General features: G+C 39.6%; 1 protein-coding gene across 1 annotated transcript; it reads right to left on the bottom strand.

Annotated features, from left to right (window-relative positions):
* Positions 1–14,422: 14,422 nt before the first annotated feature.
* On the bottom strand, positions 14,423–39,301 carry lrrc38b (leucine rich repeat containing 38b). Its single transcript, XM_042511365.1, has 2 exons — positions 37,807–39,301; positions 14,423–19,274 (listed from the first exon to the last, which is right to left on the bottom strand). Exons 1-2 carry the CDS (start codon positions 38,432–38,434, stop codon positions 19,027–19,029), a joined length of 876 nt encoding a protein of 291 aa, XP_042367299.1. The 5' UTR covers positions 38,435–39,301; the 3' UTR covers positions 14,423–19,026.
* Between the last annotated feature and the right edge of the window lie 20,382 nt (positions 39,302–59,683).

The raw sequence follows: 59,683 nt of genomic DNA, 5'->3' as shown, positions 1-59,683 counted from the left end.
TTTTCAGCCATTTGAAAATTTGCTTTTTTGCCATAGTATTCTATTGCCTTTTTGGCCATTTTTTTTGACATGCTAAATTCTGAGGTTTTTGGCCTTCATTCCCACTTTTTATACTATGACTCGTATCTACAGGGTTTTCTATGTCATTTTCAGCCGTTTTCAGGAGGGATCAAATTTTGACTTTTTTCGACATACTTTACTATATACTCTTTACCACATATTATATTTTGAGGCTTTTGCAAAATTTTTACGACATACTATACCATGACAATTTTGAATGTTTTGGTCATTTTTTGTGACATACTTTACTATAACAGGGTTTTGGGTTTGTTTTTTTTTCTTTTTGCCATTTTGAGTCATTTTCATCAGCATACTATACTATGCCGTTTTTTCGTCATTTTTGACAACATACTTTTCTATGATGTTTTTGCGTCGTTTTTGGGTCTTTTTGATGACACATTATACTATGACTTCTTTTGCCATGTTTGTTCTTTTTTGACAACATATTATACTATGATGTTTTGGGGTAATTTTTGATGACATACTACATGTTTGATTGCCATTTTGGGTCATTTTTGACTATACACTATACTATGACGTTTTAGGGTCATTTTTGATGACATACTTTAGTATGACGTTTTTGGGTAATTTTTGATGACATATTATACCATCACTTTTTTGTGCCATTTGGGGTTCTTTTTGATGACATACTATACTATGATGTTTCTTTGACATTTTGGGACATTTTAGACAACACACTTTACTATGACATTTTGGAGTAATTTTTGAAGACATACTATACTATGACATTTTAGATCCATTTTGGGTCAGTTTTGACGACATACTATAGTATGACCTTTTTTGTGCCATTTTTTGGGTCATTTTTACGACATACTATACCATGACATTTTTGGGTAATTTTTGACGACATTATACCATGACGTTTTTGTGCCATTTGGGGTCATTTTTGATTACATGCCATACTTTGACATTTTGGGAACATTTTTGATGACATACTATACTATGATGTTTTGGGGTCTTTTTGACGACATACTAAACTATGACTTTTCTGGGTCATTTTTGATGATTGGAGTTTTTTGTCATAATTTTGGATGACATACTATACTATGACTTTTTTCATGATTTTGGACAACACACTATACTATTATGTTTTCTTTCCATAATTATGAAGTCATACTATACCATGACTTTTTTTTCATGATTTTTCATGACCTTTTATACTTTTTTGCATGATGTTGGAGGTCACATTATGCTATAGCGTCTTTTCATGATTTCATATGACATGCTGTACTATCACATTTTTCATGATTTTTCACAACATACTATGCAATGATTGAATTTGTCACGATTTTGGATGACATACTATGCTGAGATATTATTATGATTTTTGACAACATAATATGACATGACGCTTTTCACGATTTTTAACGACATGCTTTACTATGATGTTTGTTTTCATGATTTTTCAAGACGTTTTTCAAAGTCCCGCAAAAAAGTCATGTGTGAATATTTAATATTTTAGATATGAGTCAAGATTTGGCACTTTGATTCAAATAGGCCTCTCTTTCACATTAGCAGCAAACGCACTAAATCTTGATCCAATCCCACAAAGCACTAACGGGAACTCGGGACTGGCCAACCATGGTTTTTGTGTTATAAGGAAGGGAGGAAGCTCTTGTGCTTTTACCCTTTGAACCCTGGAGTGACATATCTTTTTTTTGTGCTGCTTTCAGATGCCTTTCACAAGTGTTTTAAACCTTTGAACCCTGAGCAAATTGCAATTAGTAGATTTAGAAAATAATTTTTAAAGCGTTAATAACTACTTAATTGTCTAGGGAAAAATGTTTAACTGGGGAAAACCATATTTAAAATCATCACAAATATATATTTAAAATATTTCACTATTATTAAAATATTTTTTAATAGTTTTAAAGCACCTTTTCCAGGTCACTTTTTAAACATTCCTTTTTTTTCCAGGTTTTTTCCTTTTTTTTTTTTTTTTTTTACTAATTTCTCACAAATTTTTGGTATTCGTCCTTTGTTTGGGGTTTCTTTTGTTGCTCATTGCATTCTTTCAGTGTTTTTGAATGTTATGAAGTTAATTTGCTTAGGTTTCAGTGGGTTAACTATAATTGATTATTAAAAGTAATTGTAATTATTTTATTAAATTAACCATACATCACAACACCCTTGTAATTTCTCCTGCTGGATGATTGTACACTCAGCTGGGACATGAACTGTTACACCTGGGAGATTTATATGTTTGATGTATAAACTGCCAGTTGACTGTAGACTGAGCACTGAATTTACTGCCAGACGCTGTTGAGCCAGTTATTGATAAAGCCATTCATCTGCATCATCACCTCCGTTTTATTGCCACGGCTTAAACACACACTACAGAAACATTTGGACATCCTAATGACAGTGCTTGGGTTTATGGCCTTGTCCATCCACCATCCACATGTCCCCTGTCTATGCATGTATTAATTGTTTTGGACACAAGGACATAGTGAGGGGAAACAAACAAGGTTGACCTTTTCAAGGTGACTGCATCTGTTTTATTTCTCCACCCTTTAGCTGCATTGTGCACGAGCTCCCAGGCCTGCAGGGAAATTTGAAGGATTTATTCTTTTATCCATCAGCAACAATTCATCCCAATGATTTTACAAGGTGGACAGGCCTGTTGTTGAAGTTTGGAAAATGCTATATAAACTGTATATTTGAACACTGTCACCGCTGAGACTTTACCTTGACATTTATAATGTTGTCAAAGGGAAGTGTAAACAGTGAGGATGTTCCGCTGAGCGTAGCGTAGAGTAGAACAAATGTGACCTGTCTCCAATCTTCTTTTGTTCCATTTATTTTCCAGCACTTTGTTGCTGCCTAAAACTACTCCATCCTCAAACTCCAAGTAGGCCAAGTGGAAGCCTATATTTATATATAGAATATCATGAAAATAAGGTGCTGTCTCTTTGATTTATATATGGTTTCTTCTAACTAACTCTTTTATACCTTCTCTGTCTCAGCTGTCGTAGTCCATCACATTTTGATGTATTCAATCAATGCACGTTTCATCAATAACTCACTACAAGAACAGAAGAGAAGGCGAGTACCATAATTCAACAACAAGCTGCACAAAAAGTTCAACAGTGTCTCAGTTTAGCTCTCAACAGTGAGAGATGCTGTATTGTTCTCTTCTTTTATAAGAACTTCAGTATTTTTGATAACTTTGCAACATTTAAGCAAAGAGGCTCAACAGGGATGTTGACAGATTTTCAATGTGAGATAAAGTTCGATTAGGGAAATGTCTGTAGCAATATCGTACATAGTCATGAGTTTGGGTAAAAATGTAAGAATCTAAAAACAAATGACTACTGTCTACTGGTGTTCCCTGTGGACCTTAATTCTGCCAACACTGCCGCCTTTGCCAGGCACACAAAGCTTCAGAGAGCTGGGATGGCAGGCAGGAGGGCAGGCAGGTGTTGGATCTTTGCAAAGCACCAGAATAAAACACTGACACATCACTGACAGTACGACAATAACAGCCAAAACACAAGATTTAGTCTCACTGGTTTCCATGGCATGAGGAATACTTTCACAATAAGTGTGTCACTGTTTCTGATTTGAGCTCAGACTTCTTATTTATTTTTCTATCTTATTGGTTTGTTTTTTGCAGGGACAGCGCACAAATCAAAGTAACTGCATTAGAGTTAGCTAGCTGCCAATTTGCATCTTTTGTGCTTAGGCAAATTTGCATCTCCTCGGATAGAAAAGGAGCGGCCCACCTTAATCTGACTTCAACTGATTTACCTTGACATTCTTACCCTAACCACGCCTAAACCTAACCAATCCAGTCTACAAAAGCAACAAGTTATAGCCAGTCACAGGAGAGAAGGGCAGGTCATTCCTTCGCATTCTTAGGATTCACAAATTTGCTTTTCCTGGGCGGGAAAAAATAAAACAATAGCAGCAGAGTAGCAAATACAACACATAAGACCACAATACATAAAAGTCCATCACTGCATTTTTCACAATGTAGCATTATCAGGGAAAATAATGGAATTAATAAAGTTTTCAGCACCTTTTCAGATTTTAACATGCACCTGGCAACATCATCGACTGACATAAATAAACAGAAATACACAGAACACAGAAACACAGATCTTACTATTTTCTGGTTCAATAGTGGAGAAACAGCTGAAAAAATTATACCAGCAAAGTGAGAACATGCAAACTCTGCACAAACCTCCACCCAAGGTCAAATCCCCAGACCTTCTTCCTGTGAAGCGACAGATCTAACCACTTCACCACCTGATTAAAAGATGTTATTATTATTGCTGAAATATAACTGCTGCTGAATTGCAAGACAATATAAAACTGAGAATCTTATATCAATGCCTCACAGGTTTTCTAAACAGGATAATTATTGTAACAAGAACACAGCAAAGAAGGTGAAGATGCATCCAGATGTTTCTACCCAAGTATTGAATTTCACAACTTCCCCCACTCGTTTCTTACACCACAATTTAACTGCAGGCCATAAGTGTATCCGCCACCAGTGTCTACGCAGCAGTGCTTCACACACACACGCAGTGCTTTGCCCAGAATGTGATGAATGCGGTACATATTGACCTCAAAAGGCCTCAAGTGAGTCAGTGTGAGCGATGCTTTAGATCCATCCCCTCCTGCCACTTGGTGTTAGCAGCTCGCTTTTCCCTCATTCATCTTTAATGTGCTTGCTGCACTGGATTAATTTCTCCAGTTCAACACGCATCAATCACAGACTGACATGACTTCCCACTGGGTGATTACAGTAAACCCTTTTTTTTTCATTTAAGCACATATGTAGAGAGCTATTATAAACTTTTGTTGGGCTTGAAATAGGTCTCATTGCTAGTGATTATATAAGATATTAGTTAAATGACAAAAGCATTATTATAGCAAATTTCTCTCTCACTTTAAAATTAATTTAATTATTTTGATATTGTGGTTCAGGGATGACTGCAATAAAAACTACATCATGTAATTATGATTTACGCTGCTCAGCTGACATCAGTATCGATCAGGATGTCTGACATCTATCTCTGCCGACTGTAGGGGCTGTAAATGCTTGTTATCCCACAGCAATACACTTATCATCGTAAATAACAAATCAGCTCAGGGTACACATTACCTCAGGCTTGGTCTGAGCAATGGTGCATGGAAGAAATGTGCTGAGGAATTTATTACTTTCATCATTAATTTGATAACGCTTCTGTCGATGTTCATCGTATGTTTTTTTTCCTCCTGTATATAAGGAATGCAATTTGAGGGTAAGTGAGTCCGCCAGCCTGCCAGCCTGTGTTTTGGTGCAGTGGATGAGCAGTTTGCCAGTGGCATGCATTGATGCTCATGGCTGCCCACGGCTGCTGTGTCCCCGATCCACCTCTCACCCTCTCTGCTTTGAATGATATTTCAACACCGCTGCCAAAAATTGTGACCAGGCGGTGGCAAATGCTCATATTCACTCCTCCTGAGTTTTCTGGCGTTATCTCAGGAATGCGGATAAAAATGAAACAGTGGAAAATTCTGAGGGTGTATTCATGCAGAGAAGATTTCAAGTCATTTGGCCAAATTTAGAGATATTTACTGATTTATTTTTGTTTATTTGGGCTGGTAGGAGCACTGGTATTTGAAATGGCATTTCAAGTCCTATAAAAATATGGCTAAGTATAGCAGTGTCTGTTGCTGTTAGCCACACCGTTTACTGCTGAGAAATGTCAAAGTCAGAAATAATCATATTCTACATATGCAAGAAGTGGCTTTAATGGAGCTGGGTGTGACCCGAGCAAATTGGCTGGATTACTTTCAAAAACATGGGAGGGCAATGATCAGCTTAACAGGGAATGGCCAAAAAATTAGCAAGAAATTAGTAAAATGTTAAAGTAAATAACTGAAAAATAAGCAAAACTGAAGAAAAAAATGATAGCACTGAGAATGACTGCAAGAAAGCACTTAACATTTTTTTAAAATCGTTTTCCTGCATAAAAATACTAAATATATAATCAAAAGTATTATAAATACAGTTTTTTGGACATTTTTCTCTCATTTTTTGATATCATATAATCCATCTAATTTTCAGATCATTTCCTTGTCACCCTCTACTAATGTTTTGCAGTTTAATGGAAATTTCTTGCTTAGTTGCTCATTATGTTTCCTTGTGTTTTGAAAGAAATTAAATAAATTTTCTCAAGTTTCAGAGCTTAAAATGATTGTTAAAGGCGCCTCAATGCAGTACAAGAACACTGATGTCGATCTAGGTGGTAAAGGGTTAAACGGGCACATAAACTCCTTTCACTCATCAGAGGGTTTACAACTCAGCCGCTGAAAACAATTGCAAAATATCTTCTGTTGTCCTGGAGATTGATTTCTTAGCTTCTAACCAATGTAATAGCAGCAACAAAAAGTTTACAGATTTGTCTTTACTTTGAGTTTAGGGTGCAACAGGTTAATTGAACTTAGTCTTTTCAATAAATACATTTTAAATATAAGATGTTTTCTGATAGCTACATTCCTTTTCTTATGTTAGATTTTTTAAATTATTTTTTAAAGTATTGGAGTACTCCGTGATCATTTTAATGTGAGTACTTGAATAAGAAAGTTAGTTCAAATGCCAGACCCTAGTTTTTATCGACAACAAAAAAATACTTCACGTGAGAATAAGCAGTGGCAAGGGGACACTTTTTTTTGCAATATAAAGGTGGGGCTAATCAAAATACTGGTGAGGCTAAAATCAATGTCAACGAATATGAATGCATGAAAAATAATACCGCCCTCTCAACAGCCAGAAATAATACAGGAGTTGAGATGCTTACTGCACTGACTCCTTTTTCACAGGCAACACCAAGAGCAACAAACACGGCAATTACGCGCGCGCACACACACACGCACACACACACACACACACACACACACACAATGAGAGATAGATAGAGATAAAGAAATGTAAACATATTTAAACTCACTCGCTCTGACAGATGGAGGAAGCGAGCTCCTGGCTGTCCTGACCCTCCTCAGGTGTGGATGAAAAGATATCGGGCACATTTTCTGTCTGTGTGCGTTTGAAAATGAAACGGTCCATTTTGACATTTCAATTCCCCAACTTGAATTCCGTTAGATACTAGTTACTTATGACGGTAAGCGGTAAATGTTAGCTGCTAAGAGGCGGCCGCACGCGAGTGACGTCATGTCCGAGCTTTCCCACTGATCTCAAGTCAGTGATAACTTTACGTCGATTACCAGCCAGGAAATTTAATGAATGAAGTGCGATTTTACTCCTGGGCCGCAGTCGAAAAGTTCAAATAATTTCCCTTTCCTCCAGAAAAAACGTCACGACGTCCAGGAGAGATGCGCAGGAGAATTCAGGACGTAGGGAAAGACCATCGCGGTGTTTAGAGACTGACTGCTCTTCCCCTGGGCTCTGTCATGACGCGACGGCGGATGTTACTGACGTGGGTTTGCAGTGATGAAACTACAATGTTCACACTAGTTCACATGATGGACTACACAAAGCACATCCTCACTGGTTTAGTTTTTATGCAACAAAAAGTTTGGTTTTTTTAAAAAAAAAAACCTAACTTGCTGCCTTCTTCAAGCCATTTGTAATATCCATTTTAAAAAGTGCGCCATAAACTCTAAGTATTAATATTATGATCATGACAATAATTATTATTTATATTATTATTATTATTGTTGTCATTATCTTAATCCAGCCTACTTCGCACGTTGTTTCATGCCCGTTGGATGCCAAGGAGGCACCCTGCTTAGATCCCTGAACCACCTCAACTGGCCCCCCTTTCGACATGAAGTAGCAGTGGCTCTACTCAAATCTCCTCCCGGATGTCCGAGCTCCTCGCCCTACCTCTAAGACTGAGCCCAGCCACCCTGCGGAGGAAGCTCATTTCAGCCATTTGTATCCATAATCTCATCCTTTCGGTCACCACCCAGACCTCATGACCATAGGGGTGAGGGTTGGGGCGTAGAGGGACTGGTAAATCGAGAGCTTTGCCTTCCAGCTCAGCTCCTTCTTTACCACGATAGTCCGATGCAACTCCTGCATCACTGCAGACGCTGCATCAAACTGCCTGTCCATCTCACGCTCCATTCTTCCCTCACTCATGAACAAGACCCCTACACTTGAACTCCTCCGCTTGGGGCAGCAACTCTCCCCCCACCCAGAGGAGACAGTCCACCGTTTTCCGGCAGAGAACCATGGCCTCAGACTTGGAGGTGGTGACCCTCACCCCAACCACTTCACACTCGGCTGCAAACCGCCCCAGTGCATACTGGAGGTCACAGTGTGATGAGGCCAATAGAACCACATAATCCTCAAAGAGCAGAGATGCAATTCTGAGGTCCCCACACCAGACCCCTTCCTCCCCCCAGCTGCACCTTGAGATCCTGTCCATGAAAATCCCAAACAGTATCTGCGACAAGTGACAACCCTGGTGGAGGGCAACACCAACTGGGAACGTGTTTGACTTTATGCCGAGTATGCGGACACAGCTCTCACTTTGGTCATACAGGGACCGGATGGCTCATAGAAGCAACCTCATCACCTGTATTCCCGCAGTACCCCCCACAAGACCCCCCGAGGAATGCGGTCATAGGCCTTCTCCAAGTCCACAAAACACATGTAGACTGGATGAGCAAACTCATACGCCCCCTCCAGCAGCCGTGCAAGGGTAAAGAGCTGGTCCACCGCTCCATAACCAGGATGGAATCCGCATTGTCCTCCTGAATCCAAGGTGTGACAATCTGTTGGAGCCTCCTTTCCAGCACCCTGGAGTAAACCTTCCCGGCAAGGCTGAGCAGTGTAATACCCCAATAGTTGGAGCACACCCTCCGGCCCCTTTTTTAAAAATGGGAACCACCACCCCGGTCTGCCACTCCACAGGCACTGTACCCGACCTCCATGTCACATTGAACAGGCAAATCAGCCAAGACAGCCATACAATGTCCAAAGCCTTCAGCATCTCTGGACGAATCTCATCCACACCTGGCGCCTTGCCACTGAGGAGCTTTTTGACCTGAGCTTTTTGGGGGGGTACAGAAGTATAACCATATGAAATATTTGTGTATGTAACAGCTAAGAACCAGCAAACCACCACCAGAACCTTATAAATTAAAAAATTGGTTATGTACATACCTATTTTACGTTCCTCAACCATCAGCCAGTTCTGGTAAATCAGCCCGCTTCACATGGAAGGGAAGATCTTCTTTGGGGTAGTGGCCCATAGGCTCTCAGCATTCCTGCAGGAAAACTTTATTGATACATCAGTGCAGAAAGCAGGAATAAGTGGTTTCTCAGAATGTATGGAGCATGCAAATGTCATCTGGCATCAGATACAGCCTGACTAAAAGGAAAAGAAAAACCTGCATGTGATGTTCCTGGACCTCGCAAATGCCTTTTGGTCGGTGCCTCATGAGGTCCTGTGGACAGCTTCCAACTTCTTCCAGGTCAGGGAAGACATAACAAGGCTCATTAAAACATACTTTCCGGACCTCCAGTTCTGCATTACATCGCAGGATAACACCATGGCATGGCAACACCTTGAGACGGGCATAATGGGGGACTGCACCATCTCTTCCGTGGGTTTTACTATGGCTATGTGGCTCATCATACGTGCATCAAAGTGAGTTGCTGGTGGAGAGCGCTTGAAGAGCAGGCTGCGCCTCCCCCCAATCAGAGCATATATGGATGACATGACACTAATACCATAAACAAAAGCATGTGCCAACAGCCTTTGGAACAAACTCAACGACAACATCAAATGGGCACATATGAAGCTCAAACCCAGCAAGTTGAAAGGCCAGCCCACCAGTGCAACATTCCACATCAATGGCGTACTCATACTAACTGTCTTGGAGAAACCAATCAAAAGCCTTAGGAGATGGTACAATGCTGACCTCAGAGAAAAGGAACAACTGGAAGGACTCAGGCAAGATTCAATCAGCAGCCTGAGCAAATAAGTCACTCTGTTTTCCAGGGAAGCTGAAGCTCTGGTGCTTCCAGTTCGTCCTGCTTCACCGACTCATGTGGCCAATCTCAATGTACGAGGTCATGCTATCTCACATCTATTGGCTTGAAAGGCTGGTGAATGGAGAATGGAGGAAACCGCTTGGTCTGCCGAGATGTCTTAGCAATATCGGGCGCTATGGGAATGGGGCTCTGTCGCTGCCTATCTCCAGCCTGGTAGAGGAGTTCAAATGGGCCAAAGCAAGGCTGGAGACTCGCAGAATCTCAGGATCCAGTTGTAAGAAGCATAGCTTCTAACTTTGTCACGGGGGGAAAAATGGATGCCAGCTGCAGCAGTCCTAGATGCAAAATCTGGTGCCTGGCCAATGCGCTGGAGGGCAGAAGACCAGCCATCAATGCCGTGCTTCCCAAGAACCAGAAGAAAGCTCCACACCTGCTACTTTTCATCCCAAGTGACCAGCTGACCAGCAGACACACGCCCAGGCCTGATCAGCCTTGGTGAGCCCCCGTTGAGGATGTTTTGTGATAAGGGCAGAGACACCTGATGAAGTTGAGGTACGCAGCTGAGGATGTGTCAATCTGGTAACAACATCCAGCGATCACATTGGTTGAGCAAGAAATCCCACCTGAAATAGTGCTGTGCTTTAACTTCAAGGACTGTAACACCAAGTCCTATTAATGAATCTGTAGAACAAAAAGTCTAATTAGTCTGTGTAAGGCATTTCACTGTAAACCCATTCAAAAGACCCATAGACTTGAGATTAATGAACCGGAAGTGCAAAGAGACTAATGGACTTCCGCATTTTAGGACTCATTACTTCACCACTCTATTGTGGGACAGATTCTCTCCTTTCCTTTGGTAAAGGATGCTCCAGTGTATCCTATGCTAAAGGAAATTATAAAGGAAACACTGAAATACCTTTCACTAACATTAGGAGAATCTGAACAGCTCTTATGGTAGACGCTCAGGTACTACCTGGTTACCTCACTCAGATAGGAACCTTCCTAAGCAAAAAGAGGTATTCAACTGCAGCCCTGAACTTGATCAGTTTAATGTGTGAACCTGTCGCCATCACTACAAGACACTGCATCACGCTGTTAGGATGTGGAGGCGCTGTTGGACCTTGTCAGTGGGAGAGCACAGTATACAGGCAAACATATATGCAAATTAAAGGAGCTGATATGGTACTTTTCTTGGTTGTTCAATGGTAGGGCTAAGGTGGGGCTATGGCATATTCTGTTAGGAAAAAAAATACTGTGAAGACAGATAAGTGAAGACAATCCTATCTCCACACTAACCCAGACCATCTCTGTTTGCCAACGTCACACCAGCATGAACAAAATCCCCGCTACTCTGAACTCAATGACCATCCAGCATGTCAGTTACCCCGCCCGAGTGAAGCATCAGGTGTGGCTCCTTTTGAACTTTGCAACCTGACCCCTCTGCAGCCCATTCCCCCCCAAACCCTAATCCCACTGTAAGCCACCAGGCCATTACTCATTCAAAGCTTCCTCTCTGAGGGTTGGTTTACTTTCCTCTCTGTCCTGCTTGCTTCCTGTCTTTGTAGGTCAGGTGCGGACAGCAACAAGAGACTGTCGATCAATAAAAACAGAAAAATAAATGTGGCATGAGCGGGGAATGGAGAGGTTTCGACAACGCCACGTGGGGGAATTTCACCACTGATTTCTTTTTACCACAGGGGCAAGAGACATTGTTAAATTTTTAAAAAATAATTTTATTAACAAGATTATTAACAAGAGGGGGTGGGACAAGGCTGGGGCTTACGGGGCGGCAGGAAACCAAAAAAAAAGGGGGAAGGGGTCCTTCAAGTAAACACCCGTGACACCACAAACCAACACAAAAGAAGAGGGATCGTGAAGGAACCACCACCGGGGAAAGGACTGCCGCCTCGGGCCCACAGCACCTGACAAACAGAAAAGGCAACATTAAAAACATGCCAAACAGTGCTAAACATACTCTGTGCAAATCAAAATCAATTTGAAAAAATGGAACACAAATGAAACCAGATCCCAACAAATGCAAATAAACAAAATACAGACAATTTAAATATTAGAATTATTCAACTAAGGCAAAACAAAACTAATCAGTGAATACAAACGATCTAAAACTAAGGAGACACAGAAAAGACTAGATTCACTGGAGCTTGTATGATAGACCGAATCACTGTGAAGTTGCGCTAAAAACAAAAACAAAACAAAACTAGCTGCTGTTTTGATCTACTGAAAAAATATAAATTTGACAAACTTGTTTATTTTTGTTGTCAATATCAGTCTTAACTGTAACATTTTAGAATAGAGAGTTAAACACGGTGGTCCGACCTATCTATTGTTTCTGCTGTGCAGTTATTTTATGCTGTTGCTTTGCTAACTTCTTAGATAAACCAAATCTACCAGCATGGAAGCTAAGTAATGTACTGCGGTGGATGGGAACTCAGCAAAATGCCACCTAAAAATATCAATATCATTTTAAGTGTATGCTATATTTGAATATTTGTTCCGCTTTACCTTACACAATAGCCAATTGATGCAACAGTACACCAGAAACTCAGCTGTTCAGCCACGTAAAATGTGTGTTTTTCTCAATGGAGTCTGGTGTTTTTGATATAACAGTTTCAAATCCTTATTGGTAAGGGCTGTCTCACCACAAGGTTAAGTGGTGAAAATATTCTAAATATAGCATATGCATAAACTTATTGTATAGACTATTTGTACATGATACTGCAATTTCTACCTGAAAGTTATAATAAATAAAAAATGTGATTCGGGCTATTCCATGTGGCAGATAAACAAACTGAGTATGTACATTCTCTGTAATACAATGGTGTATTCTATCTACAGCTAAGTGGCTAAGAGGCAGCTACAACAAACAAACTCTACTTGTGACTAAATAGTCACACTGCTGAGTCACTGAAACTCAACAGTAGCTGATGTCGCTGCCTTATTTTATACCATTACATACAGTATACTCACATTGATGTTGTGGCTGTTATGATGCATATCCTAATCTGACCTATCACAACACTGTTTACAGACAGATCAAAGGGTGAGGATGGATGTGAAAGTCACAGATTGGTTCACAGGGCCACAGAGCTGTGGACTTTTTTTTCTTTTTAAATGCCAGGTCCGGTTAGTTGATGCATGGAAAGAGAGGCGAGGCAGCCACACTGAGGGCCATGCTTCCCAGCATCCCTCCCTCTCCCTGTTCCCGCCTCGGCGTCCAAGAGCTCGGGCCTCCGGCTGTGTAGCCATGGCAACCAAATGAGGTAAATGGTTGCAGGAGAATCCTCATCACGACCACCACCCTCACAGGCCTCGTTTCAGCACTGCACTTACACAGTATGTGCGAGTCCTTCTTGCATGCTATTCCCCGTCCATTGTAGCAATTCCTGTTTGGAATCTCAAATCTCTCCATCAATTATTCTTCTATTCTTCTCGGGTTTGTGCCATTACTCTGCTTTCCTTACAGCCAGTGCATGCCCTGAGAATGAGGTTTGGTTTCATCCCGTGATTTTTTTCACTCCTGCAGAAAAAGCATATGATCATGTTAGACCGCGTGATATATTGTAACAAAAGGCATAAGCTGAAAAAAGTGTGGAGAAATGAATCATTAGCATGAGGGATGAAAAAAGAAACACAAACCTTCCATGAGCCAAAAGAAGTACCTCCTCTGTGCAGCATCTCAAATGAGCTGAAAAAGAAAAAGACACTGGAGGCAGCCAAGAAAAAAGAATTCATGTGCTGGAATAGCATTGCACGTCAATTTGTTTCTGTGACTTATTTTAGATTGTCCAAATGCACAAACTCTGAATGAAAGACTGAAAATTTGAAATAGATTGTCATGATAGACTGGATACTTGTTATGCTGATGGTATTTGATTCCCTTTTTTTAAGTCTAACTTCTCTAACACCTCTTCTAAAAATAGTGCAGCCATTTGCATACCTGCGGTGTGATAACAGTGTTGTGTGAAATAACACACTGAGCCATGTTTACAGATGAGCCTCTCTCATTTGCTGCTGTGACAAGACAAAATCTGTCAACTCCAGGAAATGAGGGAAAGAGATTCACAATTATTGAGCCATTATTAAAGCTCTGCAGTAGATACGGCTTTGCTAAGAATCACATTTGTCACATTCTCTGCATGTAGGGCAGCCCTTGATTATAAAAAATCTTTTCAATCCAGTCTGTAACACAGCAATATGCATGTATGTTGACATATATTGTATTACATATATCTTTTTTTTGAAAAACTGTATTTGCAGTGATATATGAATTTTTACAAATACAGACCAGAAGACAGGAAAAAGGATTTTATTGTATTTTTTTTAACCAAACATCAATATACAGCTACACATACGGTCTGTTTGACATTTGGAAATGCATTCAGCTGCAGCCACAGCGTCACACTCCTCTCCGTCACTTCATTTAGATTTGAGCCATTCTGACATTTATCTGACAAAACATAACATGGATTTTGGTATTTTAAGCAATGTCAAGACAAACTGTACGAAAGCAGCCATCAGTATCTCTGCTTTCCAGGGTGCGCAATGCCAGAAAATTACTTTGGGGACTGACAGAGTAAATAAATGCTTCATTCTGAAAGGTTTTTAATAGAAAAATAGACATGAATCTGAACTTTATACTGTAGGTAACTTGACAGTGCATGCTCTAGTGTGCTGACAGTTGTTACTTAATAAAATGAGTAAGAGAAAGGAAATTGTCATGCTAACATATGCTTCAAGCTAACAGCTAAGCTAACATAATAATTTGTTAATATACAGTAACTACACAGTAGTTGGAAATGATAATGATATGTATAAAAACTCTCCCTCTGACTCTGTGACTGAGGTCTGCACCTTGACATAGAAAAGCGGTTTCTCACCTGGGAAGGGGAAGCAACCCAACCTAATAAACCCATTTTTCTAGTGGTATTAAGCTGTGAAATGTTTTTGTTTACCGTACATGAGAACCTTCTTCATCTCACACCAAAAAAATAAAAATGATTTCAGATTTTCCCTGGGAGCCAAGTTCCTAAATGTCTCCTCCAAACCCTCTCTCCTTCACCCTGACCTTTAGCAATTTTAGGTGTTGTTCACTAAAATAGACCCAACTTTCATAAGAAATAAAAATGGCAGAATATGAATATGAAATTCAGTGGCATTACCCTTTTGGATTGTATTTGATCCCATGTTGAAATTGACCATTTGCTAAGCCCCGCCCTCTGTAGTTCCTGTCGCTGTGCCTGTCGCGCTATCCATTCTTGCTCTGCAAACATGCAGTTTATAGAGATACCATTGGTAGATTTACCATCAAATTGGCCGTAATTTTTAAACCACTAGTTCTTTGATATCATACACAAGTAAACAAAAGCATATCTAGCTGACAACCATACTTTTGTTTGCTAAAATTATTACTTTTTACTATTTCCATCAAACATGTTTTAAAACGAGAACCCTGTAAAAAGCTATTTAACATGTGAATGGTGGCTGCATACATGCTATCATGCTAAAACATAGAGGCTAATGCTACATGCAGGCCAGTGTCAGCATGCTCAACAGTTGTTGACCCGTACAGAACATGTAGACCAGGGTTTCCCCACATATTCATTTATTTGTGGCAGCCCACCACAATTAAATCATCTGCTGCCACGAATAGCTTTTTTTTTTTTACTTTTTGGAACTAGACCGTTTATTGGGAGCGCTATTAGAATATATGTATACTGTTCGGTTATTCATAGCCACACACTGGGCAGAGATGGAGCAGCATGATGTCAGGCGCATTAAAAGTGAAATTTAACCGTTTATTCTGCTGGGTCTAAAAGTTTGCTTTTACTCACAAACAGCTGCTCCTCTCATCCATCTATCTGATCCAATCAGCTGTGAACGGTTTGACAGATCAGTTATGGAGTTTTCTGCCTGCGCTGCGCTAACAGACCTGCAAAAAAACTACAAATTTAGAGAGGGGACACAGAATGATACAAAGGGACACAAAACAACAACAACAACAATAAAATACAGAAGTTTGCTGTTGCTGTAAATTTTGATATAGAAGCATTTTGGCTCCCATGCTATGTCAGCCCTGAACACTGTTTTTCTAATGTAACCTGTAATCTCATGAAATAATGTGGTAACCTATTAAAATGCTGACTGCAAATAACGCTATGCCTGGTTACTAATGTAGATTGGCCTAGGTTGCCTATTAGCTCACCTGGTAGAGCGAGCGCTGCAGGTCTGATTCCGGCCTTGGCCCTTTGCTGTATGTCATCCCCTCTTTCTCCCATTTTCCTGCTATAGCTGTCCTATCGAATAATGAGAAAAAGCTCAAAAAATGATATTTAAAAAAAAAACAAAAAACAAATGTAGGCAGGCCTTTTGCAGCTTACGTTGTAGCAGATAAAGAAAACTTTAAACCATTCTTCACATTTGCACTCGTGTTTTAGGTTTTGCAACTACCAAAGAAAAGACATCACCCTCCAAATTCTTGAGATACAGAGTTAGACTGTTCTTGGACGCCTTAACTTGTGGAGAAATTTAAAGCTGGACAAGCCTGCGGACTTGCCTAGTTACAGTTACCAAGCTGTGATTGGACAATTGCTGTACTGGGGAGGGGTTTAGCAAAAGGTCAAATGGCTGTTATAATGTACATAAATATCTGATGGGCATGAGCCTTGAATTTGTCTTCAAATTCAAATCAATAGCTGTTTAAATCTGGGCAAAAACACAACATCCATACAGTACGAATTTCACACTGTGTATAAGGATGTAGCATTTTCAGCACAATATGCGACAATACACATCAACGAAAAAATACTGCAACAATACAGGATGGTACCAACACGTGATGTCAGAGTGTACCAGAATTACATTAGTTTCCTGTGAAATCTTTGTGCTTTTTGATCCTGAAACAAATGAATAATAACAAAAATAAATAAGGCTATATTTATCTCTTATCATTTTTGCAAAATGTGCTTCATAATGCTGCACAGTTAGGTTTATGACCCGTTCTTTTCATCTTTTCTCAATCATACAGAAATGACTACTATCTTGCCCATTACCCTTTCTCTACCCTCTGCTTGTTTGCATTTAGAGGCTTGATGTTCTTTCTGCTTCATATCTCAATTTCACTTAATTATTCATGCCATACGACAATGTGAAAAGCAATAAACATACCTCAGCTTTGGGGGAAAAAATGCCGCTTTGAGCATTTCAAAACATAAAGGATGCAAAAAAACAAAAGACACCCATCATATTCAGGGCGCTGCTTTACTTAATTTAGATTGTACTGTACTGTGGTCTTATGAAAGCAGATGCTGTTGATCTGACACTTTCCAGGACATCAAATCTGCAGCTTTATCACAAGATATTGGAAGATCTGAAGTGAAAGGAGAAAAGCTGACTGACAGTCCATGATGCACCAGTTCTGGTTATCTTTAACAAAACAAAAATTGTCTATTTACTCCTAAAGACAGAAACTTCTTGCCCACCGCCCTCAGACTAAATAACTATTTGCTGTCTGTTGAAAATAGAGGTTAAAGACTGCAATGTGTGAAGCAAAGTAAGACAGCTGGTTCTAGGAGGAAATGCTAATCTTTGGAGACCATAACTGTTTGAGTATAATGTGTGTACACAAAGCGTGATTTGGCTATAGTGCTGCCTTCTGGTAAGGAGCTATCCCTACCTTACTAAATCACATCCACGACAAAGTCCTTATATGCAATCTCTCCTTCACCTAAACCTAATCTTTGGCAGATGAAGACAAAACCAGTCTACATAGTGTAATTAGGGGCTTGCCAAAATTAGGTTCACCATAAAGTGCGTTATTTGACACAGTAGTTCTACGTAGGTTCTATTTTTAATACCGTATTTGCCATAATTTTCAAGATTATACTGTTATCTTTCTACACAGGTCACAGTTATCAATCTAAGGAACAAACAGTATATGCTCTTGATTTACGTTTGTTTTGACTGTACATTGTTTTCTTTTTGTACATAAATTTGTGGTTACATAATGAGTATACTGCTGAAGAATGCGTAGACCCACCTGAAACTCTTCCTGCCTACAGTGCATCAGCTTCCAACAGTAACATCTCACCGTTATCCTTCCTCCTCGACCGACACCTCTGTCTAATTTTACATGCAGAAGGAACAACAGTATTTGCCAACAACAGTGGCTTGTGAACCACTTTTGAATATGAGTGAGGCTGTCCAAAAAAGACATTTTAAATGGCAGGATATGCCAGCATATCATGTTATATAGGCAGTTAATTACTGAGGTCATTGGTTGGTATGACAACCTTTTGTTAATGGGATTGTGGATTCTGCTCAGATAAAGCCCCATAAAAATCACCCAAAAGTTTGCCTTAACTTTGATGTCACTTTACAGGATTTCAGGGTGTCCAATGTGATTACACGTTTAGAAGTTATCGCCTTGTCTAAGACTAATGTGACAGCCCTGCAGCAACGCTTTTTTTTAAATCGTTTACTCTCTCATTACAAAAGAGTTAGCCTCGCTGTAGGCCTACAACATTAAGCCAAGAGCCAGCAGTCATAAAAGATGACCACAGGCTCTCACAGCCAAAAATACGATCTCTATAATATCATTTTGCAAGTGGAGCAGCAGGGCACGCACTATTTTTTTTATTGGGACTGGCTCATTCCTTGGGAATGTCTTTTGTTACCGTATTTCATTGTGCAAAGAAAACAACTGTGACCGTACCAGAACAAGATCCTATCGTTAAACAGCCCTGGATATTTACCAGGGAGGAGGCAGCATGAAACTTGTCACATGTAGCACGCACTGTCTGTGGTGTCCAACACACTGTCTGCAGTGTCCAACACACTGTCTGTGGTGTCCAACACGCTGTCTGCGGTGTCTAACTCACTGTCTGCGGTGTCTAACACACTGTCCGCGGTGTCCACTCATTGTTTTCAGTACCAGGACCGCACGGCCCCTTAAAACGAAACCCTTCTCACTCCTCACTTTCCTCCTCATCCCCCTTGGTGCCTTTGCTCCAGCGCTGGAAGCAATGAACAGTTGAAGCCAGGAAGAAACTTGTCATGATGGCCACCACAGACACTGAGATGCCAGAGAAAATTATGATGAGCAGGTCTGTTAGAGTCAGGGTGGCCTGGCACTCACGGAAGCTGTCCTTGGAGAGCTGGGTCAGGGATACACGTCTGCCGTCCATGGGGAGGGAGCACTCCATGCCTTCCACCCCTGCATTGAAACAGGAAATAAGGTCAGACAGATTTACTGAGCTGCAGTGAGTAATGTCATATTTATGGACTTTTAGATGAATATAGTCATGTGGCAGCCGCTCAGAAATTACATCATATAGAATAACACAGTGCTGCTATGCAAATGTAAGAACTCGTTTATTTCCCTAAAGATTTTTAATTTGAGGTAAAGCATATTTGGCCCTTTAGACAAATAGCACACACAGCCCACACCTGGTCAGAGGGCTGTCGTAATCGCAGTGTATATTTTGAAAGGTGTCTTGTTTGTATGCAAGTGTTTAATTCAGAAAGTGTTGTGTTGTAAAAGATTCAACAGAGCAATGCAGTTTTTTCCAGAGTGGGAGCTGATTTAATAACTGTAAGGTCAATCAGAAGTCTTTACTTATGAGATGAAGTTGCACTGTGTATACAGTACACCCGCCCACACCATGACTGCAGCTTCTGTGGAAATACACTCCAAATACTGAGAAACTGTGAAGCACAGTGATACTGTAATAGCCTACTGTTAACTATACTATGCAGAACATTTTAAGTTATTTAATTTGTGTTACTTGAGAGGCTTTATTTTTGTCTTAATGTGTGTAGTGTGGTGTAAGCTGCTCTGGATGATAGCCTCTCTCTCTCTCTCTCTCTCTCTGACAACAAGACAAATCCATTTGCATCCTTTGTACATGTTTTGGAGAATGGAATAAACATCAATTTAAATCATTTTAATTTGAGCTGCCAGCTGCACAAGGCAAGTCTCTAAGAATACATGTCCTCATTAAATACGACTCCTGGTTGCATCTCTAAAATTTACTGATGTGTGAGTAAAGGGCAGCGTCTGAGAGGGGGGCACCTTGACCAATCTCATCTCTCGATGGAGGTATGATAAATCAGTGAGTGCTGTCCTCCATGTCTCTATCACTTGCACATAGTTTATTGTTCAGCCATCATTTCAATGAAAGAGGACAGTGACTGTGGCTTATTGTATTTCAAGGGTACAAGTCTTGCAGAGAGCCTGTTTTCCCAACTCATGACTACCAATGAAATCCAGACTGGGTCGTTAGAGTACAGTTTAAAGGGACAGTACTCCCCCAAATCAAAAACACACATTTTTCCTCTAAATTGCAGTGCTATTTACTAATCTAGTTTGTTTTTGTGTGAGTTGCAGACTGTTGTAGATATCAGCCACAGAGATGTCTGCCTTCTATTAAAACATAATGGAACTAGATGGCACTTGTTGTGAGCAGTTTCATGTGGGCACTATTTTCTTTCCATCAAACTCACCCCATCAACCGTATCTGCATGCAGAAGAAGGCACACATCTCAGTTTGTTACCGCTAACTCACATGAGCTAGCTTATGTTAAATCTTGCACCGTCACAACTCAAGCCACAAATCACATCTATGGATGAGAGGAGCAGCTGCTGAGTGAAAGCGAACTTTTAGACCCAGCAGAATGAACAGTTCAGTTTCACTTTCAAAGCATCTGATTTTCTGCTCCTCCGTCAGTGCCCAGGGGGCTCTCTGCATTTTGAAACTGTGGTGCAATCAATAACCAAACCAATCTTAATGAACTGTCCAGCTCCAAAAAAAAAATCTATCTTTAGTGGCAGATGTTTTAATCGTGGTGGGCTGCCATAAAATAAATGAATGTCTAGGAAACTCTGACTTGAGCAACCAGGTCATGATTTCTGAAGAGAGACATTTCTGTTGAGTCACAAAGACAAAAAAAGGTGCTTTGAGCCCCATAAACTGAGCGCCACATAGTTCCATTATATTTGAGAGTTGAGAGACATCTCTACTGCCAGTATTTTCAACACGTGGCAACTCACACCAAAAAAATCTAGATTAATACATAGCACTACCGGTAACAGAAAAAAAGAAAAGTATTTTTGATTTTGGGGTCAACTGTCCCTTTAATGCTTATATGTTAACGACTGGTCAGTGATACTACCTATGAAACTACATTAGAGGACGTTCACTTTCAACTGCCCACAGACTCATTGATTCAACTTGTTCTACTGACAACTTTGTTAACCTCTGAGTTTAATCTGAAGTGCTATTTAGACACTTGCAATGCTGCTCAAATGAATGAGGACTGCAAACACTTCAGACCATGATCTATACAGACTGTAATTACCTTCATATTGGTAATGTACTGTATGGAAGAACTAGACATATTGATGTGAATGTTAGCTTATAGGTGGGTAGAGATGAAGCCTTGCAATGTGGGCGGCTACTTCTACTGATACTGCACATGCAAATGGACACACTTGGCAGTACATCAATTCCGGGTCTTTGCTCAACAGCCAGCACGTTTGCAGCATGTGTTGTTGTAATGCAAATGTATAGCATCTCTTATGATTTGATACAATTATGTTCAATCATCAGACTACTTTAACTGTGAATTAAATCTGCATTTAAACGTATCGTTAGTTATAACAGCAGAGTGAGTGAAAGAAATATATATCTCAACTTCCAGTGAAATAACGTGCCTCTATTAATCAGTTGGTGTGTAAAAACCTTGTTGCACGTGTACAAATATAGAAGAAATTAATGTGAAACAGCTCCAAAGAGTTCAGTGACAATGGAAAAAGAAATAATTGAATCAGTGATGGCATAGGTTTCCATGCTCCTCCGATTGACTCGCTACAGTATTTATTAGGTTTGTAACTTAACTCTTTAAGAGCTCGATAAAACTTAGTGACACTAATCCCTAATACAAGATACAGATTCTCACATTTCCTCGAACATTCAATTAGTAGAGGACACAAGATATACACATGCACCGACACATGAAAATGCTAAGGGAAGCTGATACAACATAAATTCCTGTTTTCGTTTTCTAACATTTGTTTTTTGAGGAGATTCTGCCTGTACTGTAGACCCACATTTTTGATGAAGGTCCATGTGACCAGAGGCTTTGACAAAAAATGTGGGTATCTGCAATGGAGAAAAGTGTGCAGATGTTTTAATGTGATGTCTCTTCATGCAGTATGTTTTGCATTTAGCACTGTCCTGGCCATCTGCAGTAGCTCTGAAAATGTTTGCAAGACTTAAATTTCAACAAGAGTTCAGTAAAGATAAACAGAATAGTACTTAAATAATCCCAAGCTGGGAAATTATTCTGTTAAAACAGCTATTTATAAAGGCATTGCACTGGAGCAGTCAAAACACAGTGATACATACATCAAACTAGAAAAGAAAAAGTATATATCCACAGAAAAATAAACCTGAGCATATTCTGCGAGAAAAATAAATACCTATAAAATATAAAATATAGAGTATCAACTATAAAAACTTTAAATATACTAAAATAAAAATACTAAAATACTTAATGATATAAAAAAAAATTAAAATATACAATATACATAAAATACTATATTCATAAAAGTGTGCAAATTGGTAAGTTTAGAAGTTTAGTATAAGAATGAGGTAGAGTGGGAGAGGCTCTAATTTTAAAACAAAAAAGGGTGATTAAAAGCAAAATAATATTCACTGTAAACTGTAGGAATAAAATACTGAACAGGAGCAAATTATGCATTTTTGGGACTAGTTTTAATACTTATGTTTATTGTAATGAAGGAACATGTCAATCATACCACTTTTCAACCAAATTAGCTCTGGTTCTTGAACTGGTTTTGTTTGAAATTCTGTCAGCCTCCATTTTAACCATTTTTATCAGAATCATTTGAAATCGAGGTTGTGTCATCAACAAAAAGCATTGCACAATGGAAGTAGACCATAGTAAAACAGATTACACTGGTACCTGAAAACCTTTGTTCTGTTATCACAGATATTTATTTTTACCCCAAAAACAATCATGAACCAACTATTCATGAGACCACTGCACATTGCTGCCTTCTCCATCCTCTCTTTCTAACCTGCAGAAGATGACATGTCCACTGATGTCGTTACAGTTCACAGTTCAAGTCAAGGAAAACCTTTTCGGTCCCAGCTGAGACGCAAGTTTTCAGGTTCTAAACCAATTTATTTTTGGTCGAAAGGCTCTGAACGTCAGTCTCGCTTCAAAATTAGGTGCAGGAATCAGGGTGGAACCGGATCCATGTTGACGAGAGACTGCACACAAAAACGTGTGGCTAATTTGTGTGTTTTTTGGGGGGTTGGGTCTTTGGACAAGAATGGAGGTTGATGGCACAGAGAAGTAAGCTTGATGAGGCCAATGTGTCTCAGTAGGAAAATCAGTCACTGGTTTTGCTCTTTTAAAGGGATTTGTTGACAGTTAGAAAACATTGGATGTCACCAGCTGCCACCCTTTTGTTCCTACATAAAAACGTCATGTCCATGTTCTGGTTTTGTCATTTTTTTTGAAAGTATAACTCACACCCCACTAATGTATGTATTTGTGTCCCCTAATTTGTGTTATTTTTGTTGATAAACGGCTGGCATTGTTCCTATCTTGGCATACACACGTGGGCCACAACCAGACTCGAACCAAGAGCCACAGCACACAGCAAGTGCGTGCTGGACAAGCTCCACAGAAAACTCCAGTAGCTTGGATCTCAAACACAACAAGTGAGTCAGACTAAACCCAGAATCAAGAATGAGGCTCCAAACTGATTAGGCGCCAATACCAACAATCCTGGTGGAGCCAAAGAAGAGCTTGCTGGTTCCTGGCATGATTCACTGTAAGACATGTCTACCGTATGTTGTGGGAATCAGGGATCAAAACAAATTCAGTCTAGTGCTTGAGAGAAAACTGTTCAGTCACACTGTTTGTGTACCATGGAAGCAGTGGTGCTGCCAGGAGGGGGCCAAGGGGGCGCCACAGCCACCATCATACAATCGCTAGTCCCAGTGACACTGATCCCTCCTTGAGAAAACGATTGAAAACAACTAATAGGGTTCAGCGATGTGTTTTCACACATAAGTAGGCTTGATCACAGAAAATATATTGTGTTCCCTACTATCAAATTAAAGCCGTTTATTTGTCTTTTTAAATAAAAGCACAACCAGCCTATTTGAGGAACAATGAATCACCTAACACATACAAATACATAACACGTTAAGGCTGAGTGTCCATGTATCATTTTTTTCTGACTGCCTGAGTGTTACTTCAATTGCTCTCAATGAGGAGAGAGAGTATGCAGCCTAGAGGAAAGCCAAAAGGTTCCTAAAAAGTTGTGAACAGTCTTAAGTTCAGAATTTAAGTTCAGACCGATTCAATGAGAAGCAAAACTGATGGGAAAAGAAAGAAAACATGAGTAGTTACTTTGGGTTAGGGACAACTTTGCCCAAATGTTAATTGTACCATAAAACATTACTTTTTTTGTCTCTTGGCAGTGACCAGGGAAGAACAGAAGTGGTATTTGTTGGATAGTTTTCTTGGTGATTTTGTGTTTCTCACTCTGCATGTGGGATTCCACTGCCTTGATTCTCACCCTGCCGAGTTTGGAAAAACCTTTTGCATGAAATACAAAGAAGCTCGTAGGCATTGCCTTGTGCTGGTTTCAGTCATCCCACGCAATCTTGGTTTAAGAGCCAATTTTTGTAGAATTAGCATTTTCTCATGTCATCCAGGGTACAGTGACAGCTAGCAAGCAGACAGTGGATTCTCTGCTTTAAGCATCCCAGCCGGAGACAAAATATGAGTATTGTTGGTTTCATTATCCTGATCTGTGTGACGTAATATGAGAAGCATCTGGTAAATGATTAAAAAAAAAAACCCAAATGTAACCAATCATTTTGTAATTTTAAAATGCCATGGTAGAAAAAATGTTCTCATGAAGTACTGGCATTTTTAAGAATCCTGAAAGATTGATTTAAGACAATTTAATAGGTGAACGACTTATTTTTAGATTAACAAATTCAATGCCTTTTAAGACTCTTAAGGATCTGTGGGAACTCTGGCTGCACACAGTGTCTTTTTTTTAAGAGTGTGCTGACTTTTTTCTGTTGCTGCTCTGTGTGCTTCTAGTTGAAAATCTGCAAACTTTTTAGTAGGGTCAGCACACTTCTACCAGAAAAATAAAACACCATATGGACACTCAAACTAAAACAGGATTGTTGTGGATCTCAAAATGTTAGCTGCACTACAATTAGTCTGTGCACATCAGATGATTAGTAACTGTAAAATAAGAAACCAGAGTTTATCAGTTGTTAACTAGCCTATAGATTACAACAGCATAACAAAAATACATATGGAAATTAGGGCTGTTTGTAATTATTGTGATGTGATTAGGCTCTGTTCATAAATTTTTTTTTTTTTTAAATGACGTTACTTACTGGCTGACATTCTTAAGAGGCTGTATCGGGCTGAGTGTTACTAACCTTGCCATGCTAGCCTCTCAGTAAGGAGGCCAAATACCGCTCCAAATTTAGGCTAAATTTTTGCGATTGAAAAATTTAACAGGAGTCCCTTAACCTCTGACCTCAAGATAAATGTGTTTAATAGCGATTAACTATAGAAATTCTGCAACTCATCGTGAGTAAAAAGATTCACTGTTTGACAGTCCTAACAGAAGTATAGAAATTCAGTTATTGCTTTTGGTTTTTAATGTGTCACACTAAGATTTCGGCGGCCCCATCTGCCCCCCCATAATTTTTTTTTTTTTTACAGCATTTAAGTCCACCAAAGAGGCTTAAAAACAAGTGGACAATGCATTTAGAGATAGTTAATCTCATCTGTGACAGTTACAAGCTTAAAATGTTTTGTTCTAAATCTAATACTCTTAAGAATTGTGTTGCATAACTAACCACATGGCTCACAATTTAAAATCATCAGTTCAGTTTCCAAATTACAGACTGACTCAGCAGGGCTTTTAGGGGAGAGAGTTTTTACTGCAACATTTCCAACTTCTCTCACAGTCTTGTTCAAATGGCACTGGTTGGACCTTGGAATTTATTAACATGCAGTGCACTTTTAATTTTTGCATAAAATAAATCCCTTCCAGTAAACGGTTGTTTACTGATGAGACGAAAGCAGTAGAGAAAGGAATAAAATGTGCAAATAAAGGCTTCAGGAATAGGCAGACACACACTGGATGCACCGACCTCATTCTAATTAACTTCCCGACAGCAGCTGAAGTTGAAAACACAAAATTCACCTTTAGTTTCAATGCCACACATCCTACTAAAGACAAAGAAAACTTTGAATGCATCTGAAAATCCAATATATTGGAGCACCTGTCTTGCCCCTGAGATAAATGGATTATATTTATATTCACGGGGCACTTATTGCACAGCAAAGTTCACCTCAGAGACTTGGCCTTTGCCTTTGAGACGGTCCTGTCTGGTCTTGCCTGTCCTAGATGCTTGATTAATAACATCTGAGACTGAAATTATCCTGCAGAGCACATGGGGCCTGCAGGAGTTACAGGATAATTACATATATTATGATCAATGCAGAGCTGGTGAACAGGACAATGGTGGACAGACAGAAAGTATGATCCTTTTTATTGTTAATCGTACCACTATTTTCATATTAGTCTTGACATATGAGCACACCATATGATACCAAACCTACACTTTAGGTGTCTGACATGCATATACAGCGTGTTTCCAAATATTTGCCATTTATTGGAAAACAAATGCATATCATTTGTCCCCTACTACAGAATGCTGGGAATTTGGGAGGAGAGATAGTGGCTTTTCACTGAGCTGCACTGTTGCAGTTAAGAACTAAAATTACACAATAGGGCACAGAGGCTTATTACGCTGCCTGACAAAAGGGGGAATTACTGAACAGCTGTGGTATTTGGCCAAAAGTGGAATCTTCTAGAACAAACACCATAATTATAGTTTCCCAGTATTACAAGCTTGTCTGACAAAATGCACACAACTCTCTCTGAGGGACGATGTCCAGGCTCAGTTAATTTGGCCTCAGATTAGAGATGCAGGGAACTCAAAACTGAGTCTGATACAGAAGTCCTTCTTAATGTGTTGACTCTGGGCTTCTTTATGTCAAACAAATATCCGTTAAATATAGCCTGAGCTAGTGGTACATCTAAAAAAAAACAGCTTTGAAAATACTCATGCCAAATCGCTGTGATGTTTTTGACACATACATCTCCCACTTAGCGAAGAAAAAAATCAGAATGTCGACAAACCGACTGCAAAATGACGTCATTATTGTACAATCAATTCAGCTGATTAAAAATGAGTCATTCTGTTTGCTGGTATCTGGTATTTGGTTTCAAAAATAGCAAATGTGGTCACAATTTCCATTTACCTTGTCAAATGACAAGGCTAACTGTATTATCAAAATAATGCTCCAAAAACTGAATAAAGGGAGGTTTTGTCACTTTCCTATCCTACCGACAATATCTGAATTAAGTATTACCATAATAGCTAAATGTCACTAATTATAGGGAGAGATGCTGATATGTTTCAGGAGGTCACCCCTCTGCTGATGCTATAGCTCTCACCCTTACACACAAAACATGTGCTTTTAAGTCATATTTGCAGTTCCTCCCTCCCATCTTGTGTAAACAGACACTTGTTTTAATTTGACAAATAGGAAAGGAAACACCGTCATCACTAAACTTGTGTGCCAGTGCGTAGGCATTACTTTCTCCTCGCTGTTTTTTTGATAGCCTTCTACCAACGTGATGTTCGTGTAATTATTCTCTCTCAACAATAGACGCTGGGCCTGGCCAAAGTAGCACAACAAATGCAAGCTGAGTGACAAACTGTTGTAACGTTAGCTTGTTAAAATTAGCATTTCCTACCTTTTAAACAAAATTTGGTTTTTGGTGCCAACAGTTTTTGGAAAGCAGCCACCTCTTTTAATCAGCTGGCCTCTCTGTCAGCTGTTTGCAGTAAAGTGTTTTGTATTATGTGTAACAGATGTATTTATATCACCTGCTGGTTAATATGGAGTGTATGTATCAGAATTTAAAGACTGAATTTCAATATTGTTGTGTTACACCCAGAGCAGTCTTATTATTAGGATGGGAATTTTGCTTGATTTTGAACATCTATGTAATAATTTACAATTGTGAAACTTAACTTGTTGCTTGCCAACCGTTTTCTTATTCTAAATGAAAATAAATTAATTTACACTTTTTTGTTGTTGTTGTTGTTGTTTTGCACTTTGAGTGTAAATAGGATGTTAGAGTCTATAAAAAGCATCAAATGCAGCTTTTTTAATCAAATAAAAATGTGACCCCCTGACAGAGATCCAGGCTAAGCCCCGAACGTTATCAAATCCTAGAAACACCCCTGTGTACACCCGACCTGAATGGGACTACTGAGACTGGATTTGCCTCTTAGCAAAGATGAGTGAGGATAGAAAAAGTTGAAAGGCTGAAAACAGGCAAATCATGTATTATATATACTGATAAATATTATTAATGTTTGTTTATTGACTGGCCCTTGTTTCCATGCCATAATGCAGAAGTGGCATAACAAGTTGAGCATCCCTGGTCTGCTAGATAAGGGAGTGCAGGAGTAGAACAAACTGTGTTTGGTGCTTACACCTATAACTTTATTTACTAACTGTTTAATACAATGTAATTATGTTTAGCAATGATGTTAATGGAACTGCAGCTGCAGACTTGAGTCTCTATAATATGATGTGCAAGGATTATATGAATGAGTCAAATGCAGGTTGAACATATGCTCGTAGGTTTCCTGCAAGTTTAAGTCTATGCACCAAAACCTATAAAGAAAGCTATTAATTTCAATTTAGACCTCAACCCACTAAGAGACACTTAAAAAACGAAAGAGAACAAAGAAAAAGAAAAGTATTTCATAATTTAGGATAAAAATATATGACTTCATAGTTTCCTGCTCATAAAGTATTTCGTGCTCATAAACTATCTCGATGGACGACAGTTTTTAATAAAAGCGGGTCAATACCATTTTGATAAATGGGTCAGATGATATAGTACAACATCTGCAGTCCCTAAATGACCTCAAACACTACTGTGTCACAAAAAGAGTGGCTGGAGCAGGCCACCATACCTTAATGTAACACAAATCATGCCCTAACACTATCAGGTATGTGGGGCCACACAGCTATGTTACATTCTTGGCGCGGACAGTTGATGGATTACATTTAGGATTACAGCCAGCCGAGGGGATAGGCTATCTGATGTCTCGGCCGTGATTGATCTACCTAGCTGTGACATACTGATATTGGAGGCTTGACTCTCCTCCCTCCCTCAACACCACACTGTCTGTCCAGATTGATCTCTGCACCAATCGCAAAGGCAAAATCCCCACAATCTCACATCTGCAGACCCCTGCAGGAGTTGGCATTGACACTTAAGTCTTCACTCATTTCCACTCGTGTCTATAAACTCCACCTAAATAATCCAGTCATGATAACGGCTCACAAAACGGTTCCCTCTTTACTTTATTAAATGAAAGTGAATGTAAAAAGAACCAGGCAGACATCATTACAGAGAAATACAAGAATTATTCAGTTACGGTCACACGAAGGAAGAGTGTGAGGGAAACCTGAAGGGAAAATGATACAAGAAGAGGGCAAGAGTGGGAGTTGGCGAAGAGCTGAATGTGTTATGAATGCACAAAATGACAAGCATCCATGTGACAGTGGGGTGAGGGTGAATCATTCAGGAGGGAATTCCTTCTGCGTGGAGACTCGCTGACATCACCGTACCACGGGCATATTCAAAATGTCTCATCACAAAGGCACAAATTCACACACACAGAAATGAGCTGATTTCCACACATAAGAGACGGTAGCTAAAATGTGAATTTTATCTAACTAGTAGATGCAAGGGCTGTACAAAATACCAGTTTTGGGGCATTAAAGCTTCAGTCAGAAATATCCATGATTATTTGAGCTTGAGGGGGGAGGTGGATGGGGATGAAAAACAGAGGTACACTTCTTTTAACATCAGTTTTCAGTTGATGTACCTGAAAAAATGTGACTATTAGCCATTTTGTCTGTCTGTAGGTCACAGTAACATTAGTCAAAACAGCTGAAAAGAAAAAACACAATACTTTGCAAGACAGCTGAGCTGTTACTTGATGGGGGACTTAGCCCATTTTCAAAATTCCCACTGTTACTCCTGTGGTCTAAGACAGTCCAAAAATAATGGTAAACATAAACAACTCTCTCCCAAATCCAAAAACTCCCAAATCAAATTGGTGATGCCATAGCGTATTAAGTGTGAAGCTGTTTCACTGACAATGAATTAGGAAAAATGTTAGAGATGACACTGACAGCAGCCACGGGAATGTTTTAAGTATGTGGGTACATTTTCTGTTTCAGAGTTGAGAGGACTAGAATAAAGCTCTTTTGGGTATAAAAAAAAGAAAACAAATATTTGTGGGTCCACCATATCAGACTCACATTCATTGTTTGTGGAGCAGCTCAAGACGAAGCAGCAACCTCTGAGGCTCAAAAAGAAGTCGGTGTGAAAGTGTCAAAAACTGCAGTTCATCAAATGGTCACTTGAGCCTAGCTCCAAAAGAGCAGACATCTCAACTGTACAGCACAAATTATGTGTTTACAGCCTACAATAAAAACTGTTTTTCGTCTCTATAGCTAATTTTATCACTTGTGACAACTGCCTGGGGGAAAAATGCCTAAAATGTTTTAATAAGGCCCAAAGTTATGCATATTTAACAGCGGTTCTTAAAGACCGAGATGAATAGCATCAGATCGTTGAAGCTTTATTTCCCACTCAGGAAAAAGAGTACTAAGTAAGTTCAGTAATAAGAAAAGGCGGGTCTCATCTGTGCCTCTGCCTGCATGTCTGCAGCTTTCTGTTTCAAAGAGTATCATGAAAGTCAAGAGCACTCACTTCACAGCAAAATGTGGCTACCAAAAACCTCACCTATAGCAAAAAAACCCTGCTCAACTTGAAGCAATCTCAGTCGACTGAGGGTCTCCGACTGACGGTTTGCATCTCCGACTTTCAACGGGCAGCCCTCGTAAATTTAAAACTACTCCAAGCACTTCAACATTATTTTAGTGCAACTGTGTAGCTGTCACAGGTGATCGAACTGTTGTAGCCACGACACTAGGCCTATCACTAAGTGTAAATATCCTTTTCTAATAATAGCTAGTAATTAATGTTGATGAATAATGAATGATGTTAGATTGTTATTAATTTGGGGGCTTTTGGAGATGTTTGAGCTAATGGTTTAGAAAAACCCAGCATTCAAATACTGACTTAGACATCTATTACCATTGCCAACATGGAAAGCTTCAAAGCTTCCGGGTCAGCCCCAGTAGATGCCTTTTCAGGTTTTCATCATAATAGGAGCCGTTTGTGTGCTGTCACAATTCATTATGATGAAACAGCTAAGTATGCAGTCCTTAGCAATTGCTTCACACTCGACCACACACAGGCAGAAAGGAGAGTATCCATCATCCAAAAAGCTGCACACTGCCGGTGAAATAAACCTTTTTGGCTTTTCACCTTTTATTTCTGACACTGGCAGATTATCCCTTTCTGCCTCTGTCCGTGCAGCAGCTGATGCTATCACACTGTGTAATTCTGTCCATCTATTCACACTCCGCTCTCCCTCTGCCAACACCATCTCTCTCTCACATCCCAACTTTAAATAAACATTAAATTAGGCCAGGATAAAAGAAGCTGTCAGCCTGTGTTAATGGAATAGATATTTTCTCATCACATACCCATGGGTAGTAAAGATAGCAAGTAATGTCGTGTGGGGCCGTATGGCATCATGTGTGCGACAGTGCTGGTCATATTTTCAAAGTTGCTCCTGCCGTGTGGTAACAGGTTTCTGGGGAGCAACTCGATAGGCTGTGAAGGAAAATTCAGACTTTGACCCCGTCACATGAACTGCTACTTTGTAGTGAAACTGTTCAGGTCATGACTAGTGTTGATAGCGATGCCATGATTGGCTTCAGCCTCAATCTCTCATGGGAGTTGGCCTGCCTTACCCTGTAGGCAGCTCTGGCTCCAATTACCCTGGCCAATGTGCCGTAGAACTGTGTCACTCTGAATTATACATGGCCTTTGTTCATCCTTAACCCAAGAGCACTGGAGACAGCAGTGGATCATGTTTACACTCATCCCTCCATTAAAACATTTATGAACCTGATTGGTGGCTTTAAAAACTTACAAATGGTACTAAAAAACATAAGCAGAGGGATGCAGACAGATATATCTGCATCTGTCTCATCGTGTGCAGCTCAAAATGAATACCTTACTGACAAAACACGGCCATGTGGAGAGAGATCTGCTTTTGCTATCCAAAACAGTCCAGAATTTTATACCATCTTCCACCCACTCATCATACTGACCTGCAGTAATCAAAGTTATGCAAACAGAGGAGTGTGCTGCTTTGTGAACTTGAAATCACAGGGGAAATCAGGAAGTGAAAAATGGAATGGGAATTGGGTTTACAGCATGAGCTCTGCAGCTGCTACATTATGCAGGCCATCACAGGGGGAGCCGAAGATATATTTTAGGATGAATTCTAAAATAGCAGTTTTGTCAGGTTTTACTGACCATTTTAAAATTAGTTCAATATTCAGTTTAATTACTCTGTTGGTGACATATTTATAGTTTTCTGATGCTTATGGCATCTTGTTACATCATCAGGTGAATTAATGCTACTGATCAGTCACACACCTTATTTAGCCAGTTAGATTATTCTCAACATCTGTTCTTTGCCCTGATGATGTTTTTAAAAGTGAAACCAAAAACTTGAAAAAACAAACAAGCGCCATATTGTGTCCCATATCTGGAAAGTATCTTCATAGAAGGGTTGGTTCAAATTTTACGTTAAGTTATGCACGCAGTTTGTATGATATGTGACAAATTAGTACCCCTACCAGTTAGGTAAATTTAACAATGATGGTTGGGCATCATCACATTATAACCTTATGATAACCGCAATATAATGACATTACTCAACACTGACTTTTCTTTTTAACATAGGAGTTAATCCCCAGTCTCCTGGTTCTAAGTCCTGTGCTTCTTTGACCTGTCCAGCACCCCGACCACCTCCATTCATGAACTGTGTTCCTCTTCATACTACCTTATGATGGCTAACATTGACCTGATTTCCTTCTTTACTCCCGTCATATGAAAGAGAATACCTGCAGCACATAGGTCACATGATCACAGTCTCCTGGCTCAGCTTGCACAAGGTCTTTCTAGCAGAAACATATTCATTTAAATCCAAACTACCATTTTTTTCCTAACCTCAACCAAGGAACTTCTGTATGGCAGAAGGTGCTCTAGGCAAGCTTCTCTCAACACTACAATGACATGGGTTATATATGATTTATAGTGCATTACTTTTCATAGGGAACAGCCAAAATCAGTACTACATAATAATGCTTTGTAGTGAGTGCAAAATCTTTACAGTAAACCTTTGCTGCAAACAATGCAGGAGAAATTGATTTATCATTTTGTACTGACAGGACACGATTAAAGGTGAGGTCATGAAAAAAAGGCACCTTTTAGGATTTTATTTTCTTACATTTGTCTTTCAAATTGCTTCTGTAGTCTCCATTATTTATAATATTTCTTTACATTTTACTATTCTATCAACAGACATTGTCTTGTAGGTTTGAACACACTGTCTACTGTTAGTATTTTAATTAATATGTAGTGTGGCCACATATTATACAATAGTTTGTATTATATTTTCTGCACACAGTTTGCATGATATCTTACAAATTACTGCCTGTACTGGTTATGTTAGTTCACAAAAAAAAAAAAAAAAACATGGAGTGTGTTTACACGGACATCAATAACCCATGTATCATGGGTTTTCTGAGTATCCCGTTTATGTGTTTGAGCATGCAAAGACCATATTCCATTTTATGAGAAACGTGTATGCTAGCTGGAGTACTTCAAAGAAAACTTGTGGGATGTATACCTGAAATGTGAATAACCAAATTTCTCTGTGCTCATGTAAACACCATACCAGATCATAACCAGGATAAGTCTCATAAATGGGTTAATCGTGTCCATGTAACTGCACTCATGGTTGGGCGTCATTATATTAGGACGTGAAGTAAGTAACGTTATTCGATGTAATGTAACACAACGTAATATGTAACGTAAAACAATGTAACATAATGTTAATGTGATGACGTGACAATGTGACATTACTCACATAACTTGGGACACAAACCCTGGTCTTCTGGGTCAAAGTCCTGTGTTTTTGTGACAGATCCACCACCCAAACTACCTCCCTACACTGACCTGATCGCTCTTTATACTACATGATCTCACTCCTTCCTTTGCTCCCATCATATGACAAGCCTGCACCACTTAGGTCACATGACCATAGCCTCCTAGCTCATGATAACGTGGATTATAGTGCATTATTTTCTCTGAGTCTAAGTATGAACAGTAAATGAGAACAGCCTGAGTGTGGAATTGTAATACATGAATGGTTTGTAGAAGCTTCAACCTCTTTGTTTTGAATGTCAGTGGAGCTTGTGGTTTAAAGAGAGGCCACACTCAAATAAAATTTAAACAGTGATTTTACGGCCTGCTCACTGATTTGTCGTATGATGAATCAGACATGAGGATGCATCACCCACGCGGATGGAAAAAGCACACTGATGTACAATTTAAAGAGTAATCCTCGTCTCTGAAATTGATTTCCTCTTCGATGAATGAGATATTAAGTTGAACCACCCACACTCATGATGGTTGTTCGAGTTGATACATATTGAAAAGCTTATTAAGTCAACCCCTCATTCACTAATGAGTGTCCATCTGTTATTTTGTTACCACTTCCAACACAGCGTTCCAGGGAATAGGTCATCGCATTTTTTTTCCATGATCGAGAGCTCAGTCATTATGTTAATTAGGTCTGGCAGTATGATGTCTGCATGTGAACTGGCCGAGTTCGAAGACTTTGCACTTATAGGGGACGAGGGCAATGGGTGCCTGCGACTCACTTACTATAATCCTCCCTGTAGTACTCAAAAGAGGAGTGAGACATCTACAGAAAATAACTGTAAGACTCGGTTATTCAGGGGTTGTGTCGTTGGAAATTCTTAGATGTTGATCATCTGGTCTAAACTCGGGTACTGTTGACGTGGGCTGGCAGTGAGATATTGTCCTTTAAAAACTGATGTAAAAATAATAGTAACATGCAAAAAGACACTATAATCCATTGTCAACACTAATTGCTAGTTGTGTTGCATTTTTGACTGTCTTACATGAGAAAAAACCTTCTAAAAATTCTGCACAGAAGAAGACAAAAAATTGTTTTAGAGGATATTTTAAGCTCAGTGAAACATCTTTTGGCCTCTCTGACCTGTTATGGAACAAATTTGCATTGCTTTAGCAAGAGAGGAGCCTTAGATGAAAAGTAATTGTTCCTTTTTGTAAAATGTTATTTGTCATCCAATCCTCCAGCATCATTAGCATTACAAAGTACATTCCAAACACCTTTTATTTGCCAAAGAAGATGGTAAAAATGTACAACAGACCAAATGTAGACTATTTCAGATGCCCCATACAAATAAGCACGCATGTGTGTGTGTTCGGTCTGAGCCGGTGGACTCGTCTCTGGGGTCATAAAGCAAACACTCACTGATGGGGATGTAAGAGCTGCATATGAAGTGAGATACGCATTACTAACTCAATTTGAGTGTGTGTATACACCGGGGCCAGTTGGCAGCCATGCCAGCAGCTTGGCCAGGCCCTTGGCTTCTTCTTTGTTGTTGATGTCTGCCTGGCCAGCACTACTAATGCAATTCATTATGCCTTGCAGTTGACAACACTTAGAAGCCGTGATTAATGCATTTGCCGCCTGTTACTAGGGGGAATTAGGTATTCTTGCCAGTTTACCAACTTTGCTTCCTCACAGGCACAAACTTGTCTTTTTTTGGGGCAAATGCAGAAAGCCCTTAGAGAAAAGTGGTATCAATAGCACAGCACACCATGGCCTAAATGTATATGAGGACTGTGCTTTTGTGAGTTGTCAGCAGTTCGCAACTGCCAGCTGTTTTTTTAGGGGAGTTGAGTTAAAGCTTTTTTTGTGAGCCAGAACAAGATTTTCATTTTAATTAGCAAATTGAAAAATTACCATTCGTGTTATGAAATCTTTGGCATAATTACAATATGAAATATTGTGATATCCATATGCAGACTTTGATGTTTAACATGTTAAATGAGATTAAAACAGAAAAACTACTAATATTACTGCTTTTCACTGGACAAAAAACTGTTCTTTGTATATACAGGTCAACATCTCACACACCAAACAACCTTGGAGCACCGACAGATATAAATGTTCCCACTCCTTATCTGTACAACTTCATAAACAACATCCTGTACACAAACGTTGTTGACTCAATGCAAAAACTGAATTATATTAAACTAGACCTTCAACTTCCAGTGACAACACTATGAGCCACACTGACATTACACTCTCAGATTAAGCCACAATCATGTAATATATCAAATCTGCACTCTGATCTGAATATGATAACAGCACGAGCTACTAGTCATGTGTGGCTGAACTGTCAGATCTGTTTATTTTTGCCTCCTCTGCTCCCACGTGCTGCCGTGCACTTACAAGATAACCGCTGTCTGTGTCCTTTGTAAGGGCATTAATAGTAATATACATATGGCTGACCTTCACTGAAAAGCATGTTTGGCTCCCTCTGAACAAAACGTTATTATGATTTGTTTGGGAATAAAATGCATCTGACAGGCGTTTTAGATTCTATACAATCTACTTCAACATGAATAATGATAACACAGATTTAGACAATGTGATGGTTTGTCTATTATCCAGGACAGATAACCCCTTGAACCCAGTAGCCTCAAATGTTGCAACCAATCAGCTCCATGTAAGCAGATCTTCCTAAGAGTGTAATACTTCTCCTAAAAGGGACACAGTGATCCCTTTTGTCTTGTGTTGTTCCTCAGATATGCATGCACACATTCAGATTGCCTTGCACACTCGAGCACACCAAAACTTCAGCCCCTGTTATCTAACTCAGCCCTCCAGGCTGAATCACAGTGGTAGACAGACTCTATAGTATGGGCCTAAAAATTCACATGGATAGAGCGGAGAAGGAGAACAGGAGAAGAGGTTTGATTTTCATTGGCGTGAGGATGAAAACAATTGATTTTATTGCTGAATTACAGTGTCAACCAGTGTCCACCAAATGGTAGATATTATATAAATAGGTATTATATAAATATAAGCTGCAAATTGATCGATTTGACTACCACGCAGGATAGAGGTCAATGTTTATATGCATGGTGAGAACGAGAGAAACTGAAAGCTAAAATTCTGCATTTTGAATCCTGTTTTGCATTTTGAAATTAAATTGGGGAGAAAAAACAAAGCATCCCTGTAGCTTTCACTTTCACACAAGTGCTATTGTCTCGTATTACATAGTCAGTCACACACATTATATGCTTTGGGAGCGGAGGAAGAAAGAGATAAAATTAGAACAAGGGGGAGGGAGGGGGTTCCCTCTCCTACAGGGAAAACATAAATAGACCAGAGTAGTGTTATGGCAGTGGATTTGCAATAATACTGTTGTATGTTGTGTTCAGATACGCCGTATTTGGGTCAAGCACATGGAAAGCAAAATGCCTCTCAGATGCTGCTGCTGCTTACCGTTTGGAAGCTTGTGACTGTTCTCCATCAGCCATGCGAACAGGCTGGCAAAGTTGCAGTTGCACACCCAGGGGTTGCCCTCTAGCCTCACTGCCCGCAGGGAGGGCAACTGACTCAGTGCCCCCACCTGTAGCGTCGACAGTGCATTACGCTCCAGTTCCAGTTCTCTCAGAGAGGTGAGGCCGAGGAACGCATCCTCGTTCACCATGCTCAGATAAGGGTTATTGCCCAGCCGTAGTTTGATGAGGCTCCGAGACTCCCCAAAAGTCCCCTTGGGGATTTCAGTCAGATTGTTGCTGCCCAAGTCCAGGAAGACCAGCCTGGAAGAGGTGCTGAGTGTCCCCGGTTCTATGTGGGAGAGGGAGTTGTTCCGGAGGTCCAGGTAGACCAAGTCACTGTACAGAACCAGGAAGTCCGAGGGGATGCTGGGTATCCAGTTGTCAGCCAGCAACAGCCTGCGCACGTCCAAGGGGATCTCACTGGGTAGACGGGTCAGCCCGCGGCCGCTGCAGTCCACGGTGTGAGGATCTGGGCACAGGCAGGTTGCTGGGCAGTTTTCCCCCCGGGTCCATAAGACAGAGGACAGCAAGATGAGGATAAGTTGGAGCCAGCAGACACATGGCAACATGGTCAAGGGGGTGAAATGAATTATGGGGGGACAAGGCTCGGGGTAAGGGCGAACAGGAGAGAAAGGGTGGGGGTAGAGAACAAGAGGGTGAGGGTCAGAGGGCAGGAGATCAGGACGAGGGAGGGGAAGGGGAGAGTGAAAGGGGGCGAATGGGGATCAATCCTTGCGAAGGAACATCCTGCCGTAGTAGAGATGAAAATCTGGAAGAGCTCGGGAATTGTAAGGAGGCAGAGCAGCGGCGAAAACTGTTCTCCAGGAGATCATGTAGCAAGCTGCTTGGATAGAATAGCACACTGCCTGCTTTGAAGGAGCAAAGAGAGGGAGATAGTAAGCAGTCGGGAGCAGGAGAGCAAGAAAGACGGAGCTTAACAGAGAGGGGAGGGTAGCTTAAGAGAGGTAAATAGACACGAGCGAGCTGGGAGTGATGAGAAGCCGGGGGCACAGACAAGGGAGAGGGGGGTTGAGGAGGGGGCTCTGTCCGCCACGCTACCCCACAGTTGATCTGGCGGCGGTGACAGACGAAGACAATAAGGTCTCTGACACAAAAGGATATATGAAGCTGTGATTCAAGCATGACAAGCAAAGAGTAACATCATTGCATCCCTCCATTAGTCCCAGGTCTCTGTGTAGAAACGCCTGACGCTCTGAAACACGAGAGAGAGAAGCTCACGGAACATCGCTCAAGTGTGTGGTAAGGTTGCCCCCCCCTCCCCGCCTTATTATTCCCTCTCTATCTCCCAAAGCCCTGCTGGTAAAACACAGCTCAATGTTACGCTGTCCAGCACCGTATCACGGCTGTGTTGCTGTGCAGAGAGAATCCAAACGTCCAGGCAGGAGCCTCATGGATGTAGAGCGCAGTGCTGAGCTGCACACAGCCCTGCCAATCCAACGACTGCCTCTGAATCCACCACCGTTTATCTCATGCCCTCTCCCCTCTCCTTATTTCCAGGGAGGCGTGCCTGAACCACGCTGTCAACATGTGATGTCACTTCCTATAGTGAGGAGAAATGACGATGAGTTGTATCTGGAAAAATCTCGGATATAGAGAACATTTATCTATGATGATGTAACTTTATTTTAAAGCACAATCAGCTGTATATCCAGCAAGATATTCACACTTTGAAACCTGGACTGATATCACTTTCCTAACGTTGCATTTAGACACCTTCCACAAGTATTTAAACCTTTGAACTCTAAGCAGATTAGTTTGATTTCTTTCAGAAACATGGGGGAAAAGGTAATGACCAGCTTGGTAGATTTATTGAAAAATGGGGGAAAATGTCCAGAAAACTGTATTTATATGTCTAAAATTATTTTTTATAAAATTATTATAATTTTCAAGCAGCTTTTTTTCCAGATCATTTCCTTGTTTTTCTGTTTTAGATTTGTTTTTTTAGAGGAGGAGGGTAGTTGTTTTTATTTTGTTTGATTTGCTTTGTTTTGTTCTTGGTGCTAATTTTCAGATAATTTTATTGAACGTTTTACATTTTTTTTTTTTTTTTTTTGCTGTTTTCTCACACTTAACACCAAGCTTGCTGTTCCTTTTCGAACACTTTGATCCTAAGATGCTCTGCAAAACCAGATAAGAAAAAAATTATTTTCTTATCAAAATAATAATATAATAATAATAATAATAATAATAATAACAATAATAACAAATTATATATAGAGCGCCTTTCATGGTACTCAAAGACACTTTTCATAAGTCATAAAAGATCATAAAGAAACACATTCTCCTTGTCTTTCATATATCTACATTAAATCTTTTCATGTGCTGTGTAATCCATTACATTACCAAGCTGTTTCTTTGGCAGTATACCTCACTATTATATAGAATATCTTGTTAAAAACACAATGTTTTTTGGAGAAGCTTCATTAATTGTGTCTTCAACTAAAAAGCTGTAATCAGTTAAAATATACAGCATTAGCCTTTATCCTGTACATTTCCATATTTATTTTGTTCCCACAATTCCTGCATTAGCACACTGATGGGTTCACAAAAGGATTGTGTGGGTTTTGTGGCCGCTAGACCTGCACAAATGAGACAACAGAAACCTTGTAATTCTCAAAGCACCAGCAAATGGTAAAACACACCCCTTACTGCGCTGCTTCTACGCTATTTGCACATATTTAAATTAGGTCATATGCATTAATTTGCTGCAGAATTGGTCCCTTTCTATGCCTCATTGCAAAAAAAGATTTACAAAGATCAGCACTAAAAGCCACACGCAGTTTAAGTGAATTAAGAGCGTCTTCAGAGAGTCGGTGTTAACTGAAGCACATTTACAAAAGTTGTCAGGCCCAGACTTTCGATTGATCGTGGAGGCAGTGATTTAGCTCATATAGCTCATGGTCTGAAATTTTCATTTGTCTTTCTCTCTCTGCCATAGATCTGCCTGCTGTGTCCTTGGCACATAGGCAACATCTGTACTTTGCCACATGGGTAATTACAGTTCAATGCAGGAAAAAAAGGGAAAATTTCAAAACTTTACAGTCATGTTTGCATTATAATATCATCATATCATATCATAGAGACCTAGAGAAAAGACAGATAGTGGTTGCAAGTGACGTGGGTTCAGGTGGCAACCTCCAGGGCTGAAAAAATGTCCAACTTAATGTCCAGCAGAAATGAAAATGTTTACATCCTGGAGCAAAAATGTTTTTGGTCTTTAAAGCTAACTTCTAGGGCTGTCCCTTGAAAGTCGGAAACTTGAACCATCAGTCAACTGAGTCAACTGAGAGTGATTCAAGTCAAGCAGTCTTTTTTTTCTGTGCAGTATACATCTGGGTTTGGTGCTCTTGACTTTCATGCTACTCTTTGGTACAGAGTTGTGGACACACAGGTTTTAATAAATGAAATTTGCACTTTATAATTAATTTATTTTACAGGCGATCATTAAAATAAAATGCCGATACAGATAATTGGCAAAATGTCAAATGTTGGCCACGATAATCGGCCAGGCTGATAATCTGTCGTGCCCTTTCTGAGCATCCCATGGATCCTGTTCCAACTTTTTAAACTGAAAAACCAAGACAAATCGTCAAATATTCGTATTGAGCAGCCAAATCTGATTCGATGGGCATAATTCTGAGTCAAGTACAGCCCTGCTAATTTCTCCCTTCATGAATACTATACAGGGTTACATTTTTTAAATTTTTCTTTAATATGTTATCAAGGCTTTAGGTTTTGTTTAATTAAGGGTGAGCTGCTTCGAGTGGCAGGCTGTTTGCCGATAGTGTCTTGGCTTCTGTCAGATGCACCCCTCACTCCTCCACAGCTCTACTCTCTTGCCCAAATATGGTCACTTCTGGCTTTACAAAACCAGGTTGCCAATGGCCGAAAAGCCAAACTCAAGACTTCAAAAGGAGAATCCACAAACCAATGTGTGATGTCACAGTAGCTAAATCCATTATCTTTATGTGCACAATTCACTCTGCAATCCATTCTTTGTGAATTTACCTTTACATTTTTGTGTAGGGTAAAAATGCCATAACAGATCACCAGCGTACCTGAAAACTATCTTCATATTAATAATGGATTTGCATTTCCATTAATGTATTTTATGACCTCAACATTTGGGATAGTAAAACCGAGGTGCCATGAGACTCAAACTATAATGGAGACTAGATGATTAATTCACAGTGTGTATTGAATTTCCCAGATGGGATTTGCTTCAACAAGTAAATGCAATTAGACCAAGGTTGTTGCAGGGGGACAGCGATTTAGACCTCTGAGGACGCTGGTAGCGTGAAATTTCCAAGAAAGAAGTATTGTCATGGATGGTAATTTTGGATTTCCAGGAAGACAACATATTCACAATTCAAATTTACTACAATAACAAGTTTACACTCATACATTAGAGTGCAAACAAAGACAAAATGTAACATACACACACCTGCATCTCATAACAACCACGCAGATGGCAAAAACATCCAACTCACTTCATCACAGGTAATCTAATAATACCACTCCTTCCTTGAGGCGTCCACTCAAAGTCAGATGAGTCTGCAGCTTCACCACTGATGTTTACTTTGTGCCACACAAAACAGAAATGCTCTTTCATCAAAGTCAGCATAAATTAGCTGAAAAACACTGAAAGCTGAGGTGGCTTTGATTGTTTCCTGCAAACACTTTTCCACTTTACATCTTACTATGATAATTCAATTTAGTGGCACTACTGTTTTACATATAATGGTGAAATATCTGCTGTCTCATGGTGGTGGATTTTCAAAAATTAACAAAACATTTTTTTTAATGAAGTTTCTTATTATGAGGAAGAGCCTCTTATTGTATGAAACAGAAAAATATTTGTTAAGGTCTACTTAAATTTCTGCCATTTCCTGCATCACTAGTGTTGCGATACAGATTCATCTCCGACTTTCTCAACTTTTTTGTGATTGGCTTAGATGTCAGGGTATTTCATGAATGTATAAAGAGAACTGGATACAGCATTTGAGGGGGAGCCCTGTTCCTATGAAAGTTCTTAAAGGTGCATGAATCTTAAAAACTCAATTGCTGCATATAAAATTACCCAGAAATTCAGATCTGCTTCCACACTGCAAGACTTTCGTGTAAGGTAAAAACACCAGCGTGACTTTCCGGTTATTATCAAACTGAATAGATCACATTCTGATATGAAACGAGTCATTTCACGGGATTATGAAGCTAAAAAAAATGTATCAACTGATTATTTAACTCCTTTCTCGTCATTCTAGTCAGGGGAAAAGTCTTTTTGGGCCACATGGCATCACGCAATAGATATAATTTCATAGTTTCTCTTGGAGTGATCTTTGACACCTGCTCCATGTCAACGAGATCACCAAAACAGCCCTCTTCCACCTCCGTAACATTGCCTGCCTTCGGCTCTCACTGTCACTGCTGCAGAAACATGCAATGGATGCACTTTTAACATCCAAGCTGGACTACTGCAACAGTATCCTCTTTAAACAACGTCCTAAATAAACTCCAGTATGTTCAGAATCCTGCCATCTGCCATCGGACCAGTACCTGCACACGAACACATCACCCCACGACCTTTTCACGACCTCCACTCGTTCCCAGTTAAACACAAGATTAACTTTAAGGTTCTACTCAACCCCTACAGGACCATGGCTGGCTCCCCCCTATCTTTCTGATGCCTTAGGAGGGGGCATGCAAATCCCCAGGAAATCCCCAAGACCAACCTCCGAACCCTGGGTGAAGAGGGGCGTTTTCAGTTGCCTTCCCCTCTATGTGGAACTCAAGAAACCACATCAAAAATACTCAGACATTTTCAGCATTCAAAAAGGCCGCCAAACGCCCGATGTGACGACAGTAAAATACGGATGGACAAGAATGATATTAGTTAGGGCAAAATCAACACACTTTTTTTCCTTCATGTTCAATTTAAGCTACCACATCACTTCAAGTGGAATTGAATTTGTTGTTCGTTTTAGTGAACGACATTAGTTTTACTATAATGCTGATACAAGCAGAATTGTGACTTTTGTTTGTTGTGACTGGAAAGTTTAAAGTTCAGCTATGACACCACTTTGACGTGGAATTTTAATTATATTACTCATTTATGGTGTTCTGTAGTTTTATTACTATGCTACACTAAAATGATTTTAGAGCAATTTTTGAAGACACATCTTAGTTTGTTTACTTTGTTTCTTATTCAGAAAACAACAACAAATGCACTAAATTACATTGTGATAGGATCCATTAAAATTGTTTTTTAGGTTGTTTACTTTGTTATTTTGTGAAAAACAAAATTTAAAAACCCTTAGGAACTGTTTGGATGCAGACATTTTTCTTGTATTGCACTGCAAAGCTTTTAAACTGTCTAGCATATACACTGGATTGATTGTATTACCTTCAAAGTACTTGACATGTACATGTACAAATATCGGATAGGGACTGGGTATTGGCAGATACTTAATACCAAATGACGCGGGTCGGGGACAAAAAACTTGATTGGGACATCCCGTGAGTGATTACTCTTTTTTTTTTTTAGTTCATCCGATTGTGTGTTGTGTCCAGCCTCTTATCATTTCAGCCCTGCCACTCCACACCTGTCCGCCAGCCGTCACAACTGAGTTTCCCGCCTCAGTTACCTGACCCAGTCATCTTTCCACAAAAGCTGCTTCTCATTTACAATCAGCCTCAACACCTATTGTGTTCACCCTTTCTGTACCGGCTCAAATTACCAATATGTCTCCCTATTACCTCGTCTGATTTGTTTGCCCAGTCTTAGTCTTTTCTCGTTGCTAAGTGCTGTTTTGTAGACCTAGTGAAGACTGTTTTATCACACCTGTCCTCCCTTCTGAGTCCACTTTTGGGGACCAGATGTGTGATACAGTGTTACAGCACTGTACAATGACATGTCATCAACATCGTGCATCCTTCTGCAACCGAGGCATGCTGAGGTGTAAACAAAACTGTTGTAAACGACACAACCATGGAGATCATTGTTTCATATTAAGCGACTCCTGAATGAAATAAGGGACACGGCGGTGGGCTCGCAGTATGGACAGTTGTGTGATTCATTTGTTCAGGTCCTGCTGCCATTGTGGATCTTGCTAAGTGACTAATGCTTGAACTAATATTAGTCATTCAGTTGTAGTAGAGCCTTTTTTTCATTGAATCTATTTTTAACTCACAGCTGCAAGAACTGAGGACAGGAGAAGCTTTTCTTGGGAAAAAAGGTACATATTCAACAAGATAACACGTTTCTGTTCCCGGTTTCTGTCTGCTGATTAACTGCTAAGCAGCTCAGATGAAATGGACTTAGAGATACTTAAAATGGAGATGCCTCACATTGAAATGCAACTAGAGCACTGCCACTGGCGGATATAATGGCCTCTCTGTTGCTGAGGGTAGTCATGCAGATGTCCAATCCCCAAATGTGAGCCCAAAAGTCTCTTGACAGCAAATTTGTCAGTGTAAAAAGCCCTGAAAACGTGTTTGTATGGAGGCAGTAGACCTTTTAGTCTGCCGGCTGGATTAGTCATCCAGGCGTATTAGAGCTGCATGCACAATTGTTTAGCTATGATAAATTCCACTTCCACGACTCAGTATTCTTATTGCATTGCTCGTACCTAATTACCATCAGGCATGTATTTGCACATCATCAGTGATCAATTCAATATGTAAATCTACCAGAGTGAAATACATTTTTAGACCTTGTATATTCTCAGTCACGCCCTTTTGCACACCCTAAATTTCAACCAAAACTACTAACAAGATCAATTAATTAATTTAGTTTTTTTCATTACTTGGAGTCAATATTTTACCATAATTTGTTTAAATGCCAAGACCCATGAATCTGACATCCAGATAACGTATCCAAACACAGACCACATGTTAATACCCGAAGTAAACACGGCTTAAAAGTCACCTGCAGCAAAAATGAATCAGCTGGTTGTGCATTTGAAAGCTCAGTTATTCGGTTTTACTACTTTGTGTTAGAAGTCGAATCTCTTATATAAATTATCCTCCCAAGTAACTATGACAACTTAAGGTCATTTGAATTCCTCCATTACTAAATGTAACAACCCCCAATACGTCACCAAAATAACTTTACTTTGACCAAATAATTTGAGGTGTACCAAATAAAAATACCCCAACAATAAATTTGCAGATTTGTTTGTGCATTGTCTGATCTGCCATGTGGCTAATTTTAGGCCAATTTTCCCAAAATAACAACTGAGGACCAATTTCAACTGTTGATAAGAGATGGGAAATGACTTTTAGTACCAAAATCATAAATACTTCATGTATCCAACCTCCTGCTTGCTCAGCACTATAAAAATGACCAACTTTAGCTTCCCATGTGGTACTGACATAAACATAATTCATCATCTGGCTGAACAAACAGTTTTTAAAGATTAATTACTTTTTATTCAATGGCTTTTTATGGTCATTATTACTGTTATTTACTGTTTTAGTGCTGTCTTTAAATATTCATATGTAGGGTTGTTTTTTTTTTTTTTTTGGCCATTGCCCAAATTACTTTGACTTTGCTTTCGTTATCAAAGTGCCAATCCATTGTGCTTCCATGCATGGCTGATCGTGCTGGGTGTTGTAAATATACATGCCTCATTAAAATTGGTAGTCTGTGACTTTCGTGTGGGACACAGCTGACAATAGAGCAACACCAATATCATTCTCCTGCAGTAAACTTTATGAATCTAATTTAACTGCTGTGGCTCAATTTTACAGAGTTTTATGGATATGGTCCAGCATGTTGTGGTATCACTGCGTGCACAGCATATGTATGCCCATTATTAACCGAGTTTAGGCCTTATCCTGGCTATGGCTTTGCTCGTTTGTTTGTTATATTAACCAAAACAGGTAGATTATCCACTTGGTTAAATCTGGCACAGTTACCTTTGTATTCACTGAATCATGAAGCAACTGAAGAGCAGGATGGAGCCATGATGTGGCTGAGGGAAAGTAAACAAGGATGCTCTAATCCAAACCAGGCTGACTTGAATCAATGCACTGTATCTCAGCTACAGAGCTCCGGGACAAAGAGAAACTATCATGAAAGCAACATCAACCTACTAATTTTACCAGAGGATCTTTTTAAATCACAACTAATATGTGTCTAAAGTTGGGAAGCCTGAAAATTCCTTGTTTTCCTTCAGTTTGTTCTCTACCAACGTTGAAAGCCTGGGGAAAACACATTTTATATCGAGTGTCCACAACAGGAACAGACAGAGTATTGCTTTTTCAACAGCTGCTTGCACAAATTGATTTTCTAGTCTTTGCAGCAATGGCACGTAACTGAAGTGTTAAAAGCAGTGTAAATGTAACATGAGGGGGGAACAAGCCGGTGCTCGAGGGTTTAGTGACCTTGTCAGTGGAGACGCGCCATCAATCCACGTTTACCACGCTGATGTGGCCTCAGATTGTCTTTTGGGTTAAAGAACGATCAGAGGAGCCTCTCCCTGAGACATTGCTACATGATTGATTATTTAAGCTTGGAGATTGTGGTTTACATTGTAATTAGATAGAAAAAAGACATTTTTATCTTATCAGATTTTTATCTTATCTTCTTTACCACCAAGAAACGGAGAGAAGGTTTTAGTGTGACAGTGCATAGATACAGACAGGAAATATCCAATTATGACAAAAAATGGCAAAAAAAAAAATCATCTTTAAAAAGAAGAAACATTTGTTCGCTTGAATGCAGTGTGGATATAACTGTTGTTCACACAGCAGTTGACCCTTTTTTAAGCTCTGCCTCTTTGTGATGGTCCATCAAGCTGTGGGAGCTAACATGGAGCCCACACTGAACCTAACAGCACTAACAAGCAACCATAAATCTAACTTTAGACGTTCTTCTGTAAGCTGACGCGGAAAGAAAAAGACATCATGTCTGTAAAACTGTTGACAGGACACCTTGAACTGCAGACAAAGTCAATTGCGACTCTTTATATTCCGAGTTTGGTAGTTTTATATTTGTAAACTTTCCTGGAGCCAAGAAAAGCAATTTAAAAATTGCGATGCCGTCACCATTTAAAGTCTAGATGAACGCGGGCGGGGCCAGCGTGAGAAACACTACTGCACATATTCAGTGGGCTGGCGAATGCGCCAGAAAAGCAACTTTATAGGAATTAATTGGCATCATCATCTGTCTAGGTATAAGTCAGGTCTATGGCAAAAACCCTACACTTTTCAGGGTTTAATATTTGGTTTTGCAATTCAGAAGAAACATCTCTCTCAATCCTCTCTAACTACATGACCTCCAGACACAACGTTTAGCTTGAAATCCACAAAACCAGTCTGAAAAGGAAGAAAATCTGAAACGACTGCACGAGAGTCTATGAAACACAGCTGTGGCTGTCGGATGCTTGTCGGGACTGCCCGATGCTACATTATGATTGGCCAGACTGCATTCGAGGGGCGGGACTTACCGAAAAGCCGATTTAATTATGATACTCAACATACAGCTGCTTTTACAGATTGTACGTGATATATTTCTTGGCCAAAGCTGTGCAAATGCAGTAAAATCCCTTAACACTATGCAGATTTACAAGGTGCCATTACAGTGATTCTGACCTGTTTACTTCCTCACGCTTCTGTGGAGTAGTGTGTAAAATAAATTGTACACATGAACATACAGCACATACATGTAGGCTTACAATGGCATGTATCACTTTAACACTAGGAATACCCCTCATTGCCGTCACAGTTAAACATTGGATTTATATAAGGGATGGCGACCATCATAGTTCAGTCACTGCCCTCTTACATCTAAAATTACCCGACTACAGCTGCAGACGGAGGCAAATTAATCCCACGCCAGATACAGATTAAATGAGAAAGGGGATAGTCCTGAGTGAGTGGTTGTACATGTGAGGAAGAGCACCACAGTCACAGGAAGAAACACATGGAGGGATTAGTTTAGGTTTACAAGGGAGGGGTTCAGAGGACTAATCTTCACAGGACTTCTGATGAGAGAGAAGTTTAATTGCATAACACGAGGATAAACAGACTGAGGTTTTCTTGTTGAATTTCATCAGTATAAAACTGGAATTTCCCCTCCCATTAGATTGGGAACAGTCATCTGCATATTCAGGTTCAAATGCTTCTCCAAAATTTATTTCACTCCATTTCCATTCAGTGGTCGATTATTTAACTCCTGCTCTGCTCACCTATAGTGTCAGCCCAGAGCGAGAGTGAAAGAAGAAGTGTAAGCAGAGACTAAAATGCTAACAAAATGAAAAGAGGAGAAAAAAACAACCCTGCAGGTTATTTTTTTGTGTGTCACAACCATTATAAGTCAACAGTGGTGCTCCCAGCGCGCAGAGTAAATGTGGGCCCTCAGTAGGAGGGCCCTCCCCACGGATCAGCCAGTGTGAGAGCAGAGAAGCCAAGCACTCTCCTGCTGCAATTAAAAAACAGCCCATCAATAAATGATGAATGTCAAACACAGCATGATGTTTGGCCTGGTAAGCAGACTAGTATCCTATGTAGATTCATGGTCTCAGCAGGGCAGGAAACAAGGGGTGGTGCAGCGGTAACACAGGGAGAGGAGACAAGAGGATGTTAAGAGAACCCCGCTGCAAATGTCACTCCGTCCTTTTCAGCACTTCTCGGAATGTGGCGGCGGATATTCAAGATGCGGCGGCAGCTGTCATTTCTTAAGCCATCCGCTGACATTTGGGATTCTGGGCAGCCTGCCCCGCGCCGGCACAGGAAGCGGGATGGGGGACAAGGGGTGTTCTTCATCAGCCAAGGGCACGGTGAAAGGGATGGCTCTAGTTGATCGCTGTGGCCACATCATCACAGTAGCACCAGACAGAATTACTGTAACTTAACACAGTGTTTTCCACTTAAGGGGCGGACTTGAACTCTGCAAGCCTCTCATCAACTGACCTACAAAGACTAAAGGAAAGGGCTAGTCTTTGGCTATATGATGAAATTATCATTCAACACGGTATTCGTTGGCCACGATTATTTTTATCACCTTTTTTGCCGATATTTAACTGAAATCATGATTTTTTCCTAAACTCAACTAAAGTGCATTTGTTGCTTAAACCTTAGCAACACAATCTCACTCCAAACTCGTCACACGGTGACGGTCGGTCAGTGACCTTCAGCGTCAACCTATGACGTTATAGTTATACTTGCTGTGTCAACCTATGATGTCAGGGTGGGATGACCCTGCACGGTTCCTATGTTTACTCAACAGCGTGGACTGTCACGATTGTTGGGATTAGTCATGGATGGTTAGGTTTAGGCAAACCAGGCAAATAAGGAGTACAAAACACACCCACATCCACACCAACACGGGACGCAAACTCTGAACTCACGTTTGAAAGACGGTTGTTTGAGGGACCCATCCACCTCCCCTCTATGAGTGCATTCGTACGTTATATTACGTGGTTACCCAACCGTTAGCGTTGCCACCGCAAGAATACCTAGAACGTCATAGATTGACGTGGAAGGTCAATGACCTTCCCGGTCTCATTTCGGAGTGAGACCGGGTTGACTTAAGACAAGATGGATGTGAACTCAAGATGCCAAGATCCTGGACTTTTGACACTCAACTTCCTTCCACATTTCCTTTTTCCAAAGCCTGTGTGGTACATGGATGTTATGGGTTTTTTTTTACCTGAAAGAAACCTTTTCTTTGGACACAATCTGAGCAGCAATTATGTTGCAAAAACATCATTAAGAAAGCAGTTTAGTACCATACAAACATAATTCCTCGGAGACATGGTTGTAACTATCCAACACTTGTTATGAATTCTGTGCTACATTCAGTCTCTTTCACCTTTTCTCTTGCTTTTCTATGCCTCACCTCATTATTGTAGCATAATAAACAACATGTTACCATACGTCTGACACTGTACGTGATAACCTATGTAGCCCAAACTCAAACAGGAAGGATGTCTGCTCTTGTTAGCAAACAAGAACAAAAACTGTGCCTATCTGGTGATTCTTTGGTTTTTATGCTGAAAACTTGGAGCAGCAGAAGATTAACAAAGTCATTCGTAAGCTGTGCAATAAACAAGTCAGGACATAAGATGGAAACACCACAAACGTCTTGCTAGGTATTGCAACATGTGTCTCAAGTGCATTGATATTTATGTCTATGTGCTTCTTCAGCTTTTTTTGGACAAAAATTTCTTACATTGTTTTTGTTAAAGGTCCAGTATAGAGTTTAGGGGGATATATGAGTAGAAATGTTATTTAATAGATCAAGTATGTTTTCTTTAGTGTATAATCAACTGAAAGTATGAACTGTCAGGTTTTTGTTACTGACCGAGGAGACCGCCATGTTGCATCACCATGTGTCTACACAAGCTTAAAACACACACACCAAACACCAGAACTAAATGGGGCCATTGTTTTTTTTGCATTGCTCACCATAATACTCAGCCCCTTAATGACAAGCAGTGTCAGATAAATACTGATTTTTATTTTTTTTTTACATGGACTGCTTTATTCAGTTTTTGTACTGCACCACATGTGTTTGCACTGAGGAGAAAGAGACATCTGCAAATAATTCTGCAATAAAAACCTCCTGAATGTGCGGATCTTAAGTTATCAGAGAAAAAAAAGTGAGCAAATATTTGCAGTTGCCAAGCTAGAGATACACTGATTTGTGACATGACTCTACTTTATTCTGTGTTTTTACTGGTCTGCTTGTTTTGGGGATGAAGAGACTTTTGCAGATAACTTGGCTCCAGGTAAAAACAAAAACAAAAAACACCAAAGGAATCCTAACCTGGAGATAATGCTTGGCACATGGGAGAAGTTTCAGCTGGCTGCAATCTGCAATCCTCACTGCTAGATGTCACTTAACACTTTTCATTTAAAGCAATATTATCAGTTGGGGAATTTCAATAACACCAAACCCTCGAATGTGCAGAACACCTGGGAACAATCTGACGAAGCAACACCTAATATTTCATGTCCTCAAATGGCAAGTGCCACCATGTCACCCACATAGCTGTGTTTTAGCTCTGTTTACAATCATGCTTCACTGCCAAAATCAGCAATATTGGTATCACTATAGCATGACTAACTGGCCCTCTCAAGGCTGTGGGAAGGGTTTCTGCCAATTTTACCAGCTGGAGCTGAGTGAGAGTGAGTCAGAGTTATTATTGTTTTAGAAGCTCTCTGAGTGTCGTCCAAGCCCACAATGGTCCACATTCGCTGGGTAGTGTTACTTCCTGCTCGGTCCAACAATAAAAACATTCTGTCCACTTAGATTACACAGTCGCTGGGCAAAACATCGCTGACAGAGCTGTCTTTAATGTCAGCTTTTCGAAGTTACATGAGCCTGCAGCCACATGGAAAGGATGTGAGGATACCTAAGTTCATTGTTGGTACATTTTCTATTACCTTTTGGAACGTCAAGTAAAAGCGTATATATTACTCTTAAAAAAAAAAAAATGCAGCCCTTGGCTTGACTAATTTCTGACTTTCTTGGCAAACAAAATCCGTGAAATGCTAACAGGCGAAGTTATCAAGGCTGACCTTAATTTTTGTTAGGTTGACATTTAAAAGACACATATTTCACCTGACAGGGCTGATATGAAGTGGCAACTTTTTTTTTTTTGTTCTTGTCTTTAAAACCTGACAAAATTGGCTTGATTTCTTTAAGAAAACATGGAAAGAAGGCAACGAACAGCTTAACAAGAAATGGCCCAAAAACAAGCAAGGAATTAGTAAGAAGTCCCCTATAAATAACAAAATAAACATAAAAAACAAAAACAAACAAAAAAATGACCTTTAAAAAGTACATTTTTTGTAACATAATTTGAAATATATGATTCAAAGAATTATATATACATTTTCCTGGACATTTTCTTTTTATTTTTTGTTGCTATTTTCTGTCAATTTTTCCAACATGATTTTTTCCCATATTTTTAAAAGGAAATTAAACTATTTTTCTCAGGTTCAAATGTTCAAAAGGCATCTGAGCGCAGTACAAGAAAACGGATGTCTATTCAGGTATTAAAGAGTTAAAGTTCAATGCAATGTCCACTGATGCACATTTGTATTGTTTAAAAAGTCCAGTGATGCATCGTCAAATTTTTTTCTTTAAGGATATTCATTAAGTCACATAATTATTAGAGGAAAAAAAAAGAAATGCACCAAGTGAAACTACAGAACTTCTACATTTTTGTTACTGTTGAAATTATATTTTAGCCCTTCAAGCTAAAACTCTCTCTTGTCAAAGTGGTTGGTTTTTAATGCTGTGAATAGAAGGATAAAAGGATAGTGCTGCATAAAACTAAGTGGGCATTAAGAAGGTGGATGTTTTCCACTCTGGCTGCAGATATATTTAATGAGAATATGCACAGAAACGCTCGCCATCTGGTTCATCTTGTCGCATTCCACTTTGAAGTTGAAGCACCGGCGGCTGTTTGCTGTAAATGATCGTCAGATAGACTTCGACATTATTGCTTTCTGATGTCTCTGTAATATTTTAAACTTAAGTGTGACTTGATCTAATTCCCCCTTAAGGAAAGCCATTAGGCTTCAATTCATACTGTGCCTGCGTATATGAGTGAAATCCATCAGAGCCACATTTAAAGTGATTCTGTTATCCAGACAGAAGCGATTATCTGCAGAAAACACAGTGAACCAGCAGACATACATGGAGACTATTTTCAGTACAGCCTGTGGTGTTTTTCAAATCCATGTTCAAGCACAAATACATTAGTCAAAGAAAGTTCAGACCTTGTAAAATAAAATGTTTGTCCTGAAAGAAAAAGTCCTTTGAGCTGTCATTCACAAACAGCTGCGGCTGAGGGGCCATAGGTACAAAAACAATGCCTCACTTAACATCATGTCTGATGTCATTCTGTATTTGTCCCAAAGTCCAAAGAACACAACATCCACAGTGTGAGACGTCCAGAATATTCTGCAGCTGTAAGCTTCTGGGCCGTTAAACATGTAAAAATAGAGTTGATGGTCATACATAAAACACTGCATTTACTATTACCGCATTGTGAACTACTATGACTATGAAATATTTATTTGCAGTGTTTTATATTTACAAGCATAAAACAAATGCATACTTATGATTTGCCATCTACATTCATTTTTTCTTAAAATGTAAACATGCTTCATTATTTCACTCCATAGAAACTTAACGGTGTAATATGCAGGATTTTAATTTTTTAAAAAAACTTGAAATGTACAGACTCATACAGAAGTACTGTAATCCCTTTCAATCATCACTTACTGCATGAATCACTTGAACTGGCAGTGTGCTTATCTGCAGAGACTCAACCCCGGGCTTCTATTTCAGGGGTCTTTTCCAGCCAAGGACCCCTTATACATATATATCGTTCAAAGTTAGGTTTCATATCAAACTTGGTCTACACTAACGTGTCTGGCAGGCTAAAATGCCATATATAAAAACTACTTTCATGGTGTATACAATATTGAGCTATTTAAATAATAAGATTCATGACTTATGTGTGTTTCTGAGGTGGACGGTATTTACAAGTCTCTTTCTCAAAAACTTGCTCATTTTTTTGTGGCTTATAAGCTAGCCTATTTTATAATATAAGATATATAACATATATTGCAATAATTCTATTTTTTTGTTTTTTTGTTTGTTTGTTTTTTCATGAATAGGCAGGTATATTTGTGCCTTGCAAGTTGGATTCATGTTAATATGTATTTTCAGACATATTTAACATTTTGGAAAAAAAAAAAGAAAAAAAAAGACTTAAATTAAAACTTCCTACAAAAACACAAATGAATCACAAATGATGCAACATTTCATGCAAATGTGAACACAGCAAAAACAGTGCTGGTACTAACCTTGCTAACAGGACTTTTTACATGTTTACAAATACATTAATGGATGGATTACTTAACAAGCCTACAGTGCACACGCCAAGGGGCCCAAAGTATCAGGGGGCCCCCTGGCCTTCACTTACAAAATGTCACTCAAATAAATATGTGCCGACCAGGAATAGACTCAAAATGACCACAAAAAGACCACAAAGGAATGCAAAACAACTGCAAAAACGGGCAAAACTACCACAAAGAGACACAAAATGACTACAAAGCAATACAAAACTACAAAAAAGGATTCAGGGTTACCCCAAAAGACACAAAACAACCACAAGGAGATACAATGTAACTACAAATAAACACAAAGCCACAAAAAGTTGCATAACTACAAAGATACACAAACCACCAAATAGTTTTTGTGTCTTGTTCCTTCGTAGGAGAGGTGGTGGGGACCTTTGCATGTGCCGAGGGACCTATTGTCTCAAAATCCGCCCATGCACCGATGTACAATTACTCTTCCACTAAATTGAGCAACAGAGGCGTCAGGTCACTGCTACATAATTCAACACTTCCCAGCCCAGTTGGACCAGGCATGCTTTGACAGTGCTTCAATTGTGTTTTTGCGTTTTTTTAAACAATGCTTGTGAGCGTACTTTTTTTGAGAATTAAGGAGGAAAAACTCAGTTTTCAAAAACCCTCTTGTAAGTGTGGACTAGGTTTTAATACTGGATTATAAAACAATCTACTTTGAAAGTGTTGTTTTTTAACATTAGAAGTGCTATTGAGAACGATATGTCTTGTTGCCCGTAGACATACAAGCCCGAGTTATAACTTTGTTTACAAAAAAAGAAATCCTCAGGGGACCTTTAACTTTCCCATGTCAGCCCTGAAGTATTATATTTTTGGGATATCAATAAGAATACTACATAGTTCCTCATTTTGCTGGAGACCCTGGAGAACCTCTTAGTGACCTCTGTGGGTCCTCAGCCCAAACCTTGAGAACCAGCTGCTTGAGCACATGCCCGTGGCTCTGTTGACAGGGATGTTATGAAATGGCACAGTGAGATTTAAGCTGTCACTGGTCATTGTTGCTTCAGCCACTGTGTCCCCGTCAGCTGTCGGGGGTTTCTGTGCGTCAGAGGGAACAGAACCATGACTGAGCTTTGCAAAGTGAATCAAAGCTTTGTGTGCACTGGATTGACGGGCAGCTGTAAACAACCTCGAGCAAAAGTGCGGCGGTATGATGTGAAAAAACACAAAACCACACAGAGACTCACGGTCCACTGTCAGTTAACAGTGGAGTGTGCTGATCTGAGACACGAGAGGAGTTTTAAGTTAAGTTGAGTTAAAAGTTTAATTTATTTCTGTCACTTTCAACTTATTGAGGTGAAGGTGAACGCCTATCAGCTGTTTGAATACATTCATTATTTAGTACATTTCCGTTTTGATTCACACAGAATGAAAGTAACACGATAAAATATATGTATGTTATAAAGCCCGAAGATCCAAATAATAATACACACTACGGTGTTTTTAACTCAGTTTTTAATGTTTTAATCATTGGATGTATAAATATTATTTTTACTTAATAAGAACTTAATATTTAAATTTCCTTATCCAAACTACTTGTGAAAATACAAATTAACCTTAGTACATATGAAATACCTCTAATTTGGAACAAAATCAAGATACATCAAGCATCTTATATTTTTTAATTTTCTAAAAAGTAACTGGTAAGTAACCGGCTTACTGGGCAAAAGAGGGCCCTCTGACCCTCACCTACTGAATGTCACTCAAAAAAAACACATAATGACCAGGAATCAAATCAAAATGAGATGCAAAGCAACTGCAAGGAGACACAAATAACAACAAAAATTGGCAAAACAACCACAAAGAGACACAAAATGACCCGAAAATATATTAAATTACTTTAAAGAGACGTTAAAGACAACAAGATGCATAACTACTACAAAGAGATGCACAAGAATGTGGAGAATATCCCTATCTAGAGCCAGTGTTTGGTTTGTCCATTCTGGGCTTCTGTAGAAACAACATGGCGGCCTCTTTAAAAGAGGACCCACTCACTATGTAGAAATAAATGACTCATTCTAAGGTAACGAAAACACGATTTCTTAGTTTCAGGCGATTATACACTAATGTAGACATACTTACAAATATTATGTTCCATTACTGCCAGCATATCTCCCTAAATCCTATGCAGTGGACCTTTAATTGTGTTTTTTTTAATTCCACCGAATCTCTAAATGTGAGAGTATGTGAGTTTAATAAAATAATTTGTTGCTTGGTTCATGATAATTAGCTCAATTGTTGTAGCTCTTATCTGCAGCAAGAAAACTGGATTCGTTATTGTTTTGAGACTCAAAAAAAGACACACACACTATCGATGTCTTTACAAATTCATATGCAATGGCTGCCTACATTTCACTTTAAATTATTTAGCTTGTGCAATTCAAGCATTTTAAATCTTCCGTGTGAAATGTCACACCCTGAGGAATGACACAGCTACACTGTAAATCGCAAGCTGTTTTCATTATGGGATCTGTTGAGAGTTAATTGAGCCCGGCCCCGGTGGCTCACATGATGCCTTATTACTCTCCATCACTTCATCAAAAGGTCTCGATCCCTCATTCGTGGCCAGCTGGCTATTTCAGAGCGAGGCCAGCGCTGCAGAAATCAAGACGGTGTGAGGAGAAACCATACAAACCGAGCAGCAACATCCTTTCGCCTCGAGGATGAGCTCTGATTAACCACGGCCTCCTAACTGTGTCATCTCGCAGCATGAGAAAAAGCAGGTGAGAAGAAGAGGAAACACGGCAGAAACGCCGAGACAGAGGGAGGAAAAAGCAGAAGAGTGAATGTGAAAATAAAGAAGATTCAGAGGAGAAAAGAAATCCTGGCTGTAGCTTCTTACAACAGAGGATTAAATCATAGCTGCACAAATCTGTGACAACTTCCCCTCGTTTTTTCCGCTCACGTTGTTTGCCACTTGACGATGAGTGTCCTGCCCTGTCAACCCGGGACTCTCCCCTGACTTGTCAACCGCCAACACACACCTCCCTAGCCTTGCCAACTGCCAGGGCAAATGAGATGGTCGGTTGATCTCGCGGAGGGTTTGTATTACCCTCATGCAACCGAGAAGCTCCGCCGCTCTCTCTCAGCTGTGCTATTGAGGGAAGTGTTTATGTGGCGATCGGGGTTTAACTATGCCCTCGCATGCCGGAATTTGTGCAACTCTCTCGCCACCAGATGTAGTTGCCATCTGTACGATGTCAGCAACTCAGTCTGAACATTTTCTGTCACGTCACTGTTAACGGCCTAGCAAGTTTGTCCCCTGGGCTAGAATTTGGAAATGTGTTGCAATCACAGTTTATCTGGTATTTTAAGTTTTACATGTTGTAATAATAATAGTACTTTTTTTTTGGATAGCGCTTTTCTAAACCAAAGTTACAAAGTGCTTCACAAAACCAAACCGTACATTACAAGAGCTTAAGGAAAAACAACATCAACCCCATTAAAACATACATTTCACATACATATTAAATTTATACATAAGTTATGAAGTTATACAATGCCTGACTGTATAAGTATGTTTTTACACGGTTTATGAAATGAGGAACTGATTGGGCTGTTTTGATGTTGATGGGAAGTTTATTCCACGGTTTTGGGTTAGAACTGTGAAGGCGTGATCCCTTCTGTTTTTAGTCTGGATTTCGGTACATTTAATAACATCTGGTTGTCTGATTTAAGGGGTCTGGAAGCAGAATAAAGGGTTAAAAGTTCTGAAATGTAAATTGGAGCCAGACCATTAAACATAATTATTCGTTAAACTACAACTTAATCCTCTAACAGGAATTAACAGCATTGACATTTTTGTGATCAAATTGCTTTTCTAAAAACCCAATTTCATTTTATACAGATGTGTTTATATGATGCATCTTTGTATTTTGATTACACTTATTCTATTCAATTCATTTTTTTCTATATTAAATTGACTATTTGTTTTTTTCTTCCATACACTTTTAAGAGATGTTGTCACTAGGTTCATTATTATCTTTGTTTTTTTTTTTATTTATTTTTTTTGTTTATTTCGTTATTGTATGAAGTTTTTTTTTTTTTCAGATTTCTATTACATTACATTGACTTTTGCACTTTTTACATTTTATTGAACTAGATTTTTTTTCTTAATAAATTGATGCATTTTGTCTACAGTCTATAATGTATGATTTTTTGCAAAGGCATTTCTTAGTCTGACTGTTAAAGGGTTAAACTATTGAAGGTCCTAATATCCCTCTTTAATGTCTCTATCTCTCAATATCTAACTAATCCTTTACTTATGTGATCAAGCTTGAGCCATGCTAACATACCATTCTCATGCACTGTTCATACGTATACCTTTGAAAAGCAATACACAATTAATGTAAAACGCACGTAATCATGAGCCAGTGATTTGCTTAAACCCATATAATCAGGAAGGCTGGAATCATGTGACCAAGGCACGGACGGCAGTAAAGAAGGAAGCGGTATAAAGAACAAAAGTCCGTTAAAGGGCAGGTTTGAGTGGTGAATGGCTCACGCAAAACAGCTTCTTTTCAGTAACCTAACCTACATAACTTTACTCTGGACATAACGAAAAGTACATAAGGTCGCTGCAGGGGTACGAATTTGTCATAAAACTGTCGTATGTGGATACATTGCTTTTTGAGGCTGTATTTAGGCATTCAACCCAAATGCCAGAACAAATTTTAGCATTGTACATTTCTGCAAACCAAAAATACGTAGCATTTGTACATTATTATGAAGCAGATTTGTTGAAACTTTGATTTCAATGTGTGTTTAGGTCTAGGCACAAAGCACTTGATAATGATGAAGGAAAAGGTGATGTTTTCGCTTAAAACACCCAGTTTTGGTGGAACAATCACCACTGAAAATGCTGCAGATGTCTCGTTGAAAACCAAACGCTTTTCATG

The sequence above is a fragment of the Plectropomus leopardus genome, chromosome 2 (assembly GCF_008729295.1).
Source record: "Plectropomus leopardus isolate mb chromosome 2, YSFRI_Pleo_2.0, whole genome shotgun sequence".
In the NCBI taxonomy this organism is placed as follows: Eukaryota; Metazoa; Chordata; class Actinopteri; order Perciformes; family Serranidae; genus Plectropomus; species Plectropomus leopardus.
Note: the sequence above shows the minus strand (reverse complement) of the source record. Positions and strands in the feature narration are given on the sequence as shown.

Excerpts from the sequence above, each read along its gene's own strand:
- lrrc38b (XM_042511365.1), bottom strand. The coding sequence starts at position 38,434 with ATGTTGCCATGTGTCTGCTGGCTCCAACTTATCCTCATCTTGCTGTCC. Across the intron at positions 19,275-37,806 it reads CAGTCACAAGCTTCCAAACG|GGGTGGAAGGCATGGAGTGC; the intron begins GTAAGCAGCAGC and ends GTTTCAATGCAG.